General features: G+C 38.7%; 2 protein-coding genes across 2 annotated transcripts; both read right to left on the reverse strand.

The window, feature by feature from the left end:
- Nucleotides 1-11,146: 11,146 nt before the first annotated feature.
- Nucleotides 11,147-14,622, reverse strand: LOC113933898 (E3 ubiquitin-protein ligase RLIM-like). Its single transcript, XM_027614268.1, has 2 exons — nt 14,272-14,622; nt 11,147-12,968 (listed from the first exon to the last, which is right to left on the reverse strand). Exons 1-2 carry the CDS (start codon nt 14,510-14,512, stop codon nt 11,311-11,313), a joined length of 1,899 nt encoding a protein of 632 aa, XP_027470069.1. The 5' UTR covers nt 14,513-14,622; the 3' UTR covers nt 11,147-11,310.
- Nucleotides 14,623-25,013: 10,391 nt separating this feature from the next.
- LOC118356553 (E3 ubiquitin-protein ligase RLIM-like) lies at nt 25,014-28,489 on the reverse strand. The gene is made up of 2 exons (XM_035725690.1): nt 28,139-28,489; nt 25,014-26,835 (listed from the first exon to the last, which is right to left on the reverse strand). Exons 1-2 carry the CDS (start codon nt 28,377-28,379, stop codon nt 25,178-25,180), a joined length of 1,899 nt encoding a protein of 632 aa, XP_035581583.1. The 5' UTR covers nt 28,380-28,489; the 3' UTR covers nt 25,014-25,177.
- Nucleotides 28,490-72,089: the final 43,600 nt, after the last annotated feature.

Here is a 72,089-nt window from a genome sequence, read left to right on the forward strand (position 1 = left end):
AGTAAATTGGTATTTTATATAAATGGAGTTGCAATTGGTCATCTGTCCTTGCCACCCTTTGGAGAAAGCTTTCCCAAAAATGAAAATTAAAACAAAAAAACACATTACTATCTGATTTTGTTAACATAAGAATTAAAATTGGAGGCCAAGCCCAAAGTCTAGAAAAATAAATCCAAATGGGGTTTATTCTGTTCATTCAGTGGTAGTAAAAATACTACTACTAATAATTTAATCAGCTCATTATATTCTGAAAAGTCATTTTACAAAATTCAACATCGATTCTAAGTTTTAAGCTGGAAATGATTAACACTTTCTTTTTTAACATGATGGAGAGTATCTTCTTGAAAAGATAAGGAATTTTACCTTTAATGTTAGAACATCGGTGAACTTCCTATTTAATTATAAGCATTAAGGTGGTACGAGATATAAGTCTCTATATTTTATAGTGTTAACTAGAAAAGTTTTATGTGAAAATACATATATTTCAAGAGGATTAAAGAGTTAACATAATAAAAATAAAAATAAACATGAATATTTGTCTGATTTTAAAATGAGGAATTACCTTTTACGTATGTGAGAAACAGAAGAAAAAAATGAAAAAAATGACAGGCTTAATTAATATTATGTTGTATTACTTGGAACCTTGACAAAATCATAAACTTAGAAAGGCAGGTGATAAACTGCAACATATGAGCAAACTCTATGATAAAATGGTAACACCCAGTCTGTCACCCATTGGGGAGGGTATGTGCTACGGTGAGCGCTGTGAATTGTGCAAGACTGTTGAATCACAGATCTGTACTTCTGAAACAAATAACGCAACATATTTTAAGAAAAAAAAAAAGAAGAAGATGACAGGAGAGGAAGAAAAGGGGAGTATGTCAGAGGGGGAGACGAACCATGAGAGATGATGGACTCTGAAAAACAAACTGAGGGTTCTAGAGGGGAGGGGGGTAGGGGGATGGGTTAGCCTGGTGATGGGTATTGAGGAGGGCACGTTCTGCATGGAGCACTGGGTGTTATGCACAAACAATGAATCATGGAACACTGCACCAAAAACTAATGATGTAATATATGGTGATTAACATAACAATAAAAATAAAAAAAATGGTAACAGTATATATATATATTATGAATGCATATATATAATATAAAATACATTTATTTAAAATTGATATACTCTCATACAAAATAAGAAAAAAAATCTATCATATCATTTAATAAGATGACAAATATAACCAGACAGCTCGCCAATTCCAATGTGATATGACAAATAAATGAACCTCACTAGTAATCAGATAAATTAAAATTAAAGTAAACATTTTTGCCTATCATTTGACAAAGGACTGTTTCCATCTCTCTCTTTCTCTTTATTTTCTGGACAAAGAATTGTTTTCCCTTTTGTAGTAAGAAAAGACAATGTTCGTAATAATATACTGCTTGGTAACTGGCAAATTGTTGGAGAGAATGTAAATAGCTACAAGTTTTTGATGTTTTGGCATTATAGAGCATGGCCTTAAAATGGCTTATCCTCTTTGACCTGATAATTTTCCCATCTCTAAATTTTTTAAAGTAAATATACAGATATACCTATGAAGTTTTTTTGATGTTGCTTAAGATAACAAAAATATGTAAATATTTCAAATGTTCACTTTTCTAATTTCTAATAAGTTATATTCATTAGCCATATGTTAGAGTACTAGGCTTTTATCTAAAATCATGTTTTTAAATAGAATATTTTACTTTTTTAAAATGTATATTTAAGCTAGAGAAGTTTCTTCAAATGGACTCTTGGCATTCCCTTCTAGAAATGTTCTGTCATCTTGGCTTGTGTCACATTTTAGTTTTATGATTACCATTTTACCTCCCTTTTTCCTGTCTTGACTCTTTGTTACCTCCTTTATGTCTGTCTATAATCGCTCCTTTGCCAAGGGATTCCATCTATTTCCCTCCTCTATTTTTACTAAACATACTTTTACAGACAATACCTTGTACTTCTTTGACTTCAGTTAGCATCTCTGTTTTAATTTTAGAAGCTTACTTGATATCCATAGTAGCCAGATAGACATTGCCGCTAAAATATGACTCTGACATCTCCGATCTCAGAGATCCCAGCTGAATTGTCTTCTGTTCCTCTACCATGACAAACCAGTTATAATACATTTCTTTTATCAGTGCAACTTCCTCCTGTCCACTCAGTCACCTAATGAGAAATTGGACGTCATCTCTAAATTATCCAAACAGTCACCAAATATCATTCTGCTTCTTTAATACTATGTACTTGAATCTATATATTTCCACATCTCATTTGCCACACCATTATTTCAGGACATTATACTTTTTTCAGCCAATTAATGCCATAACTCTATAAGTGGGACAATCTAACTTTTCCACAATCTGTTCTGCGTTTCCCTGCTGACGTGACTGTTCTAGAAATTGAATAATTTTATTCCTCTTACTAAAATCACATCAACTGTGCACTGCTTAGAGGATCTAGTTCAGCTCTTCAGCATGATATACTGAAGCCATTTGTTACCTCTTTGGCCTCATCTCTTCATATTTTGCTAATGTGTGTTTATACCTTTTCCTCTTCTACCCCAGAGTATGATGATTTAGTCACAATGTACTGCTCACTGATTCCTGAATTTTCAGTGTTCTGTTATGCATCTCTACTCTTGCATGCAGTGTTCATTTTGCTTAGAATAAAATTAATGACCTCATTTCATTGGTTAATTACTACTAGTACTACTAGGTACAAATCAGCACCTAACTTTGGGAGTTTTGACTAATTATGTAGATTGTTCCTTCTGGGCCATTCCATTATGCCTTGAATCCAGAAGATATTAGGGCATCCATCTATAAAAGTATCTATCACACAGAGTGTGGGCATATGTTTATTTATCTGCATTCTTTAACATTCAATACATTCCTTAATGGTAAGTGCTATATTTCTTAACTATAATCCTAGCATCCAGCATCAGGCATGGCACATTCTGCACAAGTATATATGTGTTGAATGCATGAAATAATGGTTTGGAAAAGGTTTGGCAGATAATAAAACTTAACAGGCAAGAAATACTACACAAATATGTTAACTAACTGAAAGAAGTCTAGGCTGAAATAGATCAAATCCAGGGTGCTGGATATTGGTAACAATATTAAAATAGTTTTCTCTGGAGAATAAGGGGTGAAAAATAAGTCAGGGATGTTGACATTGGCCAAAAATTCTAAAAATGAACCAAGAAGTTTCTTTGGTAAAATTTTTGTTTGATGTGTTTTAATTGAGTATGCGCTATACACACACAAACATATAGATGCACACATACTCAGTGAGTATGGGGTGTGTATACACACACACACAGATGCACACATACTGAGTATGGGGTGTGTGTGTGTACACAAACACACACGAACACACAGATGCACACATACTGAGTATGGGGTGTGTGTATACACACACACACACAGAAGCACACATACTCAATGAGAATGGGGTGTGTGTATACACACACACAAACATAGATGCACACATACTCAGTATGGGGTGTGTGTATACACATACACACAGATATACACATACTCACTATGGGGTGTGCACACACATACAATCACACACAGACACAGATGCACACATACGGAGTATGGGATGTGTACACACACACACACACACACACACACAGACACAGATGCACACGTACTCACTGAGTATGGGGTGTGTACACACACACACACAGATGCACACATATTGAGTATGGGGTGTATATATATACACACACACAGATGCACACATACTCACTGAGTATGGGGTGTATATAAACACACACACACACACATTAGATACACACATACTAACTGAGTAGGGGTGTACACACACACACACACACACATAGATGTACACATACTGAATATGGGTTTTATATATATAAACACACTCAAACAGATGCACACATAATCAGTATGGGGTGTGTACACACACAGACAGACACATATGCACACATACTCATGGAGTATGGGGTGTGTACACACACACACAGACAGACACAGATGCACACATACTCACTGAGTATGGGGTGTGTACACACACACACAGACAGACACATGCACACATACTGAGTATGGGGTGTGTACACACAGACACAGACACAGATGTACACATACTGAGTTTGGGGTGTATATATATACATACACAGACACACATAGATGCACACATACTCACTGAGTACGGGGTGTGTATATATACACATACACACACATAGATGCACACATACTGAGTATGGAGTGTATACACACACACACACATATAGATGCACACATACTCATGGAGTATGGGGTGTGCACACCACAAACAAACAGATGCACACATACTGCGTATGGGGTGTGTACACACAGACACACAGATGCACACATATTCAGTATGGGGTGTGTACACACACAAACACACAGACACAGATGCACATGTACTATCTGAGTAGGGGATGTGTACACACACACAGATGCACACGTACTCAGTATGGGGTGTATTACACACACACAAACACACACAAACACAGATGCACACATACGAAGTATGGGGTGTGTACACACACACAGATGCACACATACTCAGTATGTGGTGTGTACACACACAAACACAGACACAGATGCACACATACTCACTGAGTATGGGGTGTGTATACACACACACATAGATACACACATACTGAGCATGGGGTGTATATTTATACACACACACACACACACACACACAGAAGCACACATACTCACTGAGTATGGGGTGTGTATATAAACACGCACACACATAGATGCACACATACAGAGTATGGGGTGTGTATACACATACACACACACACACTGATGAACACATACTCACTGAGTATGGGGTGTGTATACACATAAACACACACACACTGATGCACACATACTCACTGAGTATGGGGTGTGTATACACACACACACACACAGATGCACACATACTCACTGAGTGAAAAAATATGTTTTAGAAATAAGTGCCATAACAACAACAAAATACACTTCCAGGATAAATGACAAGGGCAGAGGTGGTGGATAGCTGTGGTGTGATGTCAGAATGGATAACCCAGTACCCAGAGTTGGCTGATAATTAGTGTCTGTCCTATATGTATGGTGGATGAGAGAAAAAGGAATTTCCTGAAAATGCTTTTCCAAGCCCCCACATTTTTGCGGTGATGTTAAAGATGCTGGTTTCATAACTAAAAATGGGGAGTTCCAACTGTCATACAAAAGGAGCCTCTTATTATTTCACAGTGAAAAAGCCCAAGTTAGGATGGGAAAGAATTTTCAAATGTTAAAGTTACAAAAAATGTGGTTGAGATTTCCATTCAAAATTCTCATACTAGAACATTTCTCATAGAACAGATTCTACATTTACCTCTCATATAATAAAAAGATGTAAAATGTTTGGTTAACTATTGTAAAGATACTGCAGATGAAGATACTGAGGTCTCAAAGCAAGTTGATGACGGGTAATATTACTCAACAGAAACACTACATTTCTGTGTGAAATTTTCAGTACATGCAGTGTTTTGATGTTCATATTGTTATGTGCTCAAACTCGTTTGCACTTATGGAAGAATTTTTATACTTCATGGAAGATTGAGAGCTCAACTTATTTTTATGGTTAGCCAAAAATGATAGGCTTTATGTTGCTATCAAAGACCTATCCATTGGCTATAACTGCTTTCAAAAAGAATTTATTATTCGGATAAGGTTTTCTTTTTTTAAGTAGGCCAGAATAAACAAACAAACAAACAAACAAACAAATAACTAGAAAGAAAGTAAAGGAGAAATTTGTTAAGAAGGGACTATTTATGTTCATACTCATGAGTATAATTGATGCTGTGGATTTAAACTAATAAGTTATAATGTAAAAAACAGATCAAGTGGAGATTAGAAAATTCAGGTACAAATCTTCCCAATTTCTGATATTTGGCAGAGCAGATATAGAGGAATGTGATTTGGGAGCTCAGTCTAATACTCAGCAATTGTTTTGAGACAAAAATAAGCCTTATAATTTGAAAATCGGTATTAAATTGTGCTTATGATATAAGCAGCATACACTGGTAGAGTGGGATCAGTTGATGTGAAGTAAAGTTAAACTGTTAAGATATTGGCAGTTTTTCAAACAGGAAGGATATTGTCGTCTTGAAGCTTCGATAGCAAGAATTAGTTAGGGATTCCATTCTAGGGAAAAATGGTGCCCAAAGGTCAAGAATTGTATTTTTTGCAGGACCAAGAATATAATAAATTTATAGTAGGCCTAGAAGTAAGACATTGAGCCATTTAGGACTCATTGTAATACTTTTCTAGGCATAGGGTGGATCGTGGATGAGAAGTTGATTAGTTTTCTGTTCTGCATAAGAAATTGGCACAAGTGTAGTGACTTAAAACAACATCCCTTTATTAGTTCACAGGTCTTTAAGTCAGGATACTGGCATGAGGTGACTTTGGTTCTCCGATAAAGGTCTTTTTTTTTTTTTTTTTTAAAGATTTTATTTATTTATTTGACAGAGAGAGACACAGCGAGAGAGGGAACAGAAGCAGGGGGAGTAGGAGAGGGAGAAGCAGGCTCCCCGCTGAGCAGGGAGCCCGATGTGGGGCTCGATCCCAGGACGCTGGGATCATGACCTGAGCTGAAGGCAGACACTTAACGACTGAGCCACCCAGGCGCCCCTCTGATAAAGGTCTTAAAGGCCTGAAATCAGTATTAAAAACCTTGTCAGATAATTTGAACATCTAATTCATTTTGGGATTGGCATCATTCATCATTTCTCATTCAAGTTGTCATGTATCTGGGTCTCGGTACGAAAGGTGATGTTTTATTGTCTCTTGAACGCTCTGGCTATTATGTTAGGATACTTTGGTTCCTGTTTAAAGTTTGTTTTGTTTTGTTTTGTTTTGTTTAAATTTTAGCAGTGATTTTGTTTAGTTTTGGTACACAGTGCCTCTTCTACTTTTGTGGACTGTGGTTCCGTGACACTCTAATTTTCAGAACCTTTGTGGTACTATTTTGTCGGCTTGATTTATCTTGTGCAGGTGGGGTTAGTACAGATCTGTGCCTGTGCTGCTTAAGCGGGCAGAAAAAGCCTTCCAGGCCAGGGCACCTGGTGCTTCTAGATGGGGGAAGGGAAACTCTGGTCAACTTGGATGAAGAGCACTTCCTGGGCCAGGCACTTGTGTCAGGATCTCCCTTGTCTGTAAGGGATGGTGGGTACTTACCAAGTTGAGAGCTTTTTGTGGTGTTGGTAGGTATAGGCAAGTTGCCTGGTATCTCTGGGTATGGGAGAGGAGTCTCGGGCCCGGCTAAGGAGAAGACCACTTTCCAGGTGGGAGCTTTATATGGTAGGATCACTTTTGCTGGTACCCTTGACCACCAGTATGTCTGGGTGGGGAAAGGGGGCCTCAGGCCCAGTGGGGAAGGAAAGCACTTTTCCAGGTCACTTACTGTCGGCTGGGCTTCCAGCTGTTTCTCTTTACAGCTTCTGCAGAGCTCTCCTGATGTTTTCAGTGGGACTCCCAGTTGATGTGGTGGAGGAACAGCCTATTTGAACTGCTTTCTGTTACTCAGTTGGGAGTTAGGAAGTGCTGAGCCTGGGTCACCTTTTTCTTTTGGGAGGGGGTCATAAGATGTCCTGCCACGAAGTTGTTCTTCCATTCCAAGGGTCCCTAGCCGATTCACTTTCTCCTTTCAAACTTTCAGAGTTCTCCTTTGGTTGTCTCATGTTATTTCTAGGACATAGAGTTGTACTTACAGGGGCGCCTGGGTGGCTCGATCGTTAAGCGTCTGCCTTCGGCTCAGGTCATGATCTCAGGATCCTGGGGTCGAGCCCCGCATCGGGCTCCCTGCTCGGTGGGAAGCCTGCTTCTCCCTCTCCCACTCCCCCTGCTTGTGTTCCCTCTCTTGCTGTGTCTCTCTCTGTCAAATAAGTAACTAAAATCTTTATAGTTGTACTTATAGAGGGGGGGAGCAGGAAGAAGGGGTATAAACCACCTTATCTGGACTAGAAATCCTGTGACTTTTAAGGGCTCACGTGATTAGGTCAGGCTCATTCTGGATAATCTCCCAATCAACTGTACCATACATCATAACCTAGGAATGGGAATGATATTCCATCACAGTCACAGGTGATATTCCAGGGGAGGGGCTACTCTAAAAGTCATTGGGGGCCATTCTAGAATTCTACCACCAAGGCATATGTGAATGTTACTGAAACATTGATTAGGCGGTTGTTATCCTCCGGAAGGTTGGAACACGTTAGGATAGCAAGCAGACAAGTACTGCTATAATTATTCTACTCACTTTAAATGAAATAGATGTGGTATCTGAAAGACTTAGTAATAATCAGAATCTACAAACAACTTTCAGAATTTAATGTGAATTTCAGAGGTTCATTTAAGACTTCATCTCCAGCCATGCAAATACCGTCTGTGTGAAAAATGCTCTAGCTCAAGGATGTATTAAAAGACTTGGCCAGCACACCCTGTTTATATTTATGTTTCTGTGTAATTACTGTGGCTGCCAGCAATTCACATAGAAAAGAAAGGTCAGGGGCGCCTGGGTGGTTCAGCTGGTTAAGCATCTGCCTTGGGCTAAGTCATGATCTCAGGGTCCTGGGATTGAGCCCCACACTGGGGCCACCTGCTCAGCAGGGAGTCTGCTTCTCCCTCTTCCTCTGCCCCTCCCCCTTGCTCGTTCTCGCTCCCAAATAAATGAATAAAATCTTAAAAAAAAAAAAAAAAAGAAAACGTCAGTGATGATTCTGACTTTAAATTTTTAGAGAAAGTGTATACTTAACACTGACCATATTTATATAGGTTGCACGCTATACAAAATTTATAACTGTTGCTTTGGTTATAATACAGTGTACTCTCCCCTAAACCAGGATTGAAAACTTTAAGCAAAATTTGCTGGTTTGGCCAATATACAAAAAATGAAAACAAAAACAAAAAATTAAAAAAACTCCAGAGTTTCCAGGCTGAATTAGGAGAAAAATCCTTCACTCTGTTTGGATTGGAAAGGAAGCATGACCTAAAATTTGATCTTATGGACGATTTTATGGACAGACAATGCCTTGATTTATCATATAAAATGCCTCACAAGGTACAAATTTGGTAAATTCATTATTTTCCATACCTGGTGATCTGATCACTTGTACCAACAGTTAGAGGCCAAAAACAATCCTTATGAACAAGAGTGGAGGAGGGCTTACGTTAACTGGACCGTTGTGACGCAGGCATGATTTTGAAGTGAGAGCAAAATTTTCCTGAAATACTCTGTCATTATCCCCTTTCTATTATTTAATTTCCTTGATTTAAAAATAGGATAAACTTGGGGCACCTGCGTGGCTCAGTCGTTAAGCGTCTGCCTTCCGCTCGGGTCATGATCCCAGGGTCCTGGGATCGAGCCCCGCATCGGGCTCCCTGCTTGGCGGGAAGCCTGCTTCTCTCTCTCCCAATCCCCCCTGCTTGTGTTCCCTCTCTCGCTGTGTCTCTCTCTGTCAAATACATAAATCTTAAAAAAAAAATAATAATAAAGTGTCATGGTTTTGGGTGTGATACTTTGTTGGGGACGATTAGAGTTGAATTAAGTAGGCATGTTTTTGAACTCCAGTTTTTCAGATTACAACTTGGGAGGCTCTAAGCAGTAATTGGGTGCTTTGGATCATTCACATAAAGATTAAGATATATAAACCATAAGACACTTTATAAGAATAAAGGATATGTTTTTAAAAACTCATATGAACTAAACTTATAAATGAAAAGAAATTCGGGGCACCTGTGTGACTCAGTCGGTTAAGCGTCGGACTCTTGGTTTTGGCTCAGGTCATGACCTCAGGGTCCGGGGATCGAGCCCAGGGTCCTGGGATCGAGCTCTGAGTCCTGGGATCGAGCCCTGAGTCCGGCTCTGTGCTCAGCACGGAGTCTGCTTGACTTTCTCTCCCTCCACCGCTTTTCCCCGCCCGCGTCCCCCCACCACGTTCTAAAATAAATCTTTAAAAAAAAAAAAGAAATTGAGACTTGAATGTACTTATAAAAAAAACTGAAGAAATACCTATACTGGCTTTTTTCCTTAGTTGTTTACCATCACAGCAAAGCAAAGTGTGACATGTTTAAGTGCAACGCAATTAAATTCTATGGCTTTCTCATCTCATCACTTCTAAAGATAGTGTACTTGTTCTCTTCTTCATGGTACCAGCTCTGAATAGATGAAAGGAAAATTAAAAGAGGATTGTTAAAGAGCTGAGTCGAAGAGCGGAATGGAGGGCAAGGGGAAGAAGCAACTACCACCTCCCTCTACACCTTCAAGCCTAGTGGTGATGATACTGGTTTCTCCCAGTTGCTAGCCTCAGGGTACTTCATCATCTCTTGGTTTCCTTTCATTCTTTACACATTTTTAGTAAATAGTCTCTTCATTAAGCCCTATTCCATTACCCTTTTCAAGTGTGCCATCAATTTTTGCCCAGGACCCTAACTGATACATTAGTAGTGGAAAATGGGAGAAACTTTAAGGTAGTATTAAGGGTTGGGATAAACTGCTGGGAAGAAAGATAGGAAGAGAAAGTTTTTAAAGCTTTTTACAGCATACTATGAACGTAATGACTTTTTTATGTGAGTGACTCTCATAAATTCTTAACTTGCTTAATTATTTTGGTTGTGTTCCTGTCTCTTTGCATGCACATCTAAGATGAGCCACGGCTATGAGAGGTCTGGGATTTGCATGACTAGATAAGACTACTAGGCTCTATGTGGATTGATTATATATTAAGATATTGCTCTCATGGAATCAGGAACATCCCACCCTAGTGTTCCTGCTAAGTTTCTTTTGAATTCGGTGATCCATTATGGTGTGAATTTTGTTTCTGCTCTCAGATAGGACAATATTGTTTGGTTTTTTAATGTTTCCTTTTATTTTGTAACAGAAATTGAGGAAAGTCTGGTCATTCCTTCAGGAACCAATGATACAGTTCAGAGTGTTACACTGGGATTCAATTTTAGATTAGATTCAGATTCTTATATTTAACAGATAGGAAAATATTGTTGTCAGATAGGACAAAATATATATATATATATATATATATATATTTAATTCTGGAACAGAATTTGGGGAAAGTCCAGTCATTCCTTCAGGAAACAATTATTCAGTTCAGATTGTTATATCGGGATTCAATTTTAGATGAGATTCAGATTGTTATATTTAAGAATCACTCCAAAAATGGGTATTAGGCAGGCCACTACTGTTTGTCCATCACTATAAACGTTTATATAGCTGAGAATTTAGATCTCAGAATTGTCTCTTTCTCCAGAATCTACTGCTTCCCTACGACAAATAGGACAGGTAGAGTTCTCCGACAGCCAGCGATCGATACAGTGGACATGAAATTCATGGGAGCAAGGTAGGATGCGAAGTCTGTTGCCTTCTGTGTACTCTGTGATGCAAATACTACAGGCTTTCAATGCACCACTTTTACCAACAGATCTTACAGCCAAGTTGTCAATTTGTGCTTTGGTGAGTCCTGTAGTTTCGTCATGATGGTCTTCATTCAAGAGGATAACATGATCCAGATTAAGCGAGGTCCAAGAGTCACTTTCATCAAATATTACTGGGCTCATAGGTCTACTTTCTCGCCTGGTTTCTGATGGTGGGCCTGTTGGTAAGCTTATTTCATTACTGCCTCCAGACATCAGTGATCCAATTTCTGAATTTTCATCACCGGAGCTGGAACTGGAAACAGGACTAGAATTGAAACTAGGTATGTAGCTGGAATTTGAACTAGAAATCAATGAAAAATTTGAATGGAAATCAGGACTAGGATTTGAATTGGAACCAGAACTAGTCCTACCACCAGAACCATCTCTCTCATTTGGTGACTCTGCCCTTTCCCTGTTTTGACTTGAGGGTGAGACCCCGTGCGCTAAATCACTGTCACTGCCCATAAGGTGACTTGAGTCACTGAATCTCGTCACGGTCTGCGTTAATGTGCTCTGAATTGCAATAGATGTTGTATCATTTAAATCAGTATTTAAAATTCTGTGAATGGGACTACTGATGGTACTGACATAAGCTGTTGTATCTGTCTGCTCAAAAGGTGGAAACGTATGCCTAAGTCCTCCTTGTTCACTTTCGAAAGTGACCGTGTTGTTTAGTGTCTCAGATGTTAACAGAGTTCTGCTAGCTATGCTATCACTATCAGAATATGCCCCAAGATGAACTTGTCCGACTTCAAGATTGCACATTATGGTTGAACTTCTCTGTTCCACTTCCCAAGATTCACCATCACTGGTTGGGTCTGAAGAACTTTCTTCTTGAACAGCATTCCTTGTTCCGGAAGTTGAAAAAAGACCCCTATTTTGCAGCTCAGGTTCAGTTATTTGCTGTCTTGATGTTTCTTGGTGCTGAATTCTAGAAAATAACTCGGGCTCCTCTACTAGAAGCTGCTCAAAAATCTCAGGTGCTATATTCTGATGATATCTTAGTAAAAGTTCACTCAGTGAATTTGGAGCTGAACTACTTTCAATTCTTGGTCTGGTTCTCCGATGCTCTGGGCTCCTGCTTCTTGCTCTTCGCTGACCACTGGTAACTGGCACTTCTATTAATGTTTCAGTTGTGCTTTGTTCTGATGTAGGTCGTCTTAAAAATGTTGATCCAGATTGTGTGTTTTCCGCTTGCCTTTGGATGTGTTCCGTATTGTCTCCTCTGGGAAGTCTTGTAGATGGTACGTACTCGTTCTCTGGATTTGGGCTCCCATTATTAACATTAAAATTCATTTCTAAGCCAAATCTGGAATTATTGCTATTTGAATTAATTTGGCTCAATTCTTCCCAAGATTGGTTTTCTGTTTGCCCACTTGTCACATTTTCAGTTTGTCCAAAAAAGCTAATCCAGTCTAGTAGAGAGTCACCACTAGATGTATTGTCAGAAGAATCTCCTCTACCTGTTAACAAAAAAAAGTGGGGGCTGAGAGGAACTACCAAAATTAGAACCATCATAAAATAGCACTCTGAAACCTTGTTTCAAAGGCAAACAAAAAATTAGAACTTTAATACTCAGATGTTTTAAACATAGTTCACATTTACAGAGTTAATATTTTGTAAATGACATTTTCTAGATGTACAAGTAGAGGCAGGAAAGTTTGAGTTCCTTCTGAAAAGAGCTAGCTAATCCTAGATAAATTTAGAGAATTTTTTTTTTAAAGGAATCTGGAGGAAGTCTGTTTTCAATATTTCATCATATACATGGCTTGTGTACCACCGTGGGAGGACAGTCGAGAGAACATTTTTTTTATTCCACTGTCAAAACACTAATGCAATTAAACAAGGTTAAGGTACAGTGCTAGTATTTTAGTTCAATTTACATTACAGCCTAATTCTCATTAGCCTACAACATTACTTCTTCTAGGCTCTTAAGTGCTTATGGTAATACATGAAGTTGTTTTAAAATATAAGACTATTGTAGCCGTGCCCAAATTTAAATAAAGTTTATAGCTTTAAAAGTTTTTGAATACTTCTTAATGTTACCCAGATTTTGAGTTGACGTGAAATTGAAGGTCAGATCAAATGAATGGACTGAACCTAGCATAGTATATATGAGGTTGTATTTAAGAACCAAACTATTATATAGCGTTTTCAGTCGATAGTAAAATTCTCTACTTCACGCTAGGAGAGAAGCACCAGACCTGATTGGAGCAGGATTTCTCCACCTTAGCACTGTTGACATTTTGGTGCTGGATGATTCTTAGTTTTGGGGAGCTATCCTATCCATTGTGAGGCGTTTGGCAGTCTCCTTGGCCTCTGCCCCCTATTTGCCAGTAACACCCAGTCATCATTTTTGACAACCAAAAATATCTCCAGACATTGTCAAATGTCCCTTGGGGATTGGGGGCAGAATTACCCCCAGTTGAATAGAGTATATATATGTTTTTTTTGCTGGAGAGGAATTCCCTGTCTTTATAGAAAAAATAATTCCGGAAGTAGGAGGGACTTTTAGTTGAGGTAGAAAACCAAGAAAGATATCAATAGGCTGTTTCACACTGTTTCCCATTAAAGTAACCCAAATGTGAACTGGGGAAAAAAAAAATCTTGACATTCTCACCAAAAATCAAGTAAATACCAGTTCTTTTTTAATGAGAAGTTACTTAGCACCAAATTAATGTGTGCCACTTCCGTATCGTCTTTGGCTGACACTACTATAAAGTTCCTTACCCATCCCATTCTATTTTCCCTAAAAGTGAACTATACCTGTATTTTCGTCTAAATTTTGTGGTGGGTCTTTAATTCGTTGAAGTCTCCTCTGCAACTCTTCTAATGTAGTTTCACCTGGGATGCCCAGCAAATTGTTATCCCTCATAAGCGTGTAATCTTCTTCACTCAGGTTATTTACAAATTGAAAGAAATCTTCTTCCTGGACCAATCGGTCCATCTGACTTCTGCGCAGGGCCGCAGATTTATCTTCTTCATCGTCGGAACCTGAATTTTCCATCTTGATGAACGAGTGGAAGGATATCTGACTTTTATGACATGCTGTTGAAAAACAATAACTGGGTCTTAATTTATATACGAATATATCTATATAATATATGAAATACACTAACTGGATTCTCTTTCTGCTTCGGTTAGAGTGCCGGAACCCAACGCGGTTGGATCTGCCTGCGCGTAGGTTTCTCCTCCCCCCGCGTAGGTTTCTCCTCCCCCCGCCCCCCCTCACCACAGTGCTGCGGCGCCTTATGAGTTCCTAGTTGAGACTCGCCTTTATCTGAGAGCGTGCTAGGCGCCGTTGCCTAGGTATCCATTGTATTCCTCATTGTTACCAACTAGGGACTACATTCATTCGAAACCGGCAAATACTGCGGAGGCCTATTGTGTGCCAAGCACTGTCCTTCACCTCCTTTTACCTGCATGAACCTCTTCTCCAGGTTTCAGGAGGCTTTTCCACGTTCTGCTATGCTCTAGTTATTTGTTTGTTAAATTAAAGAACCCAAATACAGCTAGTTATATTACATATGACTGCCTTCTTCAAAAGGTCACAGCGAAGTCACTCTAGTCAAATGTAACAGTTCTCGTTTTCAGGTGCCCAGGGAACTCTGTTTTCTCCTCATGAATTCCTCAAATCATCAGTACTCACTAAGAAAGCCCACAGTTTTTTTTGTTTGTTTGTTTCAAAGATTTTATTTATTTATTTGACAGAGAGACACACAGCGCGAGAGGGAACACAAGCAGGGGGAGTGGGAGAGGGAGAAGCAGGCTTCCCGCTGAGCGGGGAGCCCGATGCGGGACTCGATGTGGGACTCCATCCCAGGATCCCAGGACTCTGGGATCATGACCCGAGCCAAAGGCAGAGGCTTAACGGCTGAGCCACCCAGGCGCCCCCAAGAAAGCCCACAGCCTTTGATAATTTACCAGAGCCGTAGCTGAATTTCTTTAGTTGGGTCTTTTCCTTTTCAATGTTTTATTATCATTTTTATTATTATTTATTATTTTTAAATATTGTTATCCTTTTCACTCTTACTGGCCTCCTCTTTTATTCTACAGTCCCTCAAGCTTCTGTGAAAGCAAAACAAAACAAAACAAAAACCAATAAAAACTTTCGCAGGTTTTCTGGTCAGTTCCTTAAGGAAATTTCCACAAAAGCATAGGTTCATTTTTGTTCTCCTTTCTCATAAATATTATAAATAATCCTGAAATCTGGCCAGAACATCACAGGCACTTTTAAAACAGATCTAAAATAGCTATTTTGCCTGCTGTAATGTGTGCTGATTTTGCTGATTTTGTTCCATGTATGTTAGCGCAGCCAGGATGGCATAGTGAGAATAATGCTCATTTGCAGTGCTCTCTGGAGGAGACCTCTCAAGAGTTTTTGGACTCATTAATATTACCAGTCCCACTTAACACTGGTTTTGGAATCCTTCAACTTGTTCGTGTAAAGACAAGATTTGGCTATGGAATTTGAAACACTATTCAGTTGGACTTATTTAACAATGAATCTGTCCAGCATAAACAATCACTTAATGTCCACGAGAGATATGTCAAATATTGCAGAAATCTGTACTCCCAAGTAATTTATTTTCCAGGTGGTGGAAACGTCACGCAGAAACTGCGAAAATATAATATATTATATGCGATAAGAGGTTTATATCTATAATACTGTATAAGTACAAGGAACTGTGTGATGATTATTTAATGGGAGTTGGGGAATATTTCACAGATAGTACATTTAAATCTGGATCTTTATAATTATGAGGTTCTACTGGTGGAAAGTGTCAGTTGGGTATGTGTTGGTGAAGAGAGAGTATGTCGGACTGAAGGAATAGACTTGAAAGACCTTGGCTTCTTTGGGGAACTGTGGCCACAATTTTGGAGTTGGGGTGGAAATGATGTGAAATTTATCCCGGAAGGAATAATTGACACAGACTATAAATTGAGTTTTGAGTTTTTTCCTGTAAGAAATAGGACACAGATTAAGATGTTTTATTATTTTTTGAGAACAGATAATGGATTTGGTTTTTACCTGCTTAGTGTCCACTTAATGATAATAGCACCCTGATTTTCCTGAAGGAAAAACCCATTTCTCAATCTTAGTCCAGCTGGTTTAGGTTCAGCTGAATTGACTGCCACAGATAAAGGAAAGGACACATGATGCAGCCATGTCTAATCAACAGATCTCAAATTGCTGGTTATGGTAGCTGGTTTAAGCATGGGCATGTGACCAAAAAAGTGTGTTTAAAAGTTAAATCTGGGGCGCCTGGGTGGCGCAGTTGGTTGTATATCTGACTCTTGGTTTCGGCTCAGGTCATGATCTCAGGGTCATGGAATCAAGCCCTTGCTCAGCAAGGAGTCTGCTTGGGTTTCTCTTGCCCTCTGCTCCTCCCCCCTCCCTGTGCTCTGTCTCTCTCACACAGATAAATTAGTAAGTCTTTAAAAAATTTTTTTTAAAGTTAAATCTGAGATGTTATCTATAACTATTGAAAATGAAAAATTAGTTTTTAATGTGGTTGCTAAGCGGGTAGGATGTAAACCTGAAGATGAGGAAAATCAACGTAAAGAGACAAACAGATGGAGAAAGGGCCAGATACCTAAGAGAACATTCGAGAAATACCTGAAGCTTGATGTGCCTTAGGATCTTTAGCTCTAGTAAACCAACGTATTTCTTCTTCTTCTTTTTTTAATGTAAAGCTTGTGTAGAATTTCTGTCACTTAAACCTGGAAGGTTCCTAACAGTTGTAACAAGAGAGTGAAAGGATCAGTGATCTAGTCAGATGTCAAAAGGTAATTTTTAATAAATCTACCACCTAAAACTTATTTGCTATTGTCCATTTTATAAAGTTAACTTGTTTATATAAGTTTAATTGGGTTTAGTCTTTTATGAAAATATAAGAATACAGATTTTTTGTCATTTTTTAAGTAAGTATCAGACACTGAAACTGTATATAATTAAGTTGAAATAAACGAGCAGTTATTTTCATTTGATTATGAATCAAATCTGGTTAGGCACATAATGTTAATCTGTTAGATAAATTTCCTACTTCTCTGTACCATGAGATCCTTTTAAAGTGTCCCTATTTTCGTATGCGCTTCACAGATTATACAATGTTTTCTGATACCTTGGCCCAGTAATGCTCATTTGTCAATTGAAGAGAAAATATCCCGAGGTAAATTACCACTGAGCATATGGCTTATATTAAGAAACGGAATGGTTCTGGTGGGAACTAAAATGTCTTTCACTGGTACCTTAATAAAGAGTGAGATAATGTTATGTGACCAGTTAGCTCCCTGGTGGGATTTTTAGGATGCCTAAGTTTGGCAAAGTCTTAATTAGCGTGTGTAGGTATGTGCTTGTGTGTGCACATACGCATATAGGTGTGATGTGTTTAAAAATTTAAACGGATGTTTGGTTAGGTTAATAACCGCTGGCTCAAGTGTAGTTTCTGGGTACTAGTAATAAGTCTATTTCAGTTAAGTCTTGAAGTTTCCTTTGCAGTGTGAATGTACTTCATCTCAAACATCGAGCTCCTACAGCATTATCATTATTGTCTGCTTTAAAGTCTTGTTTTTGATATTTGTTATCAAACACCACAATTGATGTTTCCAAACGTTATTTGAATTCAGTGTATTTAAAAGCAAAATGCTTGAGGCAATTCAGTATGTAAGAAAGAGTATTGAGAATTTAGAGACCCAGGTTGAAGACTAATCATGAATTCGTTATTTGCCCAGTCATTTAAAGTCTCTAGACTCCCATTTCTGAAACTTTAATATGACAAAGTTGAATCTATTTTTCAGAGTTTGATTTAGTCAGTTGATTAGACAGAGAATTAGGCAGTGGGAATTGAAAAGGGTACCTGAACCATCGTGGTGCTGGATTGGCAACCATGAAGTAGAGAGGAAAGGTTGAATGGGGATTAAGTTAGTGCAGCAGCGCTGAGCTAACACAGAAGCAAGTGGATATATACACACACACACTGATGCACACATACTCACTGAGTATGGGGTGTGTACACACACACACACACACACACACAGATGCACACATACTGAGCATGGGGTGTATATTTATACATACACACAAACATACACACACATAGAAGCACACATACTGAGTATGGGGTGTGTATATATACACACACACACACACATACTCACTGAGTATGGGGTGTGTATACACACACACACACACACAGATGCACACATACTCACTGAGTGTGGTGTATATACATACTGATGCCATAACTATGTTAGTCTTTAGAAATGTAGCAATAATAATAAAAAGAAAGCTCTTCTGGAGCTTCTATTTGGAGTAGGAGTGGGGAAGAAAACAGGTTCAAGATAAAGAAAAAATATGTTTTTTTCTTTAAGAACAACAAAAATACACTTCCAGGATAAATGACAAGGGCAGAGGTGGTGGATAGCTGTGGTGTGATGTCAGAATGGATAACCCAGTACCCAGAGTTGGCTGATAATTAGTGTCTGTCCTATATGTATGGTGGATGAGAGAAAAAGGAATTTCCTGAAAATGCTTTTCCAAGCCCCCACATTTTTGCGGTGATGTTAAAGATGCTGGTTTCATAACTAAAAATGGGGAGTTCCAACTGTCATACAAAAGGAGCCTCTTATTATTTCACAGTGAAAAAGCCCAAGTTAGGATGGGAAAGAATTTTCAAATGTTAAAGTTACAAAAAATGTGGTTGAGATTTCCATTCAAAATTCTCATACTAGAACATTTCTCATAGAACAGATTCTACATTTACCTCTCATATAATAAAAAGATGTAAAATGTTTGGTTAACTATTGTAAAGATACTGCAGATGAAGATACTGAGGTCTCAAAGCAAGTTGATGACGGGTAATATTACTCAACAGAAACACTACATTTCTGTGTGAAATTTTCAGTACATGCAGTGTTTTGATGTTCATATTGTTATGTGCTCAAACTCGTTTGCACTTATGGAAGAATTTTTATACTTCATGGAAGATTGAGAGCTCAACTTATTTTTATGGTTAGCCAAAAATGATAGGCTTTATGTTGCTATCAAAGACCTATCCATTGGCTATAACTGCTTTCAAAAAGAATTTATTATTCGGATAAGGTTTTCTTTTTTTAAGTAGGCCAGAATAAACAAACAAACAAACAAACAAACAAATAACTAGAAAGAAAGTAAAGGAGAAATTTGTTAAGAAGGGACTATTTATGTTCATACTCATGAGTATAATTGATGCTGTGGATTTAAACTAATAAGTTATAATGTAAAAAACAGATCAAGTGGAGATTAGAAAATTCAGGTACAAATCTTCCCAATTTCTGATATTTGGCAGAGCAGATATAGAGGAATGTGATTTGGGAGCTCAGTCTAATACTCAGCAATTGTTTTGAGACAAAAATAAGCCTTATAATTTGAAAATCGGTATTAAATTGTGCTTATGATACAAGCAGCATACACTGGTAGAGTGGGATCAGTTGATGTGAAGTAAAGTTAAACTGTTAAGATATTGGCAGTTTTTCAAACAGGAAGGATATTGTCGTCTTGAAGCTTCGATAGCAAGAATTAGTTAGGGATTCCATTCTAGGGAAAAATGGTGCCCAAAGGTCAAGAATTGTATTTTTTGCAGGACCAAGAATATAATAAATTTATAGTAGGCCTAGAAGTAAGACATTGAGCCATTTAGGACTCATTGTAATACTTTTCTAGGCATAGGGTGGATCGTGGATGAGAAGTTGATTAGTTTTCTGTTCTGCATAAGAAATTGGCACAAGTGTAGTGACTTAAAACAACATCCCTTTATTAGTTCACAGGTCTTTAAGTCAGGATACTGGCATGAGGTGACTTTGGTTCTCCGATAAAGGTCTTTTTTTTTTTTTTTTTAAAGATTTTATTTATTTATTTGACAGAGAGAGACACAGCGAGAGAGGGAACAGAAGCAGGGGGAGTAGGAGAGGGAGAAGCAGGCTCCCCGCTGAGCAGGGAGCCCGATGTGGGGCTCGATCCCAGGACGCTGGGATCATGACCTGAGCTGAAGGCAGACACTTAACGACTGAGCCACCCAGGCGCCCCTCTGATAAAGGTCTTAAAGGCCTGAAATCAGTATTAAAAACCTTGTCAGATAATTTGAACATCTAATTCATTTTGGGATTGGCATCATTCATCATTTCTCATTCAAGTTGTCATGTATCTGGGTCTCGGTACGAAAGGTGATGTTTTATTGTCTCTTGAACGCTCTGGCTATTATGTTAGGATACTTTGGTTCCTGTTTAAAGTTTGTTTTGTTTTGTTTTGTTTTGTTTAAATTTTAGCAGTGATTTTGTTTAGTTTTGGTACACAGTGCCTCTTCTACTTTTGTGGACTGTGGTTCCGTGACACTCTAATTTTCAGAACCTTTGTGGTACTATTTTGTCGGCTTGATTTATCTTGTGCAGGTGGGGTTAGTACAGATCTGTGCCTGTGCTGCTTAAGCGGGCAGAAAAAGCCTTCCAGGCCAGGGCACCTGGTGCTTCTAGATGGGGGAAGGGAAACTCTGGTCAACTTGGATGAAGAGCACTTCCTGGGCCAGGCACTTGTGTCAGGATCTCCCTTGTCTGTAAGGGATGGTGGGTACTTACCAAGTTGAGAGCTTTTTGTGGTGTTGGTAGGTATAGGCAAGTTGCCTGGTATCTCTGGGTATGGGAGAGGAGTCTCGGGCCCGGCTAAGGAGAAGACCACTTTCCAGGTGGGAGCTTTATATGGTAGGATCACTTTTGCTGGTACCCTTGACCACCAGTATGTCTGGGTGGGGAAAGGGGGCCTCAGGCCCAGTGGGGAAGGAAAGCACTTTTCCAGGTCACTTACTGTCGGCTGGGCTTCCAGCTGTTTCTCTTTACAGCTTCTGCAGAGCTCTCCTGATGTTTTCAGTGGGACTCCCAGTTGATGTGGTGGAGGAACAGCCTATTTGAACTGCTTTCTGTTACTCAGTTGGGAGTTAGGAAGTGCTGAGCCTGGGTCACCTTTTTCTTTTGGGAGGGGGTCATAAGATGTCCTGCCACGAAGTTGTTCTTCCATTCCAAGGGTCCCTAGCCGATTCACTTTCTCCTTTCAAACTTTCAGAGTTCTCCTTTGGTTGTCTCATGTTATTTCTAGGACATAGAGTTGTACTTACAGGGGCGCCTGGGTGGCTCGATCGTTAAGCGTCTGCCTTCGGCTCAGGTCATGATCTCAGGATCCTGGGGTCGAGCCCCGCATCGGGCTCCCTGCTCGGTGGGAAGCCTGCTTCTCCCTCTCCCACTCCCCCTGCTTGTGTTCCCTCTCTTGCTGTGTCTCTCTCTGTCAAATAAGTAACTAAAATCTTTATAGTTGTACTTATAGAGGGGGGGAGCAGGAAGAAGGGGTATAAACCACCTTATCTGGACTAGAAATCCTGTGACTTTTAAGGGCTCACGTGATTAGGTCAGGCTCATTCTGGATAATCTCCCAATCAACTGTACCATACATCATAACCTAGGAATGGGAATGATATTCCATCACAGTCACAGGTGATATTCCAGGGGAGGGGCTACTCTAAAAGTCATTGGGGGCCATTCTAGAATTCTACCACCAAGGCATATGTGAATGTTACTGAAACATTGATTAGGCGGTTGTTATCCTCCGGAAGGTTGGAACACGTTAGGATAGCAAGCAGACAAGTACTGCTATAATTATTCTACTCACTTTAAATGAAATAGATGTGGTATCTGAAAGACTTAGTAATAATCAGAATCTACAAACAACTTTCAGAATTTAATGTGAATTTCAGAGGTTCATTTAAGACTTCATCTCCAGCCATGCAAATACCGTCTGTGTGAAAAATGCTCTAGCTCAAGGATGTATTAAAAGACTTGGCCAGCACACCCTGTTTATATTTATGTTTCTGTGTAATTACTGTGGCTGCCAGCAATTCACATAGAAAAGAAAGGTCAGGGGCGCCTGGGTGGTTCAGCTGGTTAAGCATCTGCCTTGGGCTAAGTCATGATCTCAGGGTCCTGGGATTGAGCCCCACACTGGGGCCACCTGCTCAGCAGGGAGTCTGCTTCTCCCTCTTCCTCTGCCCCTCCCCCTTGCTCGTTCTCGCTCCCAAATAAATGAATAAAATCTTAAAAAAAAAAAAAAAAAGAAAACGTCAGTGATGATTCTGACTTTAAATTTTTAGAGAAAGTGTATACTTAACACTGACCATATTTATATAGGTTGCACGCTATACAAAATTTATAACTGTTGCTTTGGTTATAATACAGTGTACTCTCCCCTAAACCAGGATTGAAAACTTTAAGCAAAATTTGCTGGTTTGGCCAATATACAAAAAATGAAAACAAAAACAAAAAATTAAAAAAACTCCAGAGTTTCCAGGCTGAATTAGGAGAAAAATCCTTCACTCTGTTTGGATTGGAAAGGAAGCATGACCTAAAATTTGATCTTATGGACGATTTTATGGACAGACAATGCCTTGATTTATCATATAAAATGCCTCACAAGGTACAAATTTGGTAAATTCATTATTTTCCATACCTGGTGATCTGATCACTTGTACCAACAGTTAGAGGCCAAAAACAATCCTTATGAACAAGAGTGGAGGAGGGCTTACGTTAACTGGACCGTTGTGACGCAGGCATGATTTTGAAGTGAGAGCAAAATTTTCCTGAAATACTCTGTCATTATCCCCTTTCTATTATTTAATTTCCTTGATTTAAAAATAGGATAAACTTGGGGCACCTGCGTGGCTCAGTCGTTAAGCGTCTGCCTTCCGCTCGGGTCATGATCCCAGGGTCCTGGGATCGAGCCCCGCATCGGGCTCCCTGCTTGGCGGGAAGCCTGCTTCTCTCTCTCCCAATCCCCCCTGCTTGTGTTCCCTCTCTCGCTGTGTCTCTCTCTGTCAAATACATAAATCTTAAAAAAAAAATAATAATAAAGTGTCATGGTTTTGGGTGTGATACTTTGTTGGGGACGATTAGAGTTGAATTAAGTAGGCATGTTTTTGAACTCCAGTTTTTCAGATTACAACTTGGGAGGCTCTAAGCAGTAATTGGGTGCTTTGGATCATTCACATAAAGATTAAGATATATAAACCATAAGACACTTTATAAGAATAAAGGATATGTTTTTAAAAACTCATATGAACTAAACTTATAAATGAAAAGAAATTCGGGGCACCTGTGTGACTCAGTCGGTTAAGCGTCGGACTCTTGGTTTTGGCTCAGGTCATGACCTCAGGGTCCGGGGATCGAGCCCAGGGTCCTGGGATCGAGCTCTGAGTCCTGGGATCGAGCCCTGAGTCCGGCTCTGTGCTCAGCACGGAGTCTGCTTGACTTTCTCTCCCTCCACCGCTTTTCCCCGCCCGCGTCCCCCCACCACGTTCTAAAATAAATCTTTAAAAAAAAAAAAGAAATTGAGACTTGAATGTACTTATAAAAAAAACTGAAGAAATACCTATACTGGCTTTTTTCCTTAGTTGTTTACCATCACAGCAAAGCAAAGTGTGACATGTTTAAGTGCAACGCAATTAAATTCTATGGCTTTCTCATCTCATCACTTCTAAAGATAGTGTACTTGTTCTCTTCTTCATGGTACCAGCTCTGAATAGATGAAAGGAAAATTAAAAGAGGATTGTTAAAGAGCTGAGTCGAAGAGCGGAATGGAGGGCAAGGGGAAGAAGCAACTACCACCTCCCTCTACACCTTCAAGCCTAGTGGTGATGATACTGGTTTCTCCCAGTTGCTAGCCTCAGGGTACTTCATCATCTCTTGGTTTCCTTTCATTCTTTACACATTTTTAGTAAATAGTCTCTTCATTAAGCCCTATTCCATTACCCTTTTCAAGTGTGCCATCAATTTTTGCCCAGGACCCTAACTGATACATTAGTAGTGGAAAATGGGAGAAACTTTAAGGTAGTATTAAGGGTTGGGATAAACTGCTGGGAAGAAAGATAGGAAGAGAAAGTTTTTAAAGCTTTTTACAGCATACTATGAACGTAATGACTTTTTTATGTGAGTGACTCTCATAAATTCTTAACTTGCTTAATTATTTTGGTTGTGTTCCTGTCTCTTTGCATGCACATCTAAGATGAGCCACGGCTATGAGAGGTCTGGGATTTGCATGACTAGATAAGACTACTAGGCTCTATGTGGATTGATTATATATTAAGATATTGCTCTCATGGAATCAGGAACATCCCACCCTAGTGTTCCTGCTAAGTTTCTTTTGAATTCGGTGATCCATTATGGTGTGAATTTTGTTTCTGCTCTCAGATAGGACAATATTGTTTGGTTTTTTAATGTTTCCTTTTATTTTGTAACAGAAATTGAGGAAAGTCTGGTCATTCCTTCAGGAACCAATGATACAGTTCAGAGTGTTACACTGGGATTCAATTTTAGATTAGATTCAGATTCTTATATTTAACAGATAGGAAAATATTGTTGTCAGATAGGACAAAATATATATATATATATATATATATATATATATTTAATTCTGGAACAGAATTTGGGGAAAGTCCAGTCATTCCTTCAGGAAACAATTATTCAGTTCAGATTGTTATATCGGGATTCAATTTTAGATGAGATTCAGATTGTTATATTTAAGAATCACTCCAAAAATGGGTATTAGGCAGGCCACTACTGTTTGTCCATCACTATAAACGTTTATATAGCTGAGAATTTAGATCTCAGAATTGTCTCTTTCTCCAGAATCTACTGCTTCCCTACGACAAATAGGACAGGTAGAGTTCTCCGACAGCCAGCGATCGATACAGTGGACATGAAATTCATGGGAGCAAGGTAGGATGCGAAGTCTGTTGCCTTCTGTGTACTCTGTGATGCAAATACTACAGGCTTTCAATGCACCACTTTTACCAACAGATCTTACAGCCAAGTTGTCAATTTGTGCTTTGGTGAGTCCTGTAGTTTCGTCATGATGGTCTTCATTCAAGAGGATAACATGATCCAGATTAAGCGAGGTCCAAGAGTCACTTTCATCAAATATTACTGGGCTCATAGGTCTACTTTCTCGCCTGGTTTCTGGTGGTGGGCCTGTTGGTAAGCTTATTTCATTACTGCCTCCAGACATCAGTGATCCAATTTCTGAATTTTCATCACCGGAGCTGGAACTGGAAACAGGACTAGAATTGAAACTAGGTATGTAGCTGGAATTTGAACTAGAAATCAATGAAAAATTTGAATGGAAATCAGGACTAGGATTTGAATTGGAACCAGAACTAGTCCTACCACCAGAACCATCTCTCTCATTTGGTGACTCTGCCCTTTCCCTGTTTTGACTTGAGGGTGAGACCCCGTGCGCTAAATCACTGTCACTGCCCATAAGGTGACTTGAGTCACTGAATCTCGTCACGGTCTGCGTTAATGTGCTCTGAATTGCAATAGATGTTGTATCATTTAAATCAGTATTTAAAATTCTGTGAATGGGACTACTGATGGTACTGACATAAGCTGTTGTATCTGTCTGCTCAAAAGGTGGAAACGTATGCCTAAGTCCTCCTTGTTCACTTTCGAAAGTGACCGTGTTGTTTAGTGTCTCAGATGTTAACAGAGTTCTGCTAGCTATGCTATCACTATCAGAATATGCCCCAAGATGAACTTGTCCGACTTCAAGATTGCACATTATGGTTGAACTTCTCTGTTCCACTTCCCAAGATTCACCATCACTGGTTGGGTCTGAAGAACTTTCTTCTTGAACAGCATTCCTTGTTCCGGAAGTTGAAAAAAGACCCCTATTTTGCAGCTCAGGTTCAGTTATTTGCTGTCTTGATGTTTCTTGGTGCTGAATTCTAGAAAATAACTCGGGCTCCTCTACTAGAAGCTGCTCAAAAATCTCAGGTGCTATATTCTGATGATATCTTAGTAAAAGTTCACTCAGTGAATTTGGAGCTGAACTACTTTCAATTCTTGGTCTGGTTCTCCGATGCTCTGGGCTCCTGCTTCTTGCTCTTCGCTGACCACTGGTAACTGGCACTTCTATTAATGTTTCAGTTGTGCTTTGTTCTGATGTAGGTCGTCTTAAAAATGTTGATCCAGATTGTGTGTTTTCCGCTTGCCTTTGGATGTGTTCCGTATTGTCTCCTCTGGGAAGTCTTGTAGATGGTACGTACTCGTTCTCTGGATTTGGGCTCCCATTATTAACATTAAAATTCATTTCTAAGCCAAATCTGGAATTATTGCTATTTGAATTAATTTGGCTCAATTCTTCCCAAGATTGGTTTTCTGTTTGCCCACTTGTCACATTTTCAGTTTGTCCAAAAAAGCTAATCCAGTCTAGTAGAGAGTCACCACTAGATGTATTGTCAGAAGAATCTCCTCTACCTGTTAACAAAAAAAAGTGGGGGCTGAGAGGAACTACCAAAATTAGAACCATCATAAAATAGCACTCTGAAACCTTGTTTCAAAGGCAAACAAAAAATTAGAACTTTAATACTCAGATGTTTTAAACATAGTTCACATTTACAGAGTTAATATTTTGTAAATGACATTTTCTAGATGTACAAGTAGAGGCAGGAAAGTTTGAGTTCCTTCTGAAAAGAGCTAGCTAATCCTAGATAAATTTAGAGAATTTTTTTTTTAAAGGAATCTGGAGGAAGTCTGTTTTCAATATTTCATCATATACATGGCTTGTGTACCACCGTGGGAGGACAGTCGAGAGAACATTTTTTTTATTCCACTGTCAAAACACTAATGCAATTAAACAAGGTTAAGGTACAGTGCTAGTATTTTAGTTCAATTTACATTACAGCCTAATTCTCATTAGCCTACAACATTACTTCTTCTAGGCTCTTAAGTGCTTATGGTAATACATGAAGTTGTTTTAAAATATAAGACTATTGTAGCCGTGCCCAAATTTAAATAAAGTTTATAGCTTTAAAAGTTTTTGAATACTTCTTAATGTTACCCAGATTTTGAGTTGACGTGAAATTGAAGGTCAGATCAAATGAATGGACTGAACCTAGCATAGTATATATGAGGTTGTATTTAAGAACCAAACTATTATATAGCGTTTTCAGTCGATAGTAAAATTCTCTACTTCACGCTAGGAGAGAAGCACCAGACCTGATTGGAGCAGGATTTCTCCACCTTAGCACTGTTGACATTTTGGTGCTGGATGATTCTTAGTTTTGGGGAGCTATCCTATCCATTGTGAGGCGTTTGGCAGTCTCCTTGGCCTCTGCCCCCTATTTGCCAGTAACACCCAGTCATCATTTTTGACAACCAAAAATATCTCCAGACATTGTCAAATGTCCCTTGGGGATTGGGGGCAGAATTACCCCCAGTTGAATAGAGTATATATATGTTTTTTTTGCTGGAGAGGAATTCCCTGTCTTTATAGAAAAAATAATTCCGGAAGTAGGAGGGACTTTTAGTTGAGGTAGAAAACCAAGAAAGATATCAATAGGCTGTTTCACACTGTTTCCCATTAAAGTAACCCAAATGTGAACTGGGGAAAAAAAAAATCTTGACATTCTCACCAAAAATCAAGTAAATACCAGTTCTTTTTTAATGAGAAGTTACTTAGCACCAAATTAATGTGTGCCACTTCCGTATCGTCTTTGGCTGACACTACTATAAAGTTCCTTACCCATCCCATTCTATTTTCCCTAAAAGTGAACTATACCTGTATTTTCGTCTAAATTTTGTGGTGGGTCTTTAATTCGTTGAAGTCTCCTCTGCAACTCTTCTAATGTAGTTTCACCTGGGATGCCCAGCAAATTGTTATCCCTCATAAGCGTGTAATCTTCTTCACTCAGGTTATTTACAAATTGAAAGAAATCTTCTTCCTGGACCAATCGGTCCATCTGACTTCTGCGCAGGGCCGCAGATTTATCTTCTTCATCGTCGGAACCTGAATTTTCCATCTTGATGAACGAGTGGAAGGATATCTGACTTTTATGACATGCTGTTGAAAAACAATAACTGGGTCTTAATTTATATACGAATATATCTATATAATATATGAAATACACTAACTGGATTCTCTTTCTGCTTCGGTTAGAGTGCCGGAACCCAACGCGGTTGGATCTGCCTGCGCGTAGGTTTCTCCTCCCCCCGCGTAGGTTTCTCCTCCCCCCGCCCCCCCTCACCACAGTGCTGCGGCGCCTTATGAGTTCCTAGTTGAGACTCGCCTTTATCTGAGAGCGTGCTAGGCGCCGTTGCCTAGGTATCCATTGTATTCCTCATTGTTACCAACTAGGGACTACATTCATTCGAAACCGGCAAATACTGCGGAGGCCTATTGTGTGCCAAGCACTGTCCTTCACCTCCTTTTACCTGCATGAACCTCTTCTCCAGGTTTCAGGAGGCTTTTCCACGTTCTGCTATGCTCTAGTTATTTGTTTGTTAAATTAAAGAACCCAAATACAGCTAGTTATATTACATATGACTGCCTTCTTCAAAAGGTCACAGCGAAGTCACTCTAGTCAAATGTAACAGTTCTCGTTTTCAGGTGCCCAGGGAACTCTGTTTTCTCCTCATGAATTCCTCAAATCATCAGTACTCACTAAGAAAGCCCACAGTTTTTTTTGTTTGTTTGTTTCAAAGATTTTATTTATTTATTTGACAGAGAGACACACAGCGCGAGAGGGAACACAAGCAGGGGGAGTGGGAGAGGGAGAAGCAGGCTTCCCGCTGAGCGGGGAGCCCGATGCGGGACTCGATGTGGGACTCCATCCCAGGATCCCAGGACTCTGGGATCATGACCCGAGCCGAAGGCAGAGGCTTAACGGCTGAGCCACCCAGGCGCCCCCAAGAAAGCCCACAGCCTTTGATAATTTACCAGAGCCGTAGCTGAATTTCTTTAGTTGGGTCTTTTCCTTTTCAATGTTTTATTATCATTTTTATTATTATTTATTATTTTTAAATATTGTTATCCTTTTCACTCTTACTGGCCTCCTCTTTTATTCTACAGTCCCTCAAGCTTCTGTGAAAGCAAAACAAAACAAAACAAAAACCAATAAAAACTTTCGCAGGTTTTCTGGTCAGTTCCTTAAGGAAATTTCCACAAAAGCATAGGTTCATTTTTGTTCTCCTTTCTCATAAATATTATAAATAATCCTGAAATCTGGCCAGAACATCACAGGCACTTTTAAAACAGATCTAAAATAGCTATTTTGCCTGCTGTAATGTGTGCTGATTTTGCTGATTTTGTTCCATGTATGTTAGCGCAGCCAGGATGGCATAGTGAGAATAATGCTCATTTGCAGTGCTCTCTGGAGGAGACCTCTCAAGAGTTTTTGGACTCATTAATATTACCAGTCCCACTTAACACTGGTTTTGGAATCCTTCAACTTGTTCGTGTAAAGACAAGATTTGGCTATGGAATTTGAAACACTATTCAGTTGGACTTATTTAACAATGAATCTGTCCAGCATAAACAATCACTTAATGTCCACGAGAGATATGTCAAATATTGCAGAAATCTGTACTCCCAAGTAATTTATTTTCCAGGTGGTGGAAACGTCACGCAGAAACTGCGAAAATATAATATATTATATGCGATAAGAGGTTTATATCTATAATACTGTATAAGTACAAGGAACTGTGTGATGATTATTTAATGGGAGTTGGGGAATATTTCACAGATAGTACATTTAAATCTGGATCTTTATAATTATGAGGTTCTACTGGTGGAAAGTGTCAGTTGGGTATGTGTTGGTGAAGAGAGAGTATGTCGGACTGAAGGAATAGACTTGAAAGACCTTGGCTTCTTTGGGGAACTGTGGCCACAATTTTGGAGTTGGGGTGGAAATGATGTGAAATTTATCCCGGAAGGAATAATTGACACAGACTATAAATTGAGTTTTGAGTTTTTTCCTGTAAGAAATAGGACACAGATTAAGATGTTTTATTATTTTTTGAGAACAGATAATGGATTTGGTTTTTACCTGCTTAGTGTCCACTTAATGATAATAGCACCCTGATTTTCCTGAAGGAAAAACCCATTTCTCAATCTTAGTCCAGCTGGTTTAGGTTCAGCTGAATTGACTGCCACAGATAAAGGAAAGGACACATGATGCAGCCATGTCTAATCAACAGATCTCAAATTGCTGGTTATGGTAGCTGGTTTAAGCATGGGCATGTGACCAAAAAAGTGTGTTTAAAAGTTAAATCTGGGGCGCCTGGGTGGCGCAGTTGGTTGTATATCTGACTCTTGGTTTCGGCTCAGGTCATGATCTCAGGGTCATGGAATCAAGCCCTTGCTCAGCAAGGAGTCTGCTTGGGTTTCTCTTGCCCTCTGCTCCTCCCCCCTCCCTGTGCTCTGTCTCTCTCACACAGATAAATTAGTAAGTCTTTAAAAAATTTTTTTTAAAGTTAAATCTGAGATGTTATCTATAACTATTGAAAATGAAAAATTAGTTTTTAATGTGGTTGCTAAGCGGGTAGGATGTAAACCTGAAGATGAGGAAAATCAACGTAAAGAGACAAACAGATGGAGAAAGGGCCAGATACCTAAGAGAACATTCGAGAAATACCTGAAGCTTGATGTGCCTTAGGATCTTTAGCTCTAGTAAACCAACGTATTTCTTCTTCTTCTTTTTTTAATGTAAAGCTTGTGTAGAATTTCTGTCACTTAAACCTGGAAGGTTCCTAACAGTTGTAACAAGAGAGTGAAAGGATCAGTGATCTAGTCAGATGTCAAAAGGTAATTTTTAATAAATCTACCACCTAAAACTTATTTGCTATTGTCCATTTTATAAAGTTAACTTGTTTATATAAGTTTAATTGGGTTTAGTCTTTTATGAAAATATAAGAATACAGATTTTTTGTCATTTTTTAAGTAAGTATCAGACACTGAAACTGTATATAATTAAGTTGAAATAAACGAGCAGTTATTTTCATTTGATTATGAATCAAATCTGGTTAGGCACATAATGTTAATCTGTTAGATAAATTTCCTACTTCTCTGTACCATGAGATCCTTTTAAAGTGTCCCTATTTTCGTATGCGCTTCACAGATTATACAATGTTTTCTGATACCTTGGCCCAGTAATGCTCATTTGTCAATTGAAGAGAAAATATCCCGAGGTAAATTACCACTGAGCATATGGCTTATATTAAGAAACGGAATGGTTCTGGTGGGAACTAAAATGTCTTTCACTGGTACCTTAATAAAGAGTGAGATAATGTTATGTGACCAGTTAGCTCCCTGGTGGGATTTTTAGGATGCCTAAGTTTGGCAAAGTCTTAATTAGCGTGTGTAGGTATGTGCTTGTGTGTGCACATACGCATATAGGTGTGATGTGTTTAAAAATTTAAACGGATGTTTGGTTAGGTTAATAACCGCTGGCTCAAGTGTAGTTTCTGGGTACTAGTAATAAGTCTATTTCAGTTAAGTCTTGAAGTTTCCTTTGCAGTGTGAATGTACTTCATCTCAAACATCGAGCTCCTACAGCATTATCATTATTGTCTGCTTTAAAGTCTTGTTTTTGATATTTGTTATCAAACACCACAATTGATGTTTCCAAACGTTATTTGAATTCAGTGTATTTAAAAGCAAAATGCTTGAGGCAATTCAGTATGTAAGAAAGAGTATTGAGAATTTAGAGACCCAGGTTGAAGACTAATCATGAATTCGTTATTTGCCCAGTCATTTAAAGTCTCTAGACTCCCATTTCTGAAACTTTAATATGACAAAGTTGAATCTATTTTTCAGAGTTTGATTTAGTCAGTTGATTAGACAGAGAATTAGGCAGTGGGAATTGAAAAGGGTACCTGAACCATCGTGGTGCTGGATTGGCAACCATGAAGTAGAGAGGAAAGGTTGAATGGGGATTAAGTTAGTGCAGCAGCGCTGAGCTAACACAGAAGCAAGTGGATATATACACACACACACTGATGCACACATACTCACTGAGTATGGGGTGTGTACACACACACACACACACACACACAGATGCACACATACTGAGCATGGGGTGTATATTTATACATACACACAAACATACACACACATAGAAGCACACATACTGAGTATGGGGTGTGTATATATACACACACACACACACATACTCACTGAGTATGGGGTGTGTATACACACACACACACACACAGATGCACACATACTCACTGAGTGTGGTGTATATACATACTGATGCCATAACTATGTTAGTCTTTAGAAATGTAGCAATAATAATAAAAAGAAAGCTCTTCTGGAGCTTCTATTTGGAGTAGGAGTGGGGAAGAAAACAGGTTCAAGATAAAGAAAAAATATGTTTTTTTCTTTAAGAACAACAAAAATACACTTCCAGGATAAATGACAAGGGCAGAGGTGGTGGATAGCTGTGGTGTGATGTCAGAATGGATAACCCAGTACCCAGAGTTGGCTGATAATTAGTGTCTGTCCTATATGTATGGTGGATGAGAGAAAAAGGAATTTCCTGAAAATGCTTTTCCAAGCCCCCACATTTTTGCGGTGATGTTAAAGATGCTGGTTTCATAACTAAAAATGGGGAGTTCCAACTGTCATACAAAAGGAGCCTCTTATTATTTCACAGTGAAAAAGCCCAAGTTAGGATGGGAAAGAATTTTCAAATGTTAAAGTTACAAAAAATGTGGTTGAGATTTCCATTCAAAATTCTCATACTAGAACATTTCTCATAGAACAGATTCTACATTTACCTCTCATATAATAAAAAGATGTAAAATGTTTGGTTAACTATTGTAAAGATACTGCAGATGAAGATACTGAGGTCTCAAAGCAAGTTGATGACGGGTAATATTACTCAACAGAAACACTACATTTCTGTGTGAAATTTTCAGTACATGCAGTGTTTTGATGTTCATATTGTTATGTGCTCAAACTCGTTTGCACTTATGGAAGAATTTTTATACTTCATGGAAGATTGAGAGCTCAACTTATTTTTATGGTTAGCCAAAAATGATAGGCTTTATGTTGCTATCAAAGACCTATCCATTGGCTATAACTGCTTTCAAAAAGAATTTATTATTCGGATAAGGTTTTCTTTTTTTAAGTAGGCCAGAATAAACAAACAAACAAACAAACAAACAAATAACTAGAAAGAAAGTAAAGGAGAAATTTGTTAAGAAGGGACTATTTATGTTCATACTCATGAGTATAATTGATGCTGTGGATTTAAACTAATAAGTTATAATGTAAAAAACAGATCAAGTGGAGATTAGAAAATTCAGGTACAAATCTTCCCAATTTCTGATATTTGGCAGAGCAGATATAGAGGAATGTGATTTGGGAGCTCAGTCTAATACTCAGCAATTGTTTTGAGACAAAAATAAGCCTTATAATTTGAAAATCGGTATTAAATTGTGCTTATGATATAAGCAGCATACACTGGTAGAGTGGGATCAGTTGATGTGAAGTAAAGTTAAACTGTTAAGATATTGGCAGTTTTTCAAACAGGAAGGATATTGTCGTCTTGAAGCTTCGATAGCAAGAATTAGTTAGGGATTCCATTCTAGGGAAAAATGGTGCCCAAAGGTCAAGAATTGTATTTTTTGCAGGACCAAGAATATAATAAATTTATAGTAGGCCTAGAAGTAAGACATTGAGCCATTTAGGACTCATTGTAATACTTTTCTAGGCATAGGGTGGATCGTGGATGAGAAGTTGATTAGTTTTCTGTTCTGCATAAGAAATTGGCACAAGTGTAGTGACTTAAAACAACATCCCTTTATTAGTTCACAGGTCTTTAAGTCAGGATACTGGCATGAGGTGACTTTGGTTCTCCGATAAAGGTCTTTTTTTTTTTTTTTTAAAGATTTTATTTATTTATTTGACAGAGAGAGACACAGCGAGAGAGGGAACAGAAGCAGGGGGAGTAGGAGAGGGAGAAGCAGGCTCCCCGCTGAGCAGGGAGCCCGATGTGGGGCTCGATCCCAGGACGCTGGGATCATGACCTGAGCTGAAGGCAGACACTTAACGACTGAGCCACCCAGGCGCCCCTCTGATAAAGGTCTTAAAGGCCTGAAATCAGTATTAAAAACCTTGTCAGATAATTTGAACATCTAATTCATTTTGGGATTGGCATCATTCATCATTTCTCATTCAAGTTGTCATGTATCTGGGTCTCGGTACGAAAGGTGATGTTTTATTGTCTCTTGAACGCTCTGGCTATTATGTTAGGATACTTTGGTTCCTGTTTAAAGTTTGTTTTGTTTTGTTTTGTTTTGTTTAAATTTTAGCAGTGATTTTGTTTAGTTTTGGTACACAGTGCCTCTTCTACTTTTGTGGACTGTGGTTCCGTGACACTCTAATTTTCAGAACCTTTGTGGTACTATTTTGTCGGCTTGATTTATCTTGTGCAGGTGGGGTTAGTACAGATCTGTGCCTGTGCTGCTTAAGCGGGCAGAAAAAGCCTTCCAGGCCAGGGCACCTGGTGCTTCTAGATGGGGGAAGGGAAACTCTGGTCAACTTGGATGAAGAGCACTTCCTGGGCCAGGCACTTGTGTCAGGATCTCCCTTGTCTGTAAGGGATGGTGGGTACTTACCAAGTTGAGAGCTTTTTGTGGTGTTGGTAGGTATAGGCAAGTTGCCTGGTATCTCTGGGTATGGGAGAGGAGTCTCGGGCCCGGCTAAGGAGAAGACCACTTTCCAGGTGGGAGCTTTATATGGTAGGATCACTTTTGCTGGTACCCTTGACCACCAGTATGTCTGGGTGGGGAAAGGGGGCCTCAGGCCCAGTGGGGAAGGAAAGCACTTTTCCAGGTCACTTACTGTCGGCTGGGCTTCCAGCTGTTTCTCTTTACAGCTTCTGCAGAGCTCTCCTGATGTTTTCAGTGGGACTCCCAGTTGATGTGGTGGAGGAACAGCCTATTTGAACTGCTTTCTGTTACTCAGTTGGGAGTTAGGAAGTGCTGAGCCTGGGTCACCTTTTTCTTTTGGGAGGGGGTCATAAGATGTCCTGCCACGAAGTTGTTCTTCCATTCCAAGGGTCCCTAGCCGATTCACTTTCTCCTTTCAAACTTTCAGAGTTCTCCTTTGGTTGTCTCATGTTATTTCTAGGACATAGAGTTGTACTTACAGGGGCGCCTGGGTGGCTCGATCGTTAAGCGTCTGCCTTCGGCTCAGGTCATGATCTCAGGATCCTGGGGTCGAGCCCCGCATCGGGCTCCCTGCTCGGTGGGAAGCCTGCTTCTCCCTCTCCCACTCCCCCTGCTTGTGTTCCCTCTCTTGCTGTGTCTCTCTCTGTCAAATAAGTAACTAAAATCTTTATAGTTGTACTTATAGAGGGGGGGAGCAGGAAGAAGGGGTATAAACCACCTTATCTGGACTAGAAATCCTGTGACTTTTAAGGGCTCACGTGATTAGGTCAGGCTCATTCTGGATAATCTCCCAATCAACTGTACCATACATCATAACCTAGGAATGGGAATGATATTCCATCACAGTCACAGGTGATATTCCAGGGGAGGGGCTACTCTAAAAGTCATTGGGGGCCATTCTAGAATTCTACCACCAAGGCATATGTGAATGTTACTGAAACATTGATTAGGCGGTTGTTATCCTCCGGAAGGTTGGAACACGTTAGGATAGCAAGCAGACAAGTACTGCTATAATTATTCTACTCACTTTAAATGAAATAGATGTGGTATCTGAAAGACTTAGTAATAATCAGAATCTACAAACAACTTTCAGAATTTAATGTGAATTTCAGAGGTTCATTTAAGACTTCATCTCCAGCCATGCAAATACCGTCTGTGTGAAAAATGCTCTAGCTCAAGGATGTATTAAAAGACTTGGCCAGCACACCCTGTTTATATTTATGTTTCTGTGTAATTACTGTGGCTGCCAGCAATTCACATAGAAAAGAAAGGTCAGGGGCGCCTGGGTGGTTCAGCTGGTTAAGCATCTGCCTTGGGCTAAGTCATGATCTCAGGGTCCTGGGATTGAGCCCCACACTGGGGCCACCTGCTCAGCAGGGAGTCTGCTTCTCCCTCTTCCTCTGCCCCTCCCCCTTGCTCGTTCTCGCTCCCAAATAAATGAATAAAATCTTAAAAAAAAAAAAAAAAAGAAAACGTCAGTGATGATTCTGACTTTAAATTTTTAGAGAAAGTGTATACTTAACACTGACCATATTTATATAGGTTGCACGCTATACAAAATTTATAACTGTTGCTTTGGTTATAATACAGTGTACTCTCCCCTAAACCAGGATTGAAAACTTTAAGCAAAATTTGCTGGTTTGGCCAATATACAAAAAATGAAAACAAAAACAAAAAATTAAAAAAACTCCAGAGTTTCCAGGCTGAATTAGGAGAAAAATCCTTCACTCTGTTTGGATTGGAAAGGAAGCATGACCTAAAATTTGATCTTATGGACGATTTTATGGACAGACAATGCCTTGATTTATCATATAAAATGCCTCACAAGGTACAAATTTGGTAAATTCATTATTTTCCATACCTGGTGATCTGATCACTTGTACCAACAGTTAGAGGCCAAAAACAATCCTTATGAACAAGAGTGGAGGAGGGCTTACGTTAACTGGACCGTTGTGATGCAGGCATGATTTTGAAGTGAGAGCAAAATTTTCCTGAAATACTCTGTCATTATCCCCTTTCTATTATTTAATTTCCTTGATTTAAAAATAGGATAAACTTGGGGCACCTGCGTGGCTCAGTCGTTAAGCGTCTGCCTTCCGCTCGGGTCATGATCCCAGGGTCCTGGGATCGAGCCCCGCGTCGGGCTCCCTGCTTGGCGGGAAGCCTGCTTCTCTCTCTCCCACTCCCCCTGCTTGTGTTCCCTCTCTCGCTGTGTCTCTCTCTGTCAAATACATAAATCTTAAAAAAAAAAAAATAATAAAGTGTCATGGTTTTGGGTGTGATACTTTGTTGGGGACGATTAGAGTTGAATTAAGTAGGCATGTTTTTGAACTCCAGTTTTTCAGATTACAACTTGGGAGGCTCTAAGCAGTAATTGGGTGCTTTGGATCATTCACATAAAGATTAAGATATATAAACCATAAGACACTTTATAAGAATAAAGGATATGTTTTTAAAAACTCATATGAACTAAACTTATAAATGAAAAGAAATTCGGGGCACCTGGGTGACTCAGTCGGTTAAGCGTCGGACTCTTGGTTTTGGCTCAGGTCATGACCTCAGGGTCCGGGGATCGAGCCCAGGGTCCTGGGATCGAGCCCTGAGTCCTGGGATCGAGCCCTGAGTCCGGCTCTGTGCTCAGCACGGAGTCTGCTTGACTTTCTCTCCCTCCACCGCTTTTCCCCGCCCGCGTCCCCCCACCACGTTCTATAATAAATCTTTAAAAAAAAAAAAGAAATTGAGACTTGAATGTACTTATAAAAAAAACTGAAGAAATACCTATACTGGCTTTTTTCCTTAGTTGTTTACCATCACAGCAAAGCAAAGTGTGACATGTTTAAGAGCAACGCAATTAAATTCTATGGCTTTCTCATCTCATCACTTCTAAAGATAGTGTACTTGTTCTCTTCTTCATGGTACCAGCTCTGAATAGATGAAAGGAAAATTAAAAGAGGATTGTTAAAGAGCTGAGTCGAAGAGCGGAATGGAGGGCAAGGGGAAGAAGCAACTACCACCTCCCTCTACACCTTCAAGCCTAGTGGTGATGATACTGGTTTCTCCCAGTTGCTAGCCTCAGGGTACTTCATCATCTCTTGGTTTCCTTTCATTCTTTACACATTTTTAGTAAATAGTCTCTTCATTAAGCCCTATTCCATCACCCTTTTCAAGTGTGCCATCAATTTTTGCCCAGGACCCTAACTGATACATTAGTAGTGGAAAATGGGAGAAACTTTAAGGTAGTATTAAGGGTTGGGATAAACTGCTGGGAAGAAAGATAGGAAGAGAAAGTTTTTAAAGCTTTTTACAGCATACTATGAACGTAATGACTTTTTTATGTGAGTGACTCTCATAAATTCTTAACTTGCTTAATTATTTTGGTTGTGTTCCTGTCTCTTTGCATGCACATCTAAGATGAGCCACGGCTATGAGAGGTCTGGGATTTGCATGACTAGATAAGACTACTAGGCTCTATGTGGATTGATCTCATGAGATTTGGACAACGAGATCTTGGAGGAGTGGATGGGAGCTGGCACGATTCGCCAGGAAATCATGCTTGAGCTCCCTGTGATCTCACGAAATTTTGCCCAAGACAGGGCGAGATTTGGGTGAGATCTCACTAGATTTGGACAGCGAGGTCTTGATAATTTGATGCAAGCTGGCGGGATGTGGCCCAAAATCTTGACCGAGCTCCATGAGATCCGAGGAGGTTTCGTAAAAGACCGGGCGACATTTGGGCAGTAACTCTCGAGATTTGGACCACGATGTTTCAGAGGCTTGATGCGAGCTGCTAAGATGTGGCGCAAAAATCTCTCCTAGCTCCGTGACATCTCACGAGACTTCCCCAAGACAAGGTGAGATTTGGGTGAGATTTTACGAGATTTGGCCTGAAATGGTTCAGAGGAATGGATGCACCTGCTGCGTTTGGCTAGGTAACTCAAACAGGCTCTGTAAGATCACGAAATTTTCCCAAGACGTGGCTAGATTTGGGTGAGATCTCACGAGATTTGGACAGTGAGGTCTTGATATTTGGATGCAAGTTGGCGGGATTGGGCCTGAAACCTTGACCAAGCTTCATGCGATCCCAGGAGATTTCAAACAAGTCGGGGCGAGATTGTTGTGTGCTCTTTGCAATTGTGATTTTATAGATATGTGCTCTGGTTATCCACTGTTGCATAACAACTTACATCAAAACTTAGTGGCTAAAACCAATGATTTATCATTATTTTATCACACAATTCTAAGGCACTGGAATTCAGACACAGGATAGTAGGGCTTGTTTCTTTTCCAGTATATCAGCTAAATTAGCTAAGGTGACTGGGATAGCTTCTCTGGAACTAGTGGGTAACAGCTGGTTCCTAACACCCTCCACCACCCCACCTCAGCTCCTTTTCTAGAGCCACTCCATGTAGCTAGCCTAGCAATTCTAGTCTTACTAGATTTTTTTAAATAGCAACTCAGGTTTATAAGAAACCATAGTAGAAGCATCGGCCTTCTTAAAGTCTAGGCCCAGGGCAGTATATAGTATCCATTTTGCATTACTTCTAGGATATTCCATTGGTCAAAGCAACTATAGGCCAAACCAGCTTCAAAGGAAGAGAAAAAGAATCATTGAAAGAAGTGTGAAGGATTTACAGCCATCTTTAATCTACCATAATCAATCCTCTGGACAGATAATATTTACATTCTTCTCACTTGAAAAAATACATTCACCCCCTTTCAAGACCATCAAAATATGAATATCCAGGACCTTGTCATATTAATTAGGCCTAGGTTAGAAGAGACTCTTCAGGTACAATTTCTTGAGTCTTACTCCTTTCAGTCAGACCTGTGAAATAAAGAGGCAAGTGATTTGCCTTTCTCCCATGTAACGTACACTTTTTAGCTAGACATAAGATAGCTTTAATAGATAATTCTGTTCAATAGGAGTACTAGTCCAGGGTAATTCTAAAATTCAACTGGGCACACGTTTCCAGGTTCTTGGTTAAGGCCTAGTCCCATTCCCCGAGTCACTAATTGGTCCTTTGGTATCTTAGTTCAGCCTTCTGAGTCATCCTATCTTTCTTCAAATAAATAGTCCATGTTAGTAGCAGAGTAGCTTTCTTAGTGTTTTGTTGTGTGTACAAGGCTGAGAGTACCAAGAATTTTTCTCATTCTGAACTGTTTCTGTCCCTTTTAGTCTAAGCTCACAGTGCTTCTAATAGCACAAATTCTCTGTCAGGTTGCTTATGAATCTTATTGGATGTTCACGCCATTAAACAAAATCCACACCCACATTTCTCTCTGAGACAAGCCCTTACTTACCTTTGGCCATGTGAGGCTGATGTGAGTTGCCTAGCAAAGAATAAGTGAGGGATGTTCTAAAATTTTTCTGAGAACTTCAAAGGGATTGGATAGCTACACCCTTTTCTTCTTTACACTGAGACTGTGTTTTACTGTCCAGGTTTTGTTTTATGCTCTGAGACCATTGTTTACCTTTGGATCTTTTCTTAGCTGGAAATTCTGTCCTAGGCAGCCTTTTTTGTCTACATTTTTGTTCTAAAACTGAACAATTTCTTCTCTAGTTCATCTTCGGTCTTCTCATATATCATCAGAGGCATTTAAAGAAGTCAATTGAATTTTCTTTTTACTCTTTCTAGACATATCCTTAGTCAGATTTATGAATTTATTAGGTACACTTGGCTATTTTCCACAATACTCCAGATGATGGTTTTGCTAATCATTTTGCAGTAGATCATTTAGGTGTCCAGTTCTCCAGGTACTCCTTTACTTTCTTTCAGTTCTTTCAAATTTTAACAATTATGTCATGGCCTACTAAGGGACACACAAGAAGCAATTTTTAGTTGTTCAAACTCCTTTATCACTGTCTCAATAAAAAAGATTTTAGCTCTTAATTACATGACTTCCCTTAAGAGAAACCATTCCAAGGTAAAGGTGAATTGATGGATATTTTGTCTCAATTAACAAAAATAACAGTATACATGTCAGAAGTGTTAAAAATTGTATGGGCTTTTATCCATTTAAAGGACTCTGCCTTTGTATAAATTGGTTTTATGAGAACAAGTCATAGATTCTTCATGAAAATCAGATTTGACTTATGTCAGAGAGTAGAGAGCACTGAATTAGCATTTGGGGACTTAGAGTCCTATCCTGGCTTCACTATAAATAAGCCACATTACCTGAGACAGTCAAACCCTGGGTTTAGGTTTTAATTTTTCTTAAATGAGGGAGTTAGACCAGGTGATCTTTGTTCTATCCCAGCTGTAAAACATCACTTACCTAAAATTGTTGAAATGTTCTTTTTAAAAACTTTGACAAAAATTCAAACAAATTTATTGAAACTAATGTTACAATTAAAATGCTAAAAGTTCTTTTCAAAATGATAGTTTGCAGGCTGTGCTGGATTCAATTCTCTGGTAACAATTTACTCATTGAAAATGATTATCACTGTATGATTTGGATCAATTAAAGAATGACTTCAGAAACTTTAAATGTTTGTTATCTAAGGCATATATCCCTGATTTGAAAGTCAGGAAACATGTGTTCCTGTTTTACTGTCCCCTTTCATTGTCTATAATTTGAGGCAATAATTCTTTTTTTTTTTTAAGATTTTATTTATTTATTTGACAGAGAGAGATAGCAAGAGCAGGAACACAAACAGGGGGAGTGGGAGAGGGAGAGGCAGGTTTCCTCCTGAGCAGGGAGCCTGATGCAGGGCTCGATCCCAGGACCCTGGGATCATGACCCGAGCCAAAGGCAGTTGCTTAACCGACTGAGCCACCCAGGTGCCCACTGAGGCAGTAATTCTTAACAAATTCTAACACCTGTTGTAGTTAACAGGGTCCTGTATTTTGTGAGGTGATTTGAGATTTTCTAAATTCAGCATCAACTTTGCCCTTGCAACTCAAATAATTGGAAGTCTAAGAGAAACTTTTCTCCATGGAGCTTATCCTCCTTTCTCAATATTCCTATTTCCTTATTGTCCACAAATATTTCTAGATTTACTACTACAGACCTTTTCTAGATGCCATATGTTTCTCAGTTTATTTATCTATTAGATGAAAGCATTAAAATGAATTGGTTAAATACGCTCAGTGGCGGGGCGCCTGGGTGGCTCAGTTGTTGAGCATCTGCCTTCGGCTCAGATTATGATCCCTGGGTCCTGGGGTCAAGCCCTGCATTGGGGTCCCTGCTCCCCGGGGAGCCTGCATCTCCTTCCCCTCTCCCTACCACTCCCCCTCCTTGTGCTCTCTCTCTCTAATAAATAAATAAAATCTTTATTAAAAAAAATACTCGGTGGCTCCTCTAAACCTCTTTATTTGATATAAAGGATTGTAAACCTGAGCCACTAGAAGAAAGCCATACTGTACATTGTAGTGGCTTCCCAAGTAGATAGATCTCCTGGGATAAAATGTGTGGATCCAAATGTGTAAGTAATGGAAATCCATTTTAAAGCAATATTTATAAATATAACTCAGTAAATTAATTTTTTGGGTTTCATCCCCAAATTTCTTAATTTCAGAGTTGTGATCCAGGATTCTAAAACCAATAACCTCTGAGTTTAGTAGCTAGTAAGTAATATAGCCTAAAAACCCTATATATAATCCTGGAACATGGTGACCCAGTCAAGGTCTTTTCACTTTCTAGTCCTGTGTGAGAGGCTGATTAGCCTTTCCTAGTCAAAGCTCCCTTACTGTCTTGTTGCCATACTGAAACTACAATACTCAGCATAAACTGGGTGAAAGATATTATCTTAAGGCAGGGCTGTGATTTGCTTGACAAGGCCCTGAAAAAAACTGTATGTCTCACAATGGAATATTGTTCTGCCTTAAAAAAGGAAATCCTGCCATTTGCAACAATATGTTTGAATCTGGAGGATATTATATTAAGTCATATAAGCCAGTCACAGAGAGACAAATATTACATTCCATTTATATGAGCTGCCTAAAATAGTCAAACTCATAGAAATAACGAATAGAATGATGGTTGCTAGGGGCTGGGTAGGGGAAGGGGGAAAAGGGGAGTTCAATAGGTATAAAGTTTCAGTTATGCAGGATGAATAAGATCTAGAGATATCTCTCTTGTACAATATAGTGCCTATAGTTAACAGTAATGTATTGTGTACTTAAAAATATGTTAAATGGGTGGATCTCCTGTTAAGTTTTCTTATCACAAAACAAAATGAAACAGAACAAAAAAACTCAGACTCAAGGAAACTTTTGGTGAGGAGGTATATGTTTATTACCTTGATATAATGATTTCATGGCTGTATGCATGTGTACAAAGTCACCAAATTGTATACATTAAATATGTAATAAATATTCTATATTAGGGCGCCTGGGTGGCTCAGATGGTTAAGCGTCTGCCTTCAGCTCAGGTCATGATCCCAGGGTCCTGGGATCGAGTCCCGCATCGGGCTCCCTGCTCCTTGGGAGCCTGCTTCTCCCTCTGCCTCTCTCTCTCTCTCTCTGTCTCTCATGAATAAATAAATAAAAAAAATCTTTAAAAAAATATTCTATATTAAATATGTATTACATTATATATTAAATATATGTGATTTTAATGTATACACTAAATATGTGCAATTGTATATAAATATACATTTATATGTTAATCATAAATTATATACATTAAACATGTAGAATTCTACCTCAGTGATGCTGTTTCAAAAAAAATAACAAAAAATGATGGTTGGTATTCAGAGGAGCAACCGCGTGAAGCTTTTACCACCTTTAGAGATGAAAGGCAAGAGTTGGAAAAACTGTTGCCAAAATTTATGAGAACTTGGAAGTGGGCCTGCCCAAGAGGAGAGCTAGTCATCCTGGGATTCAGAAATTACCCAAGATGTGGCTCTGGAGCAAGAAAGGAATAGAGGAGGTATCCCCAACCTTTCTTCTCCTCACTTATATCCAGTTAATATTTCTCTTCTACTGAATTCAAAATGCAGCTAAGAGAGCCTGGGAGATGCAATGTGAATGGGGCAACCTCCCAAGGCACAGAACAATTAAAGAGCAGAAAATAAAGCAGAATATGTGAACAAACAGAATGACTAGCATATCCTGTATGTTAGTCCTGCCTTCCTAGGATCATGAATGCCTTGAGTTAGGCAGATACCTGTTTTACACTAAAATATCCACAACAAAAGGCCATAAGTAACCCCTTGTGTTTCCCTGCTTGATAAAATAAGTGCTTCATTTTGCAAGAGAGATCTCAGAATATTTTTGTTCTTGGTTTTTCGGCTTTGTTTTGTCTTGTTTTCTTCCTTGAAGTCCCATGTTCTTATTGAATTAACTGTCTACCTCTGAGTCAACTGTGTTTGTAGTTTTATTTTAAAGAGTTACTGAGTGAAGAAAACTTTCAGAATAAATCTGATGAGTGGCATTATAATAATACAATCTTGAGGATCCTTCTCAGTCTTTTCTGAATCCTTCTGATTTTGTTCAGGTTTCTACTTTCTACATTTATCCTCAAGCTGAAATGAAGATTTAGGCCTTGCCTTAGTGACTCGTACTGGTAAAGAAGATGAATTTGCCTATTTATCAGGGTCAGCTGCATGGCCAGTTGATTTTGGTCTCATGTACCTTAATTTTGAACTGTAGTTTATGTCTTATTCTGTTTGTCATCATCTCTCAAGAGCTTTACCAGGAAAAAAAATATAAATCTCATCCACTAAGGCAGAAAAATGGGTTGAACTTTCCCATTTGATGTTTTATGCATTGATGTTCCTTATGTTGTCCCAATTTTCTCTTCATGAGAGACTTGATATAAAGCAAAAACTTGAGTTCCAACTTAGTTCATAGTGCGATCAAAATAGCATGGAGCTGACATCTGCATTTTCAGGTCTGGTTCAATGATCAGTGGCGTGATTATAGGAGAGGTACTTTATTCTTCTATGTCTCAGATAATGCATCGATAAAATAAGAGAATTGAACTATTTTATATTTAATACCATATTCAGCTTCTAATATTCTTAATCAGGACCTGAAGGTTATCAAAGGCTTTTTCTTCCAGTCAGTACCCTATAAAATGAACAATGAAAAAAGGAGGTGACATTGCGTTATTAAATGATTTTTATTTCCAGATAAAAAGTTGTTTATTCATTCTGTTCAAACACCATTCTCTTACCTGATTTTAAAAAAGAAATAAAATGTGCTGAGCAATATGTCATTGAACTTCTGATTTTTCCTTTTCCTGTAATTTCTTAAAGTTTGTTCATCCTCCCTGTCCAGCTGAACCAAGTCAATTTATTATCTCTTTTAGCTAAGTACCAACATTTTATTTCAGTGACTGTGATGATCACAGTGTCGTAAGTTTGACGCTCTCATTATAAATGATGATGTAAATATCCACCAAAAGTTCAGGAATGATGCAAAGAAACTCTTTGTGCCACTTGGCATCAAGAGATCTTAAAAGCAGATGAAGTACTGGGATCAGGAAAAAAATGGCAGTAAGAAAGGGAAGAGAGTGGAGAGTAATGAGAGATGAGAGGTCCTCAGGCATGCAGTAGGATTCTTGCTTTTTAAAATAACTTAATATGAAAGAGAAAAGAATTCCTAGCCCATTATACTTAACTTTTTCCATTTTTCTGATTACTTAGAAATATTAAAGTTGTATTAAAAATTATTTTAAAGGCGCCTGGGTGGCTCAGTCGTTAAGCGTCTGCCTTCAGCTCAGGTCATGATCCCAGGGTCCTGGGATCGAGCCCCACATTGGGCTCCCTGCTCCGCGGGAAGCCTGCTTCTCCCTCTCCCACTCCCCCTGCTTGTGTTCCTGCTCTCGCTCTCTGTAAAGTAAATAAATCTTTTAAAAAAATATTTTTAAGTAATATTCTTTTCAGTAAAAATCTCTCATTGAAAGGATCTTATTTGGTCATTAAGTATTTTAGGCATTTCAAAAACAAACATAAATCATAGCCAGACATGGCTATTTGGAACTGACCCTAATAAACTGTCAAGAGAATTTGGTCTGGAGGCTGATGTTTAAACTGACTTTTGCTTTCTTTGGCTCCTCATTTCCCTCAAGAAATTTTCTAAGGGCTGTGGGGCATGTCTCCCTAGAATCTATTCATTTTTTTCCACAAAATTTTAATTTATTTCTTTATATTCTTGGAGTTTATTATTAGAACCAAGCTCTCCCATGGGGATGGAGAGTAGCACATTAGTTTTAATGAAAGGGCTAAGACCAATAGCCCTTTCTTATTATATGAAATGGATAATTCTCAAATGCTGTGGGCTTTCCTTTTTTCAGTCAGTCTCTGGAGGGATCAATGAGAGGTTAAGCAATATTGGAGGATTTTGGCAGCTACTTTCCTAAGAAAGCAGTAGAACAATTTCAGTTGTAGTTGTGGAAGAGTTTTCCCTTCTTCCCTTCTAGGTTCTTTGGCTGGTCTAATTAAATTGATATAAAATAGATTAACAGAAGAAAAACAAACACAAAAGATTAAATACACATATACATGTGAGAGTCCCAGGAAAACTGAGTAACTTCCCAAAATGGCCAAAGCCATCACCTTAAATACAGTCTTCCACTAAAGAGAAAATATGTGGGAGGTGGGGAGTCAGTTATGGGAGGTCACCAGGAAAAGCACAGTAAACAAGGGTAAGGTTGTTAACTCAGATTTGAGTCCTGGCCTTCTCCACTGATAAGATTTCCTAGAGATTTAATCCTCCTCTCTTACTGGTACAGAGAGGGAGATACAATTTCAAACGGAGATTTTCCTTATACATGTAAATGTTTTTTAGAGAAGGGTAACTAACATCTCACTTTTCACAGTTTCAACTGTGTCTGCTGCTGCTTAAAAATGACCAGTTTAAAATAATCCCATGCCAAAATACACATTTTGAAGTGGCAAATTCTGCTCCCCTTCCTATGAAACTTTAAATAAGAATTTTTCATAATCAAGAAGCTGAGTTGCTGTATCTCATTGAACCAGTCTGTTAGTTCTGAGAATTGGTCAGTTTAGTTGAACAGTTGTGTCTCATTTCAGGAGGTGGGCCCCCAAAGTTAGGCCTATTTTGTACAAGCAATCAGAAAATGAATAAGAGGCGTTTCTAGGGGTGCCTGGCTGGCTTGGTTGGAAAGAACATGCACACTCTTGATTTCGAGGTTGTGAGTTTGAGCCCCATGTTGGGTGGAGAGATGACTTAAAAATAAAATCTTTTTTTTTTTTTTAAAAGGCATTTCTATGGAAACAAAAGTAAAACAAAGGTTAATGGTTGGAGTAAATTATAAATCCAGTATCTGAGTCTTGAGAGCTGCCAGTTGAGAAAATTTCTAGATGTCAGGCTCAAAGCACCTTCAGATGGATTAATGGTAGGCAATGGCAATCAGATAGATTTTCCTGGTTTGCAGTTTGAATGCCTCCGATGATGTCATTGGGTATACCAGTAAACTTTCTGAGTGGCTCATAGAGCAACAGGAAAGAAGTAGATTGTATAAACATGAGCTATTGTGATTTCTCTGAAGTTTATATCAAATCATCTTTCTTCACTTAGCAGGGCTTCAGGAAAAAGGGCAATTTTGGTTCTCAGTGATTCCAAAGCAAAGGAGGGGAGATAATTGGAAATGTTAGTTTGGAGATGAGGAAACTTTAAGAATTTAGGATCTAGTCCAGTTTGCATGTAAATAACAAAACCTCGAAGATAACATGACTTGAAGTAACAGGACTAGAATCTAATACCTAAACAAGTATTAGAGTTTCTAGGGAAGCATGATTTTTCTATCTATGATCATCATTTTTACCAAAGATAATTATGGAAAAACTAATTTGTCAAATAAGTCTAGTCTCAATAGATTTAGCTTGATTATTTACATAAATGTAAGAATAGCAAGTGATCACAAAATTGCAGGCTTTTTTAAATTATGCTGTACTGGGAATTTTCATAAGGAATCTCAGATTGGACTTCTAAAAGCCCTTTGAGGTCAGGAAACCAAATAAAGGACTTGCCATCAGACTTGCCCATAATACCTGTAGATGTGGGTGAATTCCTCTTTTCTAGGTCCTTCAAATATCCTGGGGTTACTGTACCTCCTAGGAAGAGACCTTCCTTACTCACCTGGTTAGGTTATTGGGAACCTTGTAATAAACAAGGTACCAGGCTATTTTTTCTGAAGGGCTTTATTGCCTGCTTAAAATCAACCATAGTTCCTTAAAACTGTCAGGCATATCTGATTCTCTGCACATCCACAAATTTGACATTCTAGTGCAAAGCCTTGATAATATAACCAGTTTCCAGTTGTGTCCTGTTACAAGAAGAATGGATTCCTTTTGAACTTACATAAATAACTATATTGCTGTGAATGTAACAGTAGTCATGGAGAAGTTCCAAATTCTGGTGGGATCAGGTAGGGAGAAAAAGATAAATGTTTCATCTTTGTTCACAAAGGTATATCTTACACCAAATTGCTCCAAGTCATAGATACCTTAAGAGAAAAGAGAAAATGTTTCAAACAAAATGTCATAAAAATGATAATCATCTCATCAGTTCATTCAGTCCCATGTAATTATTTCTTGTTCGGCTTGAATCCAGTTTTTCTGTCAGTTCTTGAAATTCTTACCCAGTTCAATGGTGTGATCTTAAAGTTATCCTAAACCTGTACTGAGAGTTTTTTCTGTGCATCTCAAGGAAGATGAAGCAGTTTTGCAGAAGCTTTAGAGTAAAACAAAAACAGTAAATGACAAAAGGCTTAAAAATGGCCATGATTAAATATCTGATAAGAGTCCATTATAATGCAGTTGACAAGGAAATTTACTTATTTCTGTGACAAATAACGCTTCAAGGCAATAACTAGAATTATAAGTTGTAACATGCCAGGGCATATGAGATTTCTAGGAGTTTCATACAGTTTCTAGAACATTACATTAAGAATATATATCCACACGAATATATTCTAAAAAGGTTTAGTATCACTTATTTGACAGTGTTCTTCATGTAATTTAACATACCAAATGAGCCTAAGTAGTATAACATCTTTCTTTCTGTAAGGAGAGAGAGCAAATCTTTTGAGATGTTCCAGGGAACATTTATAAAATCCCAAAGTTAGTTCAAGGTGAAAAAGAACTTCATTTAGAATTTGATTTTGGGAAATCTGTCAAAAATATCAAAAGGTTTGGATACTTGATGAAAGAAAATTACAGATCATTATGAAATAATACTTAATTGTCCATTTAACCAAAGTAACAATAAAAGATTTCAAAGGCAAATACAGAAAATTATGTAACTGTCAGCAAAACTTAGGTCTTTTAATGTTACAAAGACTCAGTTTTCCTAAACAATCAAAGACCTGATGATAAAGAGATACAGGAAATCATTTTGATGAAGCACAAAATCTTTGCTTTCTGGGCAGATTACTTAAGAAGAACCTTTTGCAATCTCTTATCATGAGAGATCAGTAGTTCAAGAAAACTTTGTGCTTTTAGTAGATAAAAGGAAATTTTTAGTTTTACATACACTACTGATCTTAAAGTTTATTTTTAAAACCCTTATAATAACAATTCAATTTTAGCCACCTTGAATGCACAAGGTAAAATTTTTCTTTCTTCCCAACTTCCTATTTAATTTGCCCTTCATTTTCCCCTTTCCCAGTTTGAAATTACCAGTTTTACTTTGGGACAGATTTACTTTCTTTTCCCTTAACAAAAATGTATCTCTATACCTCCTACCTTTCCTTATCCGAACAGAAATTCTATTTATCTTGCCCAGTTGTTTCCCTCATTATTTCTACTGGCTTTACTCATATATTTTAGAAATTTTATTCCTTAGTAATCTTAATTTCTTTTTTTTTAAGAAGGATTTTCTTTCTTTCTTTCTTTCTTTCTTTCTTTCTTTCTTTCTTTCTTTCTTTCTTTCTTTCTTTCTTTTTTAAGAAGGATTTTCTTTCTTTCTTTCTTTCTTCCTTTCTTCTTCTTTCTTTCTTCTTTCTTTCTTTCTTTCTTTCTTTCTTTCTTTCTTCTTTCTTTCTTTCTTTCTTTCTTTCTTTCTTTCTTTCTTTCTTTCTTTCTTTCTTTCTTTCTTTCTTTCTTTCTTTCTTTCTTTCTTTCTTTCTTTCTTTCTTTCTTTCTCTTTCTTTCTTTGAAAGAGAAAGAGACAGGACACGCAGGGAGAGGGAGAAGCAGACTCCCTGCTGAGCAGGGAGCCTTATGTGGGGCTTGATTCCAGGACCCCAAGATCATGACCTGAGCCGAAGGAAGACGCTTAACCATCTGAGCTACCCCAGGCACTCCCTTAGTAACCTTAATTTCTAGTGAAAACTTAATAGTAAGCAATTGTGAACTGTCACACCAGTATTCTTTTAGATTGGCAAATTTATGAATATATTTTATAATATTTAGAAGAATATGCTTTTTAATAGTGTAGTCCTTTAATGTGACATAAAACCTGTTTACTAATTGACTCAAATTTATCTTCAGTTTCTCTGCAGTAAGCCAAAGGTAGATAAACCTGTGTTCAGTAATTAATGTTTCACTATTTTATCTTATTTGGAAATGATCTAGATAGTCAATAAATTTCCATCATTTAACTTAACTTAGCAGAACTCTATTACTGAAAAGATTTGGAAGCTATTTTTAAGTACACGAACCATAAAATATAGTTATTGCTAAATAGTTGACCTAAAAACTCTTATCTCATTTATATCTATCTAAACACTTGCTCCCAACTATAATATTTAGACCACGGCCAAAAGCTTCAAGATATTTGACAAAGTCAGCCATCATTTCAAGCTATTTTTCTTGCTGACGAATGTTGTGAGATATTAACATGAGCTTATTTGACTAATAAACTCAGGCAGAATTAAAGTTGTATGTTTGCTTTATATTCAGTGTTGATAACTCTAAACCAGTGAACTTACAGTAGCTTTAAACTGAGTGTTTTTCTAGATCACATGAAACCAAAACACATTTAGGTTAGTTTCTATTATATTTCTGAGAACTTTAGGAATACTTAATTTATAAGCATTTAATTTTAAACCAATTGAATAGAGTTCTTTACAAATTAATTGTGGCAATACCATGTGGAGGTAGAAAAATGTCACATATCTATAAAATAAATATATAGATACACATAAACTTACAGATACAAACAGATCTTATACTTTCATTTCAAAATTGTAGCCAGAAAAAAATAAAATAAAATTTAGGCCAGAAGATGGGTATAATAATGCAAAACTCATTAGTTTATAAAAGAGCCATTGGATCCAAACTGTGTTTTTGGCAGATGGAATAAATTAATGTTACCTGCTTAGATGGCTGAAGTTTATTCTCATATTTGTGAAGACATTTGAGATTCTTCATTACCCCAATTTCCAAATATCCCCCCCTTCTTTTCTTTCTTCTGATGAGAAACATGTCCCTAAAGTTTGGCTGTTAGGTCCTCGAGTAGATGGGAGTAAATATCTATACAACAGAGACACAGAGAAAATATCCAAGTTTTCTCCAAACAGTTTTGGGGTGTATTTGCCTATTATCGAAGGTTTAGAATAATTAATACTAAAATCCTTCCTTTCCTAAGTGCAAGAAAATTCTGATGCTTTACAGTATCTACAAAGCATTTAGAGACAAATAGGGGAGGTTTTGGGATTGGTAAGGAAGGATAGGTAAGCTCTGAATTGCTTTTAGAGACACACTTCTAGTTCTGTAGAGATTTCCAAAACAAAGAGAGTTTTTTTGCAATTTCCCAAAGAACTGGATTGCAGTCTGAACATCAAGGAGCTGACTGCCCATCCAATTAAATTATCTTCAATTTGCTTTTTTAGATCAGGGAGAAGACTTTCATTCCAACCAAAGTAGGAATTAAAAGATTTCTATGCTCTAGAATTTCAGGGTTTAATGCATTATGTCTTTTTTTTTTTTAAGATTCTATTTATTTATTTGAGAGAGAGAGACACAGAGAGAGAGGGAACACAAGCAGGGGGAGTGGGAGAGAGAGAAGCAGGCTTCCCACCGAGCAGGGAGCCCGATGCGGGGCTCGATGCGGGGCTCGATGTGGGGCTCGATGCGGGGCTCGATCCCAGGACCCCGGGATCATGACCTGAGCCAAAGGCAGATGCTTAAGGACTGAGCCATCCAGGCGCCCCAATGCATTATGTCTTCAAGAAGTCTAATACAAGGCATTTAACAAAGGCTTTCAGATGCTCTCCTTCTTTATGAATGCATAGTTCAACTTTCTACCTAATCACTTCAGGGATAAAGCCTTTACTATTGTTCCCATTAAGCCATTGAATATCAGCCTCTATCTGAGCCATTTCCTGGTCATTTGTTGCATAGCCTGAGAGAGATTTTGGCCATTTATTTACTCTGTGTAGGGAGTTTTTTCCAGGGGGCTCTCTGGTTGTCTGAAAGCTTGAGGATAATCATGGGAGAGAAGAGCATCCCTTAACAGCCAGTTGCGGTCCCTTTGAGTGGGGCTGTGAATGACCACTGATCTTTCCTACACCTCTCTAAGTTTAGTAGAATCTTTTGAACGTAGAAGTAAAAGGGTTTTATAGCTCAGAAGATTTGTTGCTGTCCAGGGGATATGAATTCTTTGTGGTGGAGGTCCAGGATACTTACATAAAAAATATTGTATAGGAAGGCCTGAAGCTGGCAGAGCCGGATTATAGGGTCCTGGAGAGTAAGAGGAATTATAAAGGATAGCAAAGAAAGCCCTACTGCCCGTTTTGGATGTTCCTAATAAAATCACTTCCTGGATTTTAGTATTTACATGAGTAACCTCCATACCCCAGAACTGGAGAGCAGCCTGGAGCACTCTCTGTAAATCTTGTAAAGAAAGGGAAGTCAGAACAGGCAACTGGGTGTTTAAAAGATTTTCTGGGGAAGTTGGAGGAGTTCTGGGATGTAAGGGAATTTGCTGGGGTGATGGGGCTGGATTTTGAGAGAGAGGTTTTGACCAAGGACCCAGAGACTGAAAAGATCTTCTGCAGGGCCAGGGCTGGGGAGTTGATGATAAAGCAGTGTATGAGGGTAGAGAAGGGGAATTTACATTAGATGTGGACTCTAATTTTTGCCCCAAGTCTAATTTCTGTTCTGCCATTTTGTTAAGATAGCCCCTAAAGTTAGCCATTTTACTCCTTTGTATCTACTTTTCAATTTGGTCTTTCAGTTAGGTATCAAAAAAACAATTTAGGGTGAGAGCTCTCAAAAAAAATTTTTTTTAAAGATTTTATTTATTTATTTGACAGAGAGAGACAGCAAGAGAGGAAACACAAGCAGGGGAGTGGGAGAGGGAGAAGCAGGCTCTCTAATGAGCAGGGAGCCCGATGTGGGGCTCGATCCCAGGACCCTGGAATCATGACCTGAGTGGAAGGCAGACGCTTAACGACTGAGCCACCCAGGCGCCCCCCCAAAATTATTTTAATATCGAAGTTTGTCCAATTCAAAGGATCTATCATCTGCCCATTGACAAGGAGGATCTTATTTTAATCTCAATAGTGAGTCACCCAGTAAGCCTTTTTATGCCTTAACCATGGATACAAGAGGCATCCCCAAAAGAGAATGCAAAAGATGTGGCCCTCACAAGATCTAGAAAGTGCACTCCCAGAGTTAGCCTCAGAAAGCAAAGGCTTTGTTGTCACTGGTGGGAAGAATAGTGTAGTGCAAACAGTGTCCTCTGTTTCCTACAAGATCGTGAGACTCCTCTAGTCACAGATTTGCTAATCTGTGACGCTTAGGCAGGCACTACTAGAATGGGACTTTTCTAGCACTAACAAGAGAGTGAAAGTTGAGACAATCTTATGGACTAGGACCCTTATGACAAACTCTCCTGTGATCTGGCAGTTGGACAAATTTAAATGTCTCTTACAAAAGAGTAAATTCTCACTTTTGAGAGCTTCTTCTGTGTCTGCTCTTTCTTAAAAATAATGAGCTTTAAATAATCCTTATGCCAAAGAGACATATTTTGGGGTGGCAAATTCTGCTCCCCTTCACAAGTATTCCAGGGATTTAAGACATAGGAGAGAGATTGGTGAGGAATGAGGAAGAGGAGAAAAGAAGAATAAAGTGATCTTAATTTACCTGTTATTTTGTTTTGTTTTGTTTTTAATTTTTTATTGTTATGTTAATCACCATACATTACATCATCAGTTTTGGATGTAGTGTTCCATGATTCATTGTTTGTGCATAACACCCAGTGCTCCACGCAGAACGTGCCCTCCTCAATACCCATCACCAGGCTAACCCATCCCCCCACCCCCTTCCCCTCTAGAACCCTCAGTTTGTTTTTCAGAGTCCATCGTCTCTCATGGTTCGTCTCCCCCTCCGATTTCCCCCCCTTCATTCTTCCCCTCCTGCTATCTTCTTCTTCTTTTTTTTTTCTTAACATATATTGCATTATTTGTTTCAGAGGTACAGATCTGTGATTCAACAGTCTTGCAGAATTCACAGCACTCGCCATAGCACATACCCTCCCCAATGTCTATCACCCAGCCACCCCCTCCCTCCCACCCCCCACCACTGCAGCAACCCTCAGTTTGTTTCCTGAGATTAAGAATTCCTCATATCAGTGAGGTCATATGATACATATCTTTCTCTGATTGACTTATTTCACTCAGCATAACACCCTCTGGTTCCATCCACGTCGTTGCAAATGGCAAGATCTCATTCCTTTTGATGGCTGCATAATATTCCATTGTGTATATATACCACTTCTTCTTTATCCATTCATCTGTCAATGGACATCTTGGCCCTGTCCACAGTTTGGCTATTGTGGACATTGCTGCTATAAGCATCGGGGTGCACGTAGCCCTTCGGATCCCTACATTTGTGTCTTTGTGGTAAATACCCTGTAGTGCAATTGCTGGATCGTAGGGTAGCTCTATTTTCAGCTGTTTGAGGAACCTCCATACTGTTTTCCAGAGTGGCTGCACCAGCTTGCATTCCCACCAACAGTGTAGGAGGGTTCCCCTTTCTCCGCATCCCTGCCGACATCTGTCATTTCCTGACTTGTTAATTTTAGCCATTCTGACGGGTGTGAGGTGGTATCTCATTGAGGTTTTGATTTGGATTTCCCTGATGCTAAGCGACGTGGAGCACTTTTTCATGTGTCTGTTGGCCATTTGGATGTCTTCTCTGGAAAAATATCTGTTCATGTCTTCTGCCCATTTCTTGATTGGATCATTTGTTCTTTGGGTGTTGAGTTTGATAAGTTCTTTATAGATTTTGGATACTAGCCCTTTATCTGATATGTCATTTGCAAATATTTTCTCCCATTCTGTCGGTTGTCTTTTGGTTTTGTGGACTGTTTCTTTTGCTGTGCAAAAGCTTTTTATCTTGATGAAATCCCAATAGTTCATTTTTGCCCTGGCTTCCCTTGCCTTTGGCGATGTTTCTAGGAAGAAGTTGCTGTGGCTGAGGTCGAAGAGGTTGCTGCCTGTGTTCTCCTTTAGGATTTTGATGGACTCCTGTCTCACGTTTAGGTCTTTCAACCATTTGGAGTCTATTTTTGTCTGCCGTTATTTTTTTTTTATATATTTTATTTATTTGAGATAGAAAGCGCATGAGTGAGAGAGAGCACAAGTGGGACAGAGCATGGGGGGGAGGGGAAGGGCAGAGGGAGAGGGAGAAGTAGACTCCCTGCTGAGCAGGAAGCCCCATGTGGAGCTCTATCCCAGGTACCCGGGAACATGACCTGAGCTACCCAGGCGCATCCATTATTATTTTTTTTTAACTGGAGAGTTTATTTTGAATTCTAAGACAGATAGTCAAGTGCAGCTTTAAGTCCCTGAAAAACAAGGGCTCCTCTTTATCACAGTTTCTATAGATAATACCTTATAGAGTGTTATGTAAAGAAGAACTTCCTGAATATTTCATTATTATGAATACTGGTGGCACACTAGTCACGTATTTCCAAAAGTTTCATGTTCTAACTAATTTTAAAGCAAATATGGGTGATATAAAATTATTGTTCTGAATTTAAGACTCATTTTGGGCCTAATATGATGCTTGAACTACCAGTTAGTTTATATCTCTTGGATAACTAAATTTAATAACATAATGAGCTCCACAAGAGAATGGGTACTCTAGACATTTATAACAGTGTTTCTCAAATTTTAATGTGCCTAAAAATCACCCATGGTACTTATTTGTTTATTTGTTCATTCATTCTTGTGGTGAGAACTTTCAAGATTTGCTTTTTTTACCAACTTTCTAATACGCAATATGGTATTTTTAACTGTAGTCACCATGCTATATATTATATCTTCATGATTTATTTATTTTATAACTGAAAGTTTATATCTTTTGATTCCCTTTACCCATTGGCAACCACCAGTTTGTTCTCTGTATCTATGAGCTTATTTTTTTTTTAAAGATTCCACATATAAGTGAGATCATATGATATTTGCCTTTCTCTGTCTCACTTATTTCCCTTAGCATGTTTTCAAAGTCCATCCATGGTGTTGCATCTGGCAAGATCTCATTCTTCTTTATGGTTGAGTACTATTGCATTGTACATCTATGCTGCATTTTCTTTATCCATTCATCCCTCAATGGACACTAAGGTTGTTTTTGTATCTTGGCTATTGCACGTAATGCTGCAGTGAACATGGAGATGTACACATCTTTTTGAATTAGTGTTTTTGTTTTTTCCAAATAAACATCTGGTAGTAGAATTACTGGATCATGTGGTAATTCTATTTTTAATTTTTTGAGGAACCTCCATACTGTTTTCCACAGTGGCTGTGTAACTGAACCAGTGTGAATTCACTCCTTGGTGAGTCACAGATACACCAGGTGGAATCTTGTACAAAGTACACTTTACTTTGCAGCAAAGAAGGAGATCATGGGCAATGACTGCCAAAGCCATGACTCCCCTTGCAAGGGTGAATAGGTCCCTTTCATTTAGGGTTCGGATGAATATTTGGAAAAGGAAGCCTTGTCACAGTATGTAGAGGCAGGCAGAAGGCTGGCATGCTCCTTAAGGAAACATGCCTATACATATATTGTATGTTATGTAAATGAAGCTTGTGCTCCTCCTTAGGCAGAGATTTTAGTATTAGCATGAGGTAAAGGTAGTTGTCGGTAATTCTAGAAGTTACCCCATGGTCCATCTGCGCAGGCACGAGACAGGGGTTACGCTCAAACTGGTCTGGGTGGTCTGGGCCGGCTAGAGGTCCTGTCAGGGCAGTCACTATCACTTACGGGTAGTTTTGCTTTCCCTTTGCCTGAGTTAGGATATAACCTGGAAAGAAGAGCTTGAGGAAAAAGGTGGGACAAAGGTTGGTGAGTATAAGCAGGTGGGCTGTAATGGTCAGGTCTCAGGGTCTAGCTAGTGACCCCTGCACCCATGTACAGTCCCACCTACAGTGCATGAGGGTTTCCTTTTCTTCACATTTTCACCAACACTTATTTCTTGTCTTTTTGATAAAAGGTGTTCTAACAGGTATGAGGTGATATCTCATTGTTGTTTTGATTTGCATTTCCCTGATGATTTAATGATGGTGAGCATCTTTTCATGTGTCTTTTGGCCACCTGTATGTTTTCTTTGGAAAAATTTTCGTTGATGTCCTCTGCCCATTTTTTAATTGGGTTGTTTGCTTTTTTGCTATTGAGCTGTGCCAGGAGACTAGTTAAAATGCAGATTCTGATGTAGTAGGTTTTGAGTGGGGCCAGATACCCTGTATTTCTAACATGTTCCCAGGTAAGATTGATTAGGCTAAACCTACAAACATGCTACCAATAATAATAGGTTATTGCTTCGGGTTTGGAGTCAGGCAGATCAGGATTTGAATCAAGGCTTATCTATTTAGTGACATTTCATTTTGACCAATTTAAGTTCCTAAATTTTAGTTTTCTAATCTGTAAAACTTAAAGAAAAGTACCTCTCAATGGCAATTTTGTGGCTATTAAATATTGTGGGCACTAAATAAAATACTTAGATCATTTATGTATGCCCTTATTATTGTGACTAATACATGTAAGTTCTTTTTAATTAGTTGTTACTTTTACTTTTAGGTAAAATGTTTCTTATATTTAACACAGCTTTCTGTCTACATCTTAGGATGCTAGATAGTATAAAGTTAATGTTTTTTTTTCTTCTGACAGGATTTCAGAACTTATAATGTATTCATTTTTATTCTGTTATCTAAAGCAAAGAAGTTGGAAGTACTAGAAAGGGTTAGAAATTCCTCACAAGTGGATGAGTGCCCTTGAAGCACTCAGCTCTCAGAAAATGGTCTGCTTTCATCCTATCAAATGACGTTAAGCTTGTCAGATCAAAACAAGTGCAGGGCATAGCAAAGATGGAAAAAATGCTGATGCCAAGAAGGTACAATTGGGCTTTTCTTTCTTTCTTTCTTTTTTTTTTTTTAAGGAACCCCACTACAAAAACCTAGAGGCTTAATTGTGAATAAAACAGTACTATATCACAGCATGGAAAATTAGAAGAGCACTCATTATTTCCTAAGACAATATGCCCTGACAGACACATTGCTTTTTTTTTTTTTTCTTCTTCTCCTGTTTGCTCTATCTTTTCAAATCTCATAGCTCCCTCCTGTGTTTATAGTGGGTCTAGAGTTTTCTCATCTGCCTGTGGTGTATTTCCCAATTAGCTCTATAGACTCTACCTAAGGGACCCTCATTATATGCATTTCCCAGTCATCAAGTTGAAATTAAAATATTTTACAGTCCCTGACAAGTGTCAGGAGAGCATTTGGAAGGAATTTTCAGGAGTAAAGTGCTGGTATTTATTCAAAATCAAGCGCACATTCATTTCTCTCTTTTTTTTTAAATCTGGTGTTTTCAGTTTTAAAACTACTTGTGTCAAGTAATGCAATTTTTATTAACTTGTTTGGAAGCTACTGACATAGAGTCTGCAGTTTATATTCCTAAAATTAATGTAGCACAGGGGCGCATGGGTAGCTCAGTCGTTAAGCATCTACCTTCCGCTCAGGTCATGATCCCAGGGTCCTGGGATTGAGCCCCTGCATCGTATTGGGCTCCCTGCTGCACGGGAGGCCTGCTTCTCCCTCTCCGGCTCCCTCTGCTTGTGTTCCCTCTCTCATTGTGTCTGTCTCTGTCAAATAAATAAATAAAATCTTTAAAAAAATTAATGTAGCACACATTTCTCAAGTGGTTATATGTAACTTTTTATGCAAAATACCACAGGGTGGGTGGTAGGTGGAAACAAGGACCCAGTTACTCTCTCAAAGGCTTGTAATTCTGGATGGAATTTGTATGTCATGGAAAGGGCACATTACCTTACTTAGACTTGAGGTTGACTCTGCCTTTAACTACCCATATGATTTCTGGGCATGGTGCTTATCTCTAGGCAGGGGATTACCCTTACCTCATCTGTTTAATGAGGGGAATAGTCTGAACCGATGTTTCCCAAATTTGGTTGTTTATAAATTAAGCTGGGACATTGTTAAAAATACAGATGCCCAGGCTCTGAAGATTCTGATTACATTTGGAGCAGCATCCTGGAAAATATATTTTCAGTAAGCACCCTCCCTGGTGATTCTTTGTGTGTGTGTATTCACTCCATTAAAGTTTTTGACTAGATAAATTTTTATATTGGATGAGGATTATATTAGAAATAGGAGAGTGGCGCCTGGGTGGCTCAGTCAGTTGAGCATCTGCCTTTAGCTCAGGTCATGATCCTGGAGTCCTGGGATCGAGCCCTGTGTCAGGCTCCCTGCTCAGTGGGCAGTCTGCTTCTCCCTCTGCCCCTCACCCCAGTCTCATGCTCTTTCTCTCTCTCTCTCTCTCTCTCAAATAAATAAATAAATAAAATCTTTAAAAAAAGAAAGAAATAGGAGAAATTAGGGGCGCCTGGGTGGCTCAGTCAGTTAAGCGTCTGCCTTCGGCTCAAGTCATGATCCCAGAGTCCTGGGATCAAGTCCTGCATCGGGCTCCCTGCTCAGCGGGAAGCCTGCTTCCCGCCCCCCCCCCCCCCCCGCCACCTGCCACTGTCCCTGCTTGTGGTCTTTCTCTGACAAATAAATAAATAAAAATCTTAAAACAAAAGAAATAGGAGAAATGAAGATGGAACAGAGATACCACTAATAAGAGTTTTAATTGTTGAAGGTGAGAAATGAGTCACTAATATGTACACTAAAAGTAAAGAACATGATTATGGTTAAGGGAAAAGAGAAGACAGGGCTGTGGGGGAGGAGTTCCCTGAGTAGAGAAAACTATGACCTAGGTAGAATTTGTCCTTTCCCTCTTAAAATTCCAGGAGGTGGAAGATTTTATTTTAAATATTTTTGGATCACATATCCCTTTCAAATATTAACATATATTTTGTAGCAGCATTGCATTTATATTTCTAACACTCTGGCATTTCTTTCTTTCAGTATCAGTGCTCATGATATTGGACAGTCCTGTCAACATCCTTTTATGTAGTTTTGCACGGATAGGGATTGTTCAGGAGAAGTCCTCCTTTTAAAAGACTGCCAAAGGGCACCTGGGTTAAGCATCTGCCTTCAGCTCAGGTCATGATCCTGGTGTCCTGGGATCGAGTCCTGCATCGGGCTCCCAGCTCTGCCTCTGCCTCTGTCTCTCTCTCTCCCTCTGTCTCTCATGAATAAATAAATAAAATATTAAAAAAAAAAAGACTGCCAAAGAAGCCCAGGATGTTCCCTTTTCTCTTTCCTTCTTGGCTTAGTCTACAATATCTATGGCTCAAGTGTAGTAAAAGTCTTTCACAGATAGTTTTCATCCCTTCCCTACAAACTTGCTCTGACTAGGAATTGTCCTTCTTGTGTCTGCTTCCTCCTACATATCTTGGCCTATTATGTTTTTTAGGAAGTGCTTGGATGTAGGGACTACAATCATTGCCAGCCCTTCCTATAACTCTTGGCCCTCATTTTAGTCCTGAAACGTCTGAATAGGCAGGTATGAATAGGACCATTTATGAGCTGTCATTAAGTAGCACCAGGCATGAGTCACCTTGAGCATGGCAATCCCAAAGCATCAGCAAGGACAAAAGAAGAAATACTAGAAGGAAGGCCAAAGGAATCTGTGGTATAATCATTTTGGAATACTCTTTGTTAAGGGTGATATTTACTTGTTCTGCCTGCTGCAGATTTTAGGATTTTGTAAAATGCATGGGATCCACCTAATAGTTTTTCTACTCCGTTTGTGAGATGAATTTGAAGTCAAATTATTCTTGATATCTGTCTTAATTTCCCAAATCATTGCAAACTTGGTGGTTTGAAACAAAAAACAATTTCTCTTTCACAATTCAGTCAGAAGACCAGAAGTCCAAAATGAAGGTGTTGGCAGGGTTGGGTCCTTCTGGAAGTTCTGAGAAAGAATCCTATGACTCTCTCTTAGCTTCTGGTGATTGCCTGAAATACTTGGTGTCCTTTTTTCTTTGTGTCTCTGTCTCTTCTTTGTGTCCAGATTTACTTCTCCTTTAAACTTAAAAAGACATTAGTCATTGGATTTAGTATCTATCCTAAATCCAGGGTGATTTCATTTCAAAATCTTTAATTACATCTACAAAGACCCTATTTCCACATTCTGAGGTTATGGATGGGCATGAATCGTGGGGCAGTGACACTATTTAAGTCACTATAGTATCTATAACTGTTGTTTTCAAAACCTTTTTTTTCTTTGGTAAAATCCTATGCAAAATTCCACTACATAAAATTTGTAAATATTCAGTTGAAATTAGTCCTAGAAACTTCAAATGCTGGGCCTTACCCTCACTTCTGTTTAAAAAGAAAACCACATGCCCAAAATGGTGTCACTTAGGTCAGACCAAGTCATCAAATCAGGTCTTTTTTTTTTTTTTTTAAAGATTTTATTTATTTATTTGAGAGAGAGAGAGAGAGAATGAGAGATAGAGAGCATGAGAGGGAAGAGGGTCAGAGGGAGAAGCAGACTCCCTGCCGAGCAGGGAGCCCGATGTGGGACTCGATCCCGGGACTCCAGGATCATGACCTGAGCCGAAGGCAGTCGCTTAACCAACTGAGCCACCCAGGTGCCCAAATCAGGTCTTAATATATGTATATATTGGGGTACCAATATTAAACTTAAGGACAACATAGGGATACATTTGGAAATTAATGAATAGCAACAACATCTAGAAGGATTAGTTCTCTTAAAAATGACTGAACCTGCATTTTTTTAAAAAAGATTTTATTTATTTATTTGTCAGAGAGAGAGAGCACAAGCAGGGAGAGGGGCAGAAGGAGAAGAAGCCTCCTCGCTGAGCAAGGAGCTGATGCCAGACTCGATCCCAGGACACTGAGATCATGACCTGAGCTGAAGGCAGGTGCTTAACCAACTGAGCCACCCAGGCGTCCCCCAACCTGCGTTTTTTAAAAAAGATTTATTTATTTATTTTGGGGGAGGCAGAGGGAGAGACTCTCAAGCAGATGCCCCGCTGAGTGCTGAACGCTGAGCCACACATGGGGCCCAATCTCATGACACTGAGATCATGACCTGAGCTGAAATCAGGAGTTGAACTCTTCACTGACTGAGCCACCCAGGCACCCCTGAACCTGCATTTTTGATGAAAACTGCAATAAATAACTCGATAGAGGTCCAATATGGATTCAAAATAGAAGTTTCTCCTGCTAGGCATTTCCTGGTGGCACAGAGTAAGGCCTCAGTATACTTGAAAATAATACATTTTAGGGTCCCCTTTGGTATAATCTATAGCTAGTGTAAGTGTATTGAGGATGAGAGAGTAACATTGTGGGGGAGGAAAAATAATTTTCCCCCTATATTACTAGGTTCTTGGCTCAGACCCTCCTGTAATAAAAGATTAACAGGAGAAAAACAACCAGAAGTTTAGTAACAGTAATGCCTTCTGTATACGTGGGAGAGACCCAGGAAAACTGAGTAACTACCTGAAAAGTCCAAAGCCATCACCTTGAATCCTGCCTTCAGCTAAAGACAAAAGAAGATGTTGGTTATGTGTGTGGTAGTGGTGGCGGGGGGAGGGGGCAGACAAAGCACAGTAAAAACGGGAAGGGTTATTATGCAGATTTAAATCCTTGCCTTCTCCGCTGATCAGTTTCTAGATTTAGAGTCACATTCCTCTTCCTGGTACTGAGAGGGAGACACCCTTACAAATGGAGATGTCCCTTATCCATGTAAAGGTCCCTTACAAAAGGGTCAGCTTGTACTAGGTTTTCAGAGCTTTTCATGTGTCTGCTGTTTATTAAAAAATAACCAGCTCAAGATAATCCTTATGCCAAACAGGCATATTTTGGGGTGGCAAATTCTCCCTTCACTTTCATGTAACTGTCTTAATTGTGGCTATATCTCCAAAGTCTGATGTAATACAGTGCTTGATTTAAAAGATCAATAAATATAAATGACCTAAGGAAAGGAGGGGTATTATATGGTGAATTAAAATATTAAATTCCATGTTTTCACAGTAGCAGTTAGTGAAACACCTTAACCAAGTCTTAGCCAGGTATAGTTATGATATTATTTCTTTTATAATCCAGTATATGTCCTGCTGCTTTTGATTTTCTTCAATGTTTACAGTGATCTTGCTCCCACGTTGTCTATGCTGGGATTGAAGATTTTTTAAGGAAGTGAATAACAGAAAAGATTAAATCTTTTTTACTGCCTTTTTTTTTTAAGATTTTATTTATTTATTTGACACACAGAGAGAGATTGAGCACACACAAGCAGGGGGAGCAGCAGAGGGAGAGGGAGAAGCAGGCTTCCCACGGAGCAGGGAGCCCAACTCGGGGCTCGATCCCAGGACCCTGGGATCATGACCTGAGCCGAAGGCAGCCACTTAACCGACTGAGCCACCCAGGCGCTCCTTTACTGCTTTTTTAATTGCCTAAAATTCAGGCATTAAACACAGAAACAGTGTCGAAGATTGTGCTCCTGCAGTGACCTCTCCAGTTCATTTTAGCTTTCTAGGCCTGTTCTGATTGGTCTTACTCTGTCCTGTCCCTTTCTTAATCATCAATTTTTCTTTCCTGAAATCATGGAAAGAGTCTTGTAAACCTAGTCCTTTGACTACACAGATGCCAGTGCTGAATGTCAACTGAAAATGCATCCTATTCGTCTTTGAGCAGAAATGTGGATTCCGTGTAGCACTATTAAATACACGTAACTAGTGATAGTAGTTTAGTTTAGGGATATTGTAATTTAGCCATTTTACTCCCAGATCCATGTGGGCTATCCCAGTAAAACTAACACCCCAAAGAGACAACCTTTAGTTCTATTTTTATTACTAGCCACCTAGTCCTTTTTGTATATGTCGGATGTGGAACCCTTACCTCTTCAGCATGAGTGGTACTGAACCTCAAACGTGATAGTGTAGAGGCACAAAAATTTTCTCTTCCTCTCCCTCTAGGTTGTTTGGCTGGTCTAAGAATTAAATTGATATAAGACAGATTAGCAGGAGGAAACCAAACAGAAGTTTAATAGCACGTATACTTCCTGGGTATGTGGGAGAAACCTAGGAAAACTGAGTAACTCCCCAAAATGGCCCAAGCCACCCCCTTAAGTATCATTTATAGCTAAAGAGAAAAGAAGATGTTGGGGATGGGGAGTCAGTTACGGGGCTGGGGTGGTGGGGGTGGGGGTGATGGGCATGGTGACCAGGAAGAGCAGAGTTAACAAGGGTGAGGTTGTTATGCAGATTTAAGTCCTAGCCTTCTGTATTGATTGGGGTTCCTAGAGATTTAATCATTCTTATCTTCCTGGTACAGAGAGGGAGACACCCTTATAAATGGAGATTTTTTCCTTACATATGTAAATGTGCCTTACAAAAAGGCTAACTTTTACTTGGCTTTCAGAGTTTTCCCGTATTTGCAGTTTGTTAAAAATCATCAGCCTAAAATAGTCTTTATGGCAAAGAGACGTAATTTGAAGTGGCAAATACTGCTCCACTACAGTAGCTAATATTACACTCAGGTACCCTTTTCTCTCATATCAACAGTCCCCCAACCCCATCCAACCAGCCCCTTCTAAAAGGTTGTTAAATGCTCTATGGTCTCTAGATAAATTTTGGTCTTTAGTAGTATGAAGTTACTGAAACGTGGAATATCCATTGTGTACTCTGAGCCCCACCTAGTGGCAACAGCATATATCAGAAATTATGTTTGTGTTCTTTTGAGGTTGGCTGTCTTGAAGGCTGGAGGAAGAACAGAGGGAGGTGCTGAGATCCAACTGTTGTTGATTTGGTGCTAACATTGTCACAGAGTACTTGAAGCAGGTTCTCAAAATCTATATTCTTAAGTTCCATCAGTGAGGCAAAAGAGCTTCTCTCTTTAGCAAAGAGAGATGGGCAAGAAAGAAGGTAAAATGAAGGTGAAAAAAAAAAGTAAAACATATGTGAGGAGCCCTAAGTGAGGTTTAAAGGTAGAACAAGAAAAAAAAAAGGGGGGGGGGAAAGACAACGAATTAGGTAGAAATTTAATGGATCCCGTGTCATGAGTGGCAGTCTAAACTTATGGAGAGGAGAAAAAGAACTACGTTTTGAATAACTTTTTCAAATACCTTAAGCTTAATTTATGCCTCATAGATACCTAATGGGGCATGTATCATCATCCTTCAAAGACCAAGAAAGAAGCATGAAGGAATTAAGGAAGATGCTTATGGTACCTAAGTCATTTTGATCTGTTTCTAAAACTCAGTCTCATTCTTTAGCCTGTACCAGGAAATCACTAAAGGAAATCCTATTTTCTGTACTAAAACACTGGTTCTCAAACTCAGCTGCACATTGGAATCACCTAGGAAGTTCTCAAACATACTAAATGCCTGAGTCTCACTGTAGGGATTTCAATTTAATTGGTCTGAGGAGTGTGGCCTGATAATCTGGATGTTTAAAGCTCCCTGAATGATTCTAATGTGTATTAAAGTTTGAGAGTGACTCTAGTCAAGTCTTGACTTTCTTATCAGTTACACAGTTCAGTAGGTTCCTAAGAAATTTTAATAATTTTATCAGCATTGGACCTTTTAATTTTTCTTTTATTTTTTTTAAAGATTTTATTTATCTGAGAGAGAGAGAGAGAGAGAGCATGCCCAAGCAGGGGGAGCAGCAGGAGGGAGAAGCAGACTTCCCTATGAGCAGGGAGCCCGCCTCGGTGCTGGATCCCAGGACCCAGAGATCAAGACATGAGTCCAAGTCAGACGCTTAACTGAGCCACCCTGGCGCCCCGTATCTTTTAATATTTCAAATGCAAGTCATTTAGTGACTTTAGGAAAGAAGAGGTTTTGTTCCCGATCATTCGTGTCGGAGAGTTTGTAGTTTTGAGAATTAATAAGAGTTAACAGGAATGCCAGTTCTCTTTCCTTTTCTCATATCCAGAGGCCACTCCTGTTTTAAATTTTCTCTGGTAAAGTGACTTGTGTATCTCTGTCATCACAAGGATCAGAAGACACCACAGATGGTTCTCTTAGGACAGTTTTCTGTCCGGTGACCTGGCATTTATCTGAAGCTGCCACCCTGACAGCAGTTTCCTCTTCTTCAAGCTTCCAGGCTTTTCACAAACCCATGGCAGTCTCTCTATCAGAGAGTACCATTGCCCTCTTCTGTTGAAATGTAAGGTGAAAAAAAGTGTTTCTTCAACCGTTCCCTATACACAGCTATTTTGTATCAAATCAGTTTTGTCCTCAGAAGACTTACTGAGATAAAAAATAGAGTGGGATTATTTAGAAATTGTGGCCTACTTTCAGAGTGTCATTCTCTGGTGAGCTATTTAATGTCAAACACATGTGTTTCTTGAGGCCCAGATTTGGTCAAGTTGTTTGCTGAGCCTACGTCTATGTATCGTCTTTTAAACAAACTGATTCATGTCCTAAGCCTCAGCGATTTGTTTTCCATACACACAAGACTTTTAAGTGCTGGGCTTTCAGTTAGGATTGCCACTTACTCTGCTGACTCCCACAGAGAGTACCACATACCTCATACAACAGAATGATTGTATACAAGAAAAACCTATTTCAAAATTTCAGGAACAGGAGTGAAAGAGTTTTTGTACAGCCTTAAAATATTATATGAGCATGAGTATTCCTACAAGTTATCAAAGCAACAATGAAAAGATTATAAAGTTGTATTTAGCATATTTCCCTTTTAATAGTATCTTTACAAGGATTTTGGTTGGTATGGCCAAGCAGTAAGTAAAAATAAATCCTTTTAGAAAATAAAAACTGAATCCTCCAGATCCCATTTCTTAATAATCACTATTTCTTTTTTTTTTTTAGATATTATTTATTTATTTTAGGAATAAAGAGAGCATGAGTGGGGGTAGGAGCAGAGGGAGAGGGACAAGCAGACTCTGTACTGAGCATAGAGCCTGAGGCGGGACTCAGTCCCACAACCCTGAGATCATGACCTGAGCCGAAATAAAGAGTCAGAAGCTTAACCGACTAGACACCCAGGTGCCCCTAATAATAATTATTTCAAAAACAATGTTTATATTTTTATTTCAAGAAGGTAATCAAATATTCAGGATATATGTATTACATATCTTTGTATTTCTTTTACTGCTATTAGATACAAATTGAATACTATACAAAGTAGTGTATGTGTGTTTTGGTGCCATCATAACTGTTGTGGAAAAACATATACACATGTACACATACGCATAAGAAAGCCGGCAAAAGAGCTATTGGTGACTGTATGAGTACATGGGAGGAGCTATACTATCATGATACTGTCTTTAAAGTGTCTCATAGCTAGCATTTATGAGCACATTCTAGTCATTAAGTTATTATTCATTTTTCCCTAAGTGGAAGTGTAGATTTTCTCTTAGAATTGAAATCATTTTCTGGTATTTAACCAATGACTTGATATTAACCAGTCAATTCATTCCTTCACTCATTACATATTTATTGTTAATTTTCTACATGACTCTTTGATTTATTTCTGCCCTTCCTCCTTCAATAAAGGATTTGACATGAATGTACATTATTAGATAAATTGAGATGCATGTGTATTTTTGAAGGGTAATTTTTTGGAAAGCTGTATTGATTTGGAGGGGGTAAATAAGAACGACGGGAAGTAACTCAAAGCACTTAAAAAAGTAAGTTGAAAATGAGAAAACAAATGCCTTTTACTTAGTAAAATAAGAAATAAGGCTGATGAAAGTAAAAACTGCCAGTACCCACCTTTCCATTGCATCGTGGTTTGTGTGATACAATATTGTATTATGAGTTTGTAAATTGGGTTTTAGGCTAATCCTGCTACCATATTGCACTTTGACTTTGGGAAACTCAATAAACCTTTTTTTTGTCCTGTTTTCCCCTTAGATATAATATGTTTACATTAGATAAGTATTTTTGAAACTGAAGAAGTGACATTCTCTAAATGGGAAAGAACACAGACCCTGGAGTCAGAGGGCCTAGGCTTGAATCTCATCCCTGAAATTTGCTAGTTGTGTGATCTTGTGCTTCTGTTTTCTATAAAATGGAGATAGTAATAGTACTTTCCTCATGTAGTTGTGAAAGAGATTAAGTGTTAAGATATATTAGGTCCTTAGGGTAGTGTCTAGAACCGAATAATGGCTACATTAGCTACTATCATTGTTATCATTTCAGACTATACTCAGCTGAGCCAAATGGCTCCTTAGAGCTCCCTCAGGAGCTCCATTGGGTGAGCAGGGAGAAAAAAAGGTGTTTTTTAAGAATATGAGCATACAAAATTAAAGTTTTAAAATAAAATAATATGATTATATTAGCATAAAGTGTATTCTAAAAATCTGTGGGTTTCGTTGATTCTCACATTTTGAGGACAAGGACCATTTTTCAATGCCTTGAATTTTAAAATGGCATCCTCTACAAGAGAGTCGTTAAATTTTTAGCATAAATTCATTAAAACAATACAATGATTTCAGTAAAATCTTTCAATAAATTTGCATGTATTTGGATAACTGGTAGGAATTTGCTATTTTTTTTTTCCCAAGACAAGCTGTTGATTGGAAGGACTTAAAATATTTTGGAGAGGGTATGACAAATTCTGTTATGGTAATTAGTAGACTTCTTGAAGGGAAAGATCTGAGATTCCAAACCTTTCTTTTCAATAAGATTCACAGTTAAAAAGACTTGTTATAGTGAGCATGGGTATCCTTGTCCGAGATCCTTAAAGTAACATTTCCACAGGCTTGTATATTAGTGAAAATTTCAGTATATGTGTAACAGATAAATACCAAAATCTCAGCAGTTCAAAACAATGAAATCTAGTCTTCATTCACATAATAAGCAATGTGGGTATTTCTGATCCTATAATCTCCTATAACTAGTGATCCAGGATCCAGCCTCCTGCAATTATATGGCTTCCTTATCTTTAAAATGTGAATTCCAAGTCCACCTTGGGTACCAATATCCAGACAACACAAAGATGAAAGAGAGAAGGTGTAGGACCACAAGGGGCATATATCATGTCTTCTGATACTCCATTGGCCAGAAGCCACTTACATGGCCAAATTTACATTTACAGGAATCAGGGAAGAAGGAGAATAGGGCTTAGTAAACAACCATCCAATGTGTACTAGAAGATAAAGGCTTTATTTGTTATGATTTGGGTGGTAATACAGGAAGAATGGGAATTATGGTTTAGTGAAGCGATAGACAGTATCCCATCCTAAGGGAAAGGATTGCACTCTGGTGAAAGGGTTGTGTGAATTCATTTAAAGAGCTGAAACTTTTGAGTCCTTAGGTCAGTTTTGGTGTGGAATACCTACCCCATGACTGAGCTTATTCTCAGTGATGCTGGACTTGAAGAAACTTGGAAGGCCCAGTCAGTAATGATAGGGAAAAGTCTTAAGGCAAAGGACCTCTTTGGATCTCCCAGATGTTCACTAGACTCTTAAGTCTTCCCTCTGGCTAACCAGCTGCCAGTGGTCATCACAGAGTGTTTCTGTCAAATCTGAGTTTTTTACTCTAGTAATGGGTGAGAGCCACCAATATTTACCCTTTGACACGAATCAAAGCTCTCTGGAAATTTCTTGGCTTTATCATGGTGTTCGGGGGAAGCAAACACATTCCCGTGATAATGAGAAAGGATGTTGTTTACTAAGAATTTAAATGATTATGTGCTTTTGTTTTTTTTCCTACTGTGGGCAAAGTGGGACATATCAAATACAGTTATTTTATTAGTCACAAAATCATCTGCAGATATTTGAACACTTTGTTTATTTGTATGGATATAGAATTTAGGAGCAGATATGGGCTAACATAGTCATGGCACTAATTCCAAAGCACTCATGGATTTCTTGGGATGAAAATGGAGATTGCTGGGATGGTGAAATCATATTAAATTATGTCATGGTTCCTCTGTGTAAAAATTTTTCTCATAAGGTAGAAAAGCCTAAAGTTGTGATGAAATGATGAAAATAGGTGAGAAAGCAGGACTGTGATTCTAATGGCTCTTCTAATTTTCACATATGAAAGGCTAGCTTAGATCAAGTCAAATTCCAGGAATGTGGGGAGATTGCATTGAGACCAATTTGAGCAATTTCAGTTGTTTTACTGAGGTCTTTTGGTACAATGGATTCGAAGGAGAAAGTGGCAATATTTTAGGTACTTCTAGAAGATTACATACCATTGTAACGGCATCAGATTGTTTTAGCCCCAAATGCTTCCCCAGTTCATCCAGTTGAAATGCATAATAGGATTTGTAAATGGGTTTTAACCAGAAAAGTAGCAAGTTTGTTGCGTTCGTTAGAAAGTTTTGTCCTTTCATTGCTTTTCTTATTTCAATCTTAAATTATGTACAATAGACTGTTACCTTCACTGATGTAGAGCTAGAATAAAGATTTCACAGAAAGACAAATACTGTATGATCTCACTTATATGTGGAAAATGAAAGAGTCACTCTTGTATGAGCCGAGCAGAATGGTGGTTGCCAAGGACTGCGGCAGGGGTAAGGGGAGGAGGAAGTGGGGAGGTGATGGTAAAGGGTACAAAGTTTCAGTTATGTAAGATAAATAAGTTCTGGAAATCTATACAGCATAGTGCCTATAGCTAACATCACTGTATTGTACACTTAAAATTTGTGAAGAGGGTAGACTTTATGTTGAATGTTCTTAACACATACAAAAAATTGTAATAAAGGGGGTAGAAGGAAACTTTGGAAGGTGATAAGTGTTTATGTTTGTGGCTTTGATGGTAGTGATGGTTTCTTGGGTTGATACCTATCCTTATACTCATTGAGTTGTATACATTACATATGTACAGGTTTTTTATGTCAATTATACATCAATAAAGTGGATTTTATTTTTTTTTAATACTAGTCAAGTGCAGGAGTGAGAAGGGGGAAGAGTACAACAAGGAGTTTGATCTATAACTGACTGTGAACTATCAGCTGACATAACTCACTACCTTTGGACCAGTCAGTAAACTGTTTTTTTTTTTTTTAAGATTTCACATGCCTTTTAAATTTTGTGCCATATTTTGCATTTTTACCTTTGAAGTCCTAGAAGTTTAGTGTGGAGTGATATTAATGTATCCTTTTAACTTTACAAAAAGAGTTACCTTAATACTATAATTTAAGGTTTTCTAATATCATTCTTTTTTAAAAAAATATTTTATTTATTTATTTGTCAGAGAGAGAGAGAGAGTGCACAAGTAGGGAGAGTGGCAGGCAGAGGGAGAAGCAGGCTCCCCGCCAAGCAAGGAGTCTGATGCGGGCCTTAATCCCAGGACCCTGGGGCTCGATCTCAGGACCCTGGAATCATGACCTGAGCTGAAGGCAGATACTTAACTGACTGAGCCACCCAGGTGCCCCTCTAATATCATTCTTAATAATAAAATGTTAATACTTAAACATCTGTCAGGTATTCTAAGTTCTAGAATAAAGAAACAATACTTCTCTTAAAAAATAAAACTATAATCAATGAAAAAACCCTTTGTCTACGTATGTCTTTTTAAAAGTTCACTTTTAGTGCACAGTTTGGAAGTTTAAGAAATCATGTAAATTCACAGTTGCTGTTTTGTTCAGGGTCCACAGCAGGCTTTCTTGCATTTGTTCTAAAGGAGATGGAAGTGTGGTAACTTTATTGGTGTGACAGTGAAGAATCTAAGTCTATGTCATGCTTTTGACATTTGTTTGATGTTTCATTTGACTTAAGCTGGAAAATCAATCTTGCCCTGCAGAATTGAATCTCAGCAAGTCTAGACGAGAACCGAATCACTA

The sequence above is a fragment of the Zalophus californianus genome, chromosome X, assembly GCF_009762305.2.
Source record: "Zalophus californianus isolate mZalCal1 chromosome X, mZalCal1.pri.v2, whole genome shotgun sequence".
NCBI lineage: Eukaryota > Metazoa > Chordata > Mammalia > Carnivora > Otariidae > Zalophus > Zalophus californianus.

Bases quoted from the DNA above. Each gene is read 5' to 3' on its own strand.
- LOC113933898 (XM_027614268.1), bottom strand. From the start codon at position 14,512: ATGGAAAATTCAGGTTCCGACGATGAAGAAGATAAATCTGCGGCCCTG. The intron at 12,969-14,271 runs GTATAGTTCACT...TTTTGTTAACAG, and splicing joins AAATTTAGACGAAAATACAG to GTAGAGGAGATTCTTCTGAC.
- LOC118356553 (XM_035725690.1), bottom strand. From the start codon at position 28,379: ATGGAAAATTCAGGTTCCGACGATGAAGAAGATAAATCTGCGGCCCTG. The intron at 26,836-28,138 runs GTATAGTTCACT...TTTTGTTAACAG, and splicing joins AAATTTAGACGAAAATACAG to GTAGAGGAGATTCTTCTGAC.